We start from the raw sequence: 65,889 nt of genomic DNA, 5'->3' as shown, positions 1-65,889 counted from the left end.
GACCCAATGTAAAACAAACGGGAGTATAAATAAATAAATGCTTCATGAGACACTGCACATTGATATAGTTCTTTGAAAATTATTGTCTTCTTTCCAATTTTAAAGAAAGTGAACAGTGTGTGATCTACTGCAATACTGTCTTTTAAGTTTTTATTTTTGGTTTGTTGAAATTGTACACACATTGCACAGCTTTCATTTTTCTATCAACACAGAGTGATGCTTAGAGAAGGCAGAGAGTAACTCAACCATCTTGAACAGTTTCTACCTCAGTTTGTAAGGTTTGTTGAGTTAGCACAGGATTAATATGTGGAAATGACAATTGAGGTAGGTGATACAGGCTTCACGGTGGCAGAGGGGTTAGTGCGTCTGCCTCACAATACGAAGTTCCTGTAGTCCTGGGTTCAAATCCATGCTGGGGATCTTTCTGTGTGGAGTTTGCATGTTCTCCCCGTGAATGCGTGGGTTCCCTCCGGGTACTCCGGCTTCCTCCCACTTCCAAAGACATGCACCTGGGGATAGGTTGATTGGCAACACTAAATTGGCCCTAGTGTGTGAATGTTGTCTGTCTATCTGTGTTGGCCCTGCGATGAGGTGGCGACTTGTCCAGGGTATACTCTGCCTTCCGCCCGATTGTAGCTGAGATAGGCGCCAGCGCCCCCCGCGACCCCGTAAGGGACAAGCGGTAGAAAATGGATGGATGGATGGGTAGTTGATACATAGAAGAGTTCTTATTTATTATTTATTTTGTGTATTGTTAAATCCTTGATGGTCTGTGACCATTAATTGATTTGTAAGTACACTGATATTAAGTTTAAATTCATTGTGTTCTTCATGGTGTTTTTGAAACTGCACCAATTCTTTCCTCAGGAGTGTTTTGTCAAGAGGATTATTTGTGATAGGTCTACATTTTCCAAACGTGTTTTTTCCCTTTTGCGCCGAAGTACAACAAAGAAAACAATCTGAAATTGTCGTTTTTGTATTTTGAAGTTATTATGCATTGGTTTCACCCGTCCGGCCCTCGTAGGAATAGATTTTCCTACATGTGGCCCTTGAGCTAAAATGAGTTTGACACCCCTGCTCTAATATCAGCATCGTTTTGGAAGTGGAAAAAATATGTATCTGGACATCTTCAAGTGAAGTATTAGTCTACTCTTACTTTGATTGTTTTTTTTTACCCATTGCCCATTTGACCACATTTTGGTGGGTTGCAGCGAATCAATGACCTTGTGGGAAGTCTAAGGGGAAACGGAATGTTTTCTCCATTTAATATACTGTAACATTATTTTTTGTTTGTAAACAGTGCAGGGGACCAAACCTTCCTTTTAATAACAATAAAGGGATGTTGGGGTTAATATGCTAGTACGGTAAGGTCATCAAAATAACCAAATATTCTGACATTCTACAACCATAGTAATACCTTTATCTTGTTAAATAAATGTGTTGAAAACTGAAGCTCTTTAATTGGATGTCAACATGACACTTTGCATGTGGTGATTTGATAATTATTTCTTTGTAACAGATCAATGTATTGAGGAACCGCATAAGCGACCATCAGAAAACGTATGTAGACTTTTTTTTTTTTTTCCCATTATCTTTCCTCTGCTGTCATCTTGATACTGACTTGTTAAAATGTCCCCCTGGAAGTAACATCTCACCCTAGTTGCAAAATAACCTCTAAATCAGGGGTCACCAACCTTTTTGAAACCAAGAGCTACTTCTTGGGTACTGATTAATGGGAAGGGCTACCAGTTTGATACACACTTAAACAAATTGCCAGAAATAGCCAATTTTGTCAATTTACCTTTAATGGATAAATCTATCTATATAAAAAAATGGGTATTTCTGTCTGTCATTCCGTCGTACATTTTTTTTTCCTTTTATGGGAGGTTTTTTTGTATAGAATAAATGATGCAAAAAAACACTTAATTGAACGATTTAAAAGAGGAGAAAATAGGAAAAAAATGAAAATTCAATTTTGAAACATAGTTTATCTTCAATTTGGACTCTTTAAAATTCAAAATTCAACCGAAAAAAAAAGGAGAAAAACTAGCTAATTCGAATCTTTTTGAAAAAATAATTAATGGAAGATCATTAGTATTTTTTTCCTGATTAAGATTAATTTTAGAGTTTTGATGACATGTTTTAAATAGGTTAAAATCCAATCTGCACTTTGTTTGAATATATAACAAATTGGACCAAGCTTTATGTCTAACAAAGACAAATCATTATTTCTTCTAGATTTTCCAGAACAAAAATTTTAAAAGAAATTTAAAAGACTTTGAAATAAGATTTAAGTTTGATTTTACAGATTTTCTAGATTTGCCAGAATAATGTTTTTGAATTTTAATCATAAGTTTGAAGAAATATTTCACAAATATTCTTCGTCGAAAAAACAGAAGCTAAAATGAAGAATTTAATTAAAATGTATTTATTATTCTTTACAATAAAAAAAAAAATACTTCAACATTGATTTAAATTGTCAGGAAAGAAGAGGAAGGAATTTAATAGGTAAAAAGGTATATGTGTTTAAAAATCCTAAAATCATTTCTAAGGTTGTATTTTTTTTCTCTAAAATTGTCTTTCTGAAAGTTATAAGAAGCTAAGTAAAAAAATAAATGAATTTATTCAAACAAGTGAAGACCAAGTCTTTAAAATATTTTCTTGGATTTTCAAATTCTGTGAGTTTTGTCTCTCTTAGAATTAAAAATGTCGAGCAAAGCGAGACCAGTTTGCGAGTAAATAAATCAAATTAAAAAAAATAGAGGCAGCTCACTGCTAAGTGCTGCTATTTGAACTATTTTTAGAACCGGCCAGTGGGCTACTCATCTGGTCCTTACGGGCTACCTGGTGCCCGCGGGCACCGCGTTGGTGACCCCTGCTCTAAATTGTCTGCACACAGTTAATCAAGAACATTTTTACAACCCATACTCTGTTTGCTGCAATATGTAGTAGTAAAAATGCATTCTTGACACATGTGACTACTGTTACTCTCCAACTGGGTGAGCAGGCTGCATGGCTGGGTGCGGCACAGCTGTCAAGAGTCACACCTCCAGCACAGAATGTTTCGCACCGAGTGCTAAACTGACCTGTTATTTTTGCAATGGGAGGATAATGACAACATCTGCAACAATGGCTGCTCCTAATTCTGTTTGTGTGTTCAACAGATCCAAGAGGACCAAAAGGGGACTGAGGAAATAAATGCTGATGCACGATTTAGCGGTACCTCACCGAACAAAAACCGAACCACTGTCTCAACTTTTTCCCACGACAATTTGATCATACTGCGTGTGTTTTCCTGTACTTATAAATGTAAATAAGACCCTTTCAGTCCAGTCAAGACAGCACTTGTCTGAAAACATACAGAACTCAAGATTAAAAAAAGCCTAAAGCAAAAAAAGGATCTTTTTAACGAGACAGGCTCTGACATGACTGTCAACATGCTTCTCTTTCCAACGCTCAACTCCTCAAATTACGACTTGGGCAAAGAACAAAGTGACATTGTATGATTCTGAGTTTGAAGTCATGCAAAAACCTTGCTGTGGTTTGAGGAGTAATTACTTGCTTTTCTGACTTTTCAGGAAGAAACACAATCAGTGTCCACACATTGCAGCCTAAATAGGGGCTCAACACTTAGATAATAGACAACCCCTCGCAAAAAATGGGGAATCATCCGAAATTGGAGGATGTTCATTCAGTTATTAATTTTCGTAAAACAAAAACAAACGGAGATGACACAAAATTATATAGTAATTTCAAATTATAAATAAATAAATAAATAAATGGGTTGTACTTGTATAGCGCTTTTCTACCTTCAAGGTACTCAAAGCGCTTTGACACTACTTCCACATTTACCCATTCACACACACATTCACACACTGATGGAGGGAGCTGCCATGCAAGGCGCCAACCAGCACCCATCAGGAGCAAGGGTGAAGTGTCTTGCTCAGGACACAACGGACGTGATGAGGTTGGTAATAAGTGGGATTTGAACCAGGGACCCTCGGGTTGCGCACGGCCACTCTCCCACTGCGCCACGCCGTCCCCAAATTGCAACTTTATGGCTTTAACAAACTAAAGAAATCAAGAAAATAAATTGTGGTATTTACTAAAAGTTTTAATTTTTAGATCAAAGAGTGAAAACAATATCTCACCCAAAATATCAGCCGGTAAAACTGCATCTTCGAAACTAATCTGTTCATTAGTCTGCAGTTAAAAGGGAGTGTTCACGCTTTGAAGAGCTGTTACATCAGGTGGATTGACATGAATCATAGCTTCAAAACAAGAGATGTCGATTGAAACAAAGGACAGAAGCATGAAACTAGTTAAAGAGGGTTAATAGTCATACAACCTTGCAAAAGACGATTATTCACCGTCAGCTGCGTTTAAAATCTGGACCAAGCACAAACAACATGGGAATGTAAAAGACACGCACACTAGTGGACACAGGATAACATCAAAGTGTCACGACTGAAAACGTCAAACAATATATCTTGAAAACAGAATATGCACAAAAGAACAAATGGGCGGAAACTGGAGTCACTGCCTCGGAGTGAACTGTACGAAACCGGAAATAAGATTTAAAATACAGAAAAGCTAAACTTACTCATTTAATAAATGCATAGCTCGGCATAGCTCGGTTGGTAGAGTGGCCGTGCCAGCAACTTGAGGGTTGCAGGTTCGATTCCCGCTTCCGCCATCCTAGTCACTGCCGTTGTGTCCTTGGGCAAGACACTTTACCCACCTGCTCCCAGTGCCACCCACACTGGTTTAAACGTAAAAATTAGATATTGGGTTTCACTATGTAAAGTGCTTTGAGACACTTTGAGAAAAGCGCTATATAAATGTAATTCACTAATTCACATACGTTTACAATGAGATTTTGGATACTTTTCCCTGTCTATCGGTCGAAAGGATGTTTGTGTCAGAGTTATTTGGTGACGAACCCCAAGATGCAGAGATGGAGGCAGGCATGGAGTGAGAAAACATGATTTAATAAAGATACTGAAACAAAATCAAACAAAAGGGTACTAACACAAAGCGCGCACGAGGCGGATAACAAACTAAGGGTCTTTAGCATAGAAGCTAGCAAGAAATAAAAAAGGGCCTAGCGTGGAAGCTAGCGGGTTGCAAACAGGAAAACAGAAGTCGTTACTTGTAGAGTGAAAACAAAACAGAAGCAGGGAACAAAAGACAGTAAGTTACAAACAAACGAATGTAGCTTGTTTGCAATAAAACGACACGATAGCAACGACAATGATCCAGCACTGACTGGAAGACAAAGTGGGTACAAATAGGAGTGGGCTGATTGACTTAGACAGGTGTGGCCAGGTGCCAATCAACCACAGATGAGGTGACAACAGCACACAGGGAGACAAACAGGAAGCTGAACCAAAATAAGAGCACTTGACAGGAACTAAAGACAGGAGATACTAAACACAGAGGAAACAAAGACAAATGCAGAGGAAAAAACTAAAACATAGACAAACTGTCAGGGGAAAGCCTGACAGTTTGGGGATAATGCCATCATTTTTCATGACGATATGCATCTTACCATAGAGCAAAAACTGTAAAAACTAAGGTCAATGTCATCTGTGGTGGAAATTTAAGAAAACGGTCCATGACAAGACTCCAACCTGCAAAGCTGATCCGACAACAGCAATCAGAGAACATTGGAGAAAGATTAATAAATAGTACGGTACTTGTTAAGTCTATGCCTCAGACACTGCAAGCTAGAACAAAAGCCAGAGGTGGTGCAACAAAGTACTAGTGGTGTGTTGTTGAGTTTTGATGTTTGTTCGTTGTTCAAGATGCCATATTTTTTCTCTCAGAATTGAGTAATTCCATTTAAAAACTGTAACGATTACTGACAACCACAATTTATATATTCTTGATGTCTTTGAGTTTTTTCCGAAAGCCATAAAGATGCCATTTAAAATTCCGTCCTTTCATTCCATCCATTTTCTACCGCTTGTCCCTCTCGGGGTCGCATGGGTGTCTGGAGCCTATCTCAGCTGCATTTGGGTGGAAGGCGGTGTACACCTTGGACAAGTCGCCAGCTCATTTGAAGTGATTACAGTTTTGTGTCATGTGTGATACAGTGCATCCGGAAAGTATTCACAGCACTTCATTTTTTTTTGCCACGTTTTGTTATGTTACAGCCTTAATCCAAAATGAAATGATTTCATTTTTCTCCTCAAAATTCTACACACCCCTATAATGAAAATGTGAAAAGTTGTTCTATATATTTTAGCAAATTTAACAAAAACACTAAGCAATCACATGTACATACAGTAAGTATTCACAGCCTTTGCTCAATACTTTGCTGATGCACTTTTGGCAGAAGTTACAGCCTCAAGTCTTTTTGAATACGATGCCACAAGCTTGGCACACCTATCTTTGGGCAGTTTCACACATTCCTCTTTGCAGCTCTAAAGCGCTATCAGGTTGGATGAGAAGCTTTGGTTCTTATCCAAGAGGTCTCTGTACGTTGCTGCATTCATCTTAGTCTTGTCAGGGAGGTGACCAAGAACTCGATGGTCACTCTGTCAGAGCTACAGGATTCCTCTGTGGAGAGAAGAGAAACTTCCAAAAGGACAACCCTCTTTAAAAGGTGTTCCAAAACGTGCCTGAAAGACTATCAGACCACGATAAACTAAATTCTCTGGTCTGATGAGACAAAGACTAAACTCTTAGGTGAGGTGGTTACTTGTCCAGGGTGTACAACACCTTCCGCCCGATTGTAGCTGAGATAGGCTCCAGCACCCGCCGTGACCACGAAGGGAATACACGGTAGAAAATGGATGGATGGTGTGAATGCCAGGCATCATGTTTGGAGGAAACCAGGCCAATACCATCCTTACAGTGAAGCATGGCAGTGGCAGCGTCAAGCAGTGGGGATGTTTTTTAGTGGCAGGAACTAGGAGACTAGTCATGATAGAGGGAAAGATGAAGGCAACATTGTACAGAGACATCCTGGATGAAAACCAATGCTTCCCATCCAACCCAAAGATAAGCTTGTGGCTTCCTATTCAAAAAGACTTGAGGCTGTAATTGCTGCCAAAGGTACATCAACGATGTATTGAGCAAAGGCTGTGAATATGTACAATACATATATATATATATATATATATATATATATATATATATATATATATATATATATATGTAGGTGTGGGAAAAATCACAAGACTACTTCATGACAGCAACCACCCACCCACCACCACGAAAAGAATACCTACCGGAATTAATAAAAGGCTATCGATGCTGTCATCTAGCAAAGCTGAATTCGACCAAGCAACCCCCCCGTACCAGAAAGCACTTGATGAAAGCGGATACAACTTCACCCTCACCTATGAACCCACTCCAGGAAACCAACCAAAAAAGAGCAGAAAACGAAACAACATCATCTGGTACAATCCGCCATTCAGTAAAAACGTCTCAACCAACATCGGCCGCAAGTTCCTCAGTCTGATCGACAAACACTTCCCCAAAGGCAACACCCTAAGAAAAATATTCAACAAGAACAACATTAAATTGAGCTACAGCTGTATGAATAACATACAACAAATCATTTCAAACCACAACAAAGCAATTGCAAAAGGACTGCCTACCCCCAGACTAAACGACTCTGAAACCAACAAGGAATGTAACTGTCGCAAGAAACCTGATTGTCCTCTCAACGGAGGGTGCTTACAGACATCAGTCGTTTACCAAGCAAAGGTAATACGCAAGGACATTAACACATCCGACTCGTACGTAGGATTAACCGAAGGAGCGTTCAAAACAAGATGGAATAATCACAACGCCTCCTTTAGAAACCAGACTTTGCGGAATTCTACAGAACTCAGCAAACGCATTTGGAACCTCAAAGACAATAATGTTGAATATTCAATAACATGGCAAATTCTTGCATCCAGCAGACCTTACAACAGTGGTAATAAAAGATGCAACCTATGCTTAAAAGAGAAACTGTTTATTATATATCATCCAGATCTATCATCCCTCAACAAGCGCAGTGAAATCATTTCAACATGCCGCCACAGACGGAAACACCTCCTAGGTAACACATGAGCCAATTACCACACCCTACGCCTGCCTGTACCCACCCACTCTGTGCCCTATATAAACCATTGTATGTGAATGCTTCCATTAAAAATCTCCTGATGATTGAGGGAACCCCTCATGAAACAGTTCTGTAGAGATGAAGTAGTCTTGTGATTTTTCCCACACCTACATATTGCGCTCTACCACGGTATCGAGCACTATTCTCTGGATAATCCAATCAAGACATATATATATATATATATATATATATATATATATATATATATATATATATATATATATATATATACATATACACACACATATATATATATATATATATGTATATATATATATATATATATATATATATATAATACATTTTTGAGGACTAACATTAATTTATTTAATTTTGGAATAAGGCTGTAATATCAACAAAATGCGGAAAAAGTCAAGCGTTGTGAATACTTTCTGGATGCACTATATCTCCTTTTCCCTACAAATTTACTGAATGAACATCCTTTAAGACTGGTGATTGCATAATTTTCGCAAGGTGTCATACTTTATCTTTTATATTCCTAATTAATTGACACACAATTCTGAATATCATTTTTTTACTCCAACTTTCTTTCAACCAAAGATAAAGAATGCAAAGAGACTTGCTACCATAAATTGATAAGAAATAATTTGGAATCATTTCTGTACATTTTCGTTGTATAATCAGTATGTTTTTTTGTGAAAACAAACCTCAAACGTCTTCAAATAGTCTAAATTTAAAGCACTGATGAAACAGTTATTTTCTGTGAACAATGATGCAATGGTAAATGGTAAATACTTGTATAGCGCTTTTCTACCTTCAAGGTACTCAAAGCGCTTTAACACTATTTCCACATTCACCCTTTCACACACACATTCACACAATGATGGAGGGAGCTTGCATGCAAGGCGCTAACCAGGACCCATTAGGAGCAAGGGTGAAGTGTCTTGTTTAAGGACACAACGGACGTGACTAAGTTGGTAGAAGCTGGGGATTGAACCAGGAACCCTCAGGTTGCCTGCACGGCAACATATTGTTTTCTCTAACATGACTAAAGAAGCAAATAGGTGGCTGGTTTGAATGAAGAATGCAAGTTTTCAAACAACACGAGGATCCCCTTTGTCTTGCTAGTTTGTCAAGTTTATTCACAAAACAAAGTTTAAAAAAGGCAACATATAACATAAAAGATCCGGTTATTATATTTTGCATGTTTGTGACATTAAAAAAAAGACAATGTGAGCTGCACTTTAAAAATGGTTACTGCAAATATTGGGAAACATTCTGTCTTTCAGTGACATTATTAAATTACTACCAGTAGATGGTTAGCATAGCCAATGCACTGTAAATGCTAGGGTAACATGTTTCCGTAGTGTAACATATATGTCATGTTTTTAAAAAAAAATGTTATAAATACTTAGGGTTAGAGGAGATAGTAGCGTCTCCCGTTTTGAAGTCTCATGCTAAGCGAGGCTAGGCTTGTTATCTAACAAGAGATCTTTGTTATTATATTCACGGCAGGCTATAGTAGTTTCCCCAAAACATCAAGTTTAGCAATAACAATAAAAGTTGTAGCTCTCCTCTGACATGGCATCCAACAGGAACACAGACACACATTTTTTAGTCTTTCTAGTTTCCTTACCACATACTGTACCGTATTTTTCGGACCATAAGTCGCAGTTTTCTTAATAGTTTGGCCGGGGGTGCGACTTATACTCAGGAGCGACTTATGTGTGAAGTTTATTAACACGTTACTATAAAATATCAAATAATTTTATTTAGCTCATTCACGTAAGAGACTAGACGTATAAGAATTAATGGGATTTAGCAATAAGAAGTGACAGATTTTTTGGCAAACGTATAGCATGTTCTATATGTTATAGTTATTTGAATGACTCTTACCATAATATGTTACGTTAACATACCAGGCACCTTCTCAGTTGGTTATTTATGCGTCATATAACGTACACCAGGGGTCACCAACACGGTGCCCGCGGGCACCAGGTCGCCCGTAAGGACCAGATGAGTAGCCCGCTGGCCTGTTCTAAAAATAGCTCAAATACCAGCACTTACCAGTGAGCTTCCTCTATTTTTTAAATTGTATTTATTTACTAGCAAGCTGGTCTCGCTTTGCTCGACATTTTTAATTCTAAGAGAGACAAAACTCAAATAGAATTTGAAAATCCAAGAAAATATTTTAAAGACTTGGTCTTCACTTGTTTAAATAAATTCATTTTTTTTTTTACTTTGTTTCTTATAACTTTCAGAAAGACAATTTTAGAGAAAAAATACAATCTTAAAAATGATTTTAGGATTTTTAAATACATATACCTTTTTACCTTTTAAATTCCTTCCTCTTCTTTCCTGACAATTTAAATCAATGTTCAATGTTTATTTTTTTTATTGTGAAGAATAATAAATACATTTTAATTTAATTCTTCATTTTAGCTTCTGTTTTTTCGACAAAGAATATGTGTGAAATATTTCTTCAAACTTATTATGATCAAAATTCCCAAAAATTATTCTGGCAAATCAACAAAATCTGTAGAATCAAATTTAAATCTTATTTCAAAGTCTTTTGAATTTCTTTTAAAATTTTCGTTGTGGAAAATCTAGAAGAAATAATGATTTGTCTTTGTTAGAAATATAGCTTGGTCCAATTTGTTATATATTCTAATAAAGTGCAGATTGGATTTTAACCTATTCAAAACATGTCATCAAAATTCTAAAATGAATCTTAATCAGGAAAAATTACAACTGATGTTCCATAAATTATTTTTTTAATTTTATCAAAAAGATTCTAATTAGCTACTTTTTGTCTTAATTTTTTCCGGTTGAATTTTGAATTTTAAAGAGTCAAAATTGAAGATAAACTTTGTTTCAAAATTTTATTTGAATTTTTTTCGTGTTTTCTCCTCTTTTAAATCGTTCAATTAAGTGTTTTTTTCATCATTTATTGTCTACAAAAAACCTTCCGTAAAAGGAAAAAAAATGTACGACAGAATGACAGACTGAAATACCCATTTTTTTATATACCGGTATATAGATTTATTTATTAAAGGTAAATTGAGCAAATTGGCTATTTATGGCAATTTATTTAAGTGTGTATCAAACTGGTAGCCCTTCACAGAAGTAGCTCTTGGTTTCAAGAAGGTTGGTGACCCCTGACGTACACTTATTCAGCCGGTTCTTCACTATTCTTTATTTATTTTAAATTGCCTTTCAGATGTCTATTCTTGGTGTTGGGTTTTATCAAATAAATTTCCCCCAAAAATGCGACTTATACTCCAGTGCGATTTATATATATATATTTTTTCCTTCTTTATTATGCATTTTCGGCTGGCGCGACTGGTGCAACTTATACTCCGGAGCGACTTATACTCCGAAAAATACGGTATATCCTCAAGTATGGGGTGGTATTATTTCAGAGAGGATAACTTCTGTTAAACACATTTATTTACTACTAAACGGAGGCCTAAAGATGCTCACACTCAGGTTAACCAAGCGAAAAAGCACACTTCCCAGTGTATAAACACAATCACATCCAAATTAAATACAACACAGCAGGATTACTAATGGTGTTTTTTTCAACATCATATGTACAGCAAAAAAATATTTCATAACTGCTAAAGCTCTTTCAAACAAGGGGCTCATTTTACCCACGGTGTTGCCAGGGCGCGGCCTCAACATTATCCTTTCTTGATTTCCATCTAGACGATGTGTGAAAAGAGGGAGGGACAAAACAGAAAAAGGTTGCACATTCTCTCTCACTTAAAAGAAGCTTTAATTCTGAAGAATTCAGCATTCCAACATTATACCTGTGGGCGAAGGTGGCGCCGCTCCCCCCTCACTCGTCACTCGATAATCTGCACCGACTTGTAGGCATTCGTGGTGTTTTCGTTGATGAATGACAATTTTCTCATTCCCATCTGTGGATTAAAAAGGAGGAGTAGTTAGAATAAGAACAATGAGCTCTTGCTCCAGAAAAGAGAGGGTGTGTGTCAAACGCCACAAAGATGAGCCGAATAGTGAACGTGCGTCACAGGATGGATTTATTTGAACCATTTTTTCACACGAAATTTGCCAAAACAATTGACAGAGTTGTTAGATTATCCATGTTTCAGTACTGTTATCTCCTTATGTGAGTGAGCTTTTGCTCATAAACTTTATATGTTTTCAGGGTTCTGACTGACAGAAATGGCTTCACAGTTCTCCCGTCCAAAGGCAAAACCTAGTAACTCACTTCTAGCTGATTTTGAGAAAACAAAGGAAAACCAATCTATCTTGATGCTGTCTTACAAAGATCTACAAAATCATCAAACGTATAGATGTTTTCTTGAGCTTTCATTTTCTTGCCGATTGAGCCATGGATTGAATCTGCTCTCATGAACGTGTGCCCTTTCTCCAGATATTTTATCACAGTCTCGGATGGGCCCCATTCTGCGTTTGCACATTGGGCAAGAGCCGTGTACAGCGTCCAGTTTTTATTTTTGACCTCCACAGTTATCTGCCCAAAAGAGTATGCAAGGGGAAGAATCAAGAACAATACATTTAATGAAGGTGCTTGCAACGTCCTGGGCCAATCTTCCAAATATCCCCTCGTGCCATAATATCACATAATCAGGTTGACCGTCGGCCCCCATTCGTGCAAATGTCTCATTAAAGACAATAAGGCGACTGACAAAGAAGCTCCGATTGGTCCCTTGAGATACTAGGTTTTTCTGTTGTATCTACGCGGTCATGTGGTAGTTGCTAGGTCCTGCCATGCGCATAACAGCTTACTTACGGAACAAATTACAATATCGCATACACTAATGTAAAGCACATCACCTAGGAACTCCAAAATTATCATCAGCTCAGTTTTGACCAAAATTGAGTTACTGGGTTTTGCCTTTGGATGGGAGAGTTATGGCATGCACTTCAGTTTGGTACTGTGGATCGCTATAAAACAACATTTTATTTCTTGTTAGGGCTGCAACAGTTAATCGAATAGAAAAAAGCTTCAATTTGTATTCTGTTGCTTTGAATAATCGTTTTATGAGCGGAACTAAAAACATATGATCAAACCTGGACCGCATGAAGTACCCAGAATTTGAAACATACGGACAGAGTTTCCACACAGCCGTTAAAAATAGAGCGCAGAGTGGTGGTGTGTTGGTGCGTGGAAGCGAACACCAGAGTTGTATTGTTTTTCGTTTGTTAACGAACTTGTTGTAAGTGCAATTTCAATGTTGATGATTTAGCAGAACAAATTAAGGTTATTTAAACTAATACTCATCGAGGCTATAAAGTAAAAGGAAAGGAAAGTACCAATGATTGTCACATGGTGTGTTTTATCCGATTATTCGGATAATCAAACAGACTAATCAATAGATTACTCTATTACTGATAAAATTGATATTTGCAGCCCTTATTTACAGTACACTGTTAAATGTATGAAAGTGAAAGTGTATTTTTAAAGACAAGTGACATGAACGCGCTGTGCAAAGTCTTAAGGGAACTTTTGAAATAACACTATTCCACACCAAATGCTAAGTACATTTATAGACCAGGGAGCCACACAAAAAGTAACGTGAAGTTCCAATTGACTTGACTGTGTGCTTAATGTTAAGTATACACAGAATGTTTCCCTTGTGGATTAATACATTTTGTCTGAGTCTAACTTTACTGTACCCACTTTGGGGCAAGTGCAAACAGCAATGAAATTGTAAAACATGCTAAAATCTACTTTTGTTTGCACATTCATGGAAAGTTCTGGTTGTTGTCATGCAGTATAAAAGAATACGAGAGAGTAGTGTTGTTAAAGCATAACCTGTACAGTACGTCACACTCCTCCCTCAAAGTCAAAGCTAAGTAAAGTGTGTTTTCTTGACAGCTATTGCAGAATCTGAGCTTTAAAAGTGTCTTTACCCTTATTAAGGCTCTCATTTTTACACCTCCCCACTATAGATGGTGAGCGCCGAGAACCAGTCTGCCAGGATTCCAGAGAGACTGTTTCTGTATTCAATGAACGTCTTGGGTGGGGCTCGACAGAGAAAGTGACAGCGCAGCCAGAAAAATAACCCACACAAACCCACATGCCCATCCCAGCTCGGTCCCTACTGCTGCGGGTGCAAGGACATGTGCAAATACAACCTATGTGGACGTGTTGTGGAAGTATTAAACGTGCATGTTTAATTGATTACCTTTTTCAAAGTGTTCTGCAAATTCTTGTCATTCCATAGATGGTAGAGAAAGACTGAGGCTGCTGTGCTGCCTTTGGTTAAAGAGCTGGGACAGGAGAGGAGAAGTCAAGTTATGTAAAAACAGCAACTTAGAAATGTGATATGTCTTAATCAAATATTTTTACCCTATATTTTGATGTAAATACACGCATGACTAAACAAATTAAAGGCAATATATTGTGATTCATACACTCAACATGTTCAAACCAGTGTGTATATTTAGTCTCAATGTGCTTGTTTTTTTAAATTACCGTATTTTCTTGAGTAGCCGCCGGGCATGTAATATGCGCCTGCCTTGAATTACTACCGGGTCAAGCTCGCTCCCTGAATTCATTAGCGCATGCTTACTTTTACCGCCGGGTCAAAGTCGTGACGTCACGAGTGACGTTTCCCCTGTCGTCATTTCCAAAATGGCGGAGTCTTTTTTTTTTTGCTTTTACTATGTGTAAACCAGGGGTCTTGTTCCACAGCCATACAGATCACACTGATGGTTGTGATATAAAACAACTTGTCTTTAACACTCCTACTAATATGCGCCACACTCTGTGAACCCACACCAAACACATTTCTGGAGAACATTGGCTCTGTAACACATTATAAACGCAACATAAGAATTACCCAGAATTCCAATACATCCATGAATCTTGGCTATATTATACACCCGCTAGCACCAAACATATAATATAACACAAGAGGTAATAAAGGAAAAAACTAACAGTTGAAATAAACAGACTACTATCCAATAAAAATAATAAGCAATCCTGTACAATATACAAAACACTATAAAAATACAAAATACTGTACAATATACAGAACAAGATAACAGTACCGAAGTAATAAATAACAATCAGTGTCGGACGTATTGCACTCGAAGGGTAGTATTGCACAGTAGGGTATTAGGGCATGATATTGACTGACGTAAGCTACCTCGCTATGTCAGTCTAAAAATAGCTACGCTACAGAAATCACGACTCGTTTCAAGTAGCTAGGCTACTGCCAAGCTATTGGGGTATGTAGTTAAGCTACATAGCTTTGCTATATGTAGCTCGTTACTGCCCGTCATTGACATTGGGGCCTGTGTTTATACTGGAATCTGATAAATATCACATTTTACTTGCACTGTAAACATCCATCCATCCATTTTCTACTGCTTGTCCCGTTCGGGTGTCGCTGGAACCTATTTCAGCTGCATTCGGGCGGAAGGCAGCGTACACTCTGGACAAGTCACCACCTCATCGCAGGGCCAACACAGATGGACAGCTAACATTCACACTCACATTCACACACTAGGGCCAATTTAGTGTTGCCAATCAACCTATCCCCAGGTGCACAAACAGTCAGCTGGAAACAAATATGATTTTGGCTACTGTAGCCTGCAGTGTAAACGTAGTCCTGATGTAGTCTGAATCTGATGCAGAAAGTTTAGATTTGAAGCACTTAGACTGGGGAAAAATATCCGATCAGTGTCACTTTAGGGCAGTGGTTCCTAACTTGGGTTCGATCGAACCCTGGGGGTTCGGTGAGTCGGCCTCAGGGGTTCGGTGGAGGTCAAGCCACACCCGACTCATCCTGTACATCAGACCTGGGCAAATTAAGGCCACATGCGGCCCGTTAAGCTTTTCAATCTGGCCCGCCGGACATTCTCAAATATTTTTTTTAGATCTTTAAGATGGAAAGTGTAGCTGCTATTATGATGTGCACTCATGTTTTATAATGATCGTAAGTTCTGAACTATTCAAAGTATTTCAATTGTTGAAATCTCCGCTTTTGCATGATATACTAGTTACTATGGTAATCTAATTAGTTACTATGGTCATCTAATTAATTACTTTGGTCATCTCAGTAACAGCAGCTCAGACCAGCCACTAAGCAGTGTGGGTGGGGAGTGTTTCCAGAGCCTAAAATGCAGGTGTCAGGGACAGACGCGGAAGGAGATTTTTACAGTATATTCATATACATCAGATTTTAGGTGGGGGTTTTTTTGTTCTTTTTTACCATTTGCATTCATATTTCACTGTTTGTTGCATTTTTGTTGTGTTTCGCTTGATTGTACAATATGTGGATGGAGAAGGGGGGTGATGTTCATATGTTGTCAATATTCAGTGTTTTATCCTTCATAGTTAATATTGTAAATCCCACATTCTTTATTTTCATGTACATTCCAGGGGTCTCATTCAGTAAAAAAAATGTAAAATTAAGCTGAATTGAATTCCTTTCTGAATGGGAAATGTTGATTTGGGATCCGAGTGTTTTGAGTCAAGAGCTCTGTCACAAAACCAATTAGGCTGGTAAATTGAGGTTTACTGTACATGCATTATAACATGCATTTGTTATTACGCAGCTACAGACGCCATGCTTGAGCTAGTGAGCCACACTGTTGACTAATGGCGACCAACCACTGCCCAGTTATTATACTTGTCGCTGATAGGCTCAGCGACAGTCAGTGTCCTCCGTCAGTGGAAGGAATGATACTCGTCTGTAGGCTGCCGTCACAGGATCAACAAATCTCCCCATAATCTAAAACAGGGGTCGGGAACCTTTTTGGCCGAGAGAGCCATGAAAGCCAAAAATTTCAAAATGTATTTCCGTGATAGCCATATAATATTTTTTAACACTGAATACAACTAAATGCGTGCATTTTTAAGTCAGACCAACATTTTTAGTTTATAATAAGTCTCTTGTTCTTTTTAATAACAGTGTTATTCTAAATAAATAAATGATAAATGGGTTGTACTTGTATAGCGCTTTTCTACCTTCAAGGTACTCAAAGTGCTTTGACACTACTTCCACATTTACCCATTCACACACAGATTCACAAACTAATGGAGGGAGCTGGCATGCAAGGCGCTAACCAGCACCCATCAGGAGCAAGGGTGAAGTGTCTTACTCAGGACACGGACACAACGAACGTGACGAGGTTGGTACTAGGTGGGGATTGAACCAGGGACCCTCGGGTTGCGCACGGCCACTCACCCACTGCGCCACGCCGTCCGTGTAAAGTTAACCAATAATAAATATAATACTTCTTACCATTAATGCGACATCTTGAACAGGTGCAATAGAAAACGGATGGTTGGATTAAAATGCATGAGAATGTTTTATAATTTGAACTTTATTTTTAACACTGTGATTACCAGCGGAATTATTAATTACTTATCGTGTTAAGCAATGTCAGCTAAGATTTATCCGAGAGCCAGATGCAGTCATCAAAAGAGCCACATATGGTCTCTACTTTCCTCTAAACGAGGGAACACTGTACTATGATTACTTTCACGTATCAAACTTTTACTCTCCACCTTAAAAGTGATTCAGAATAACTCACGCATTCTTGCTAATGTCAGTCAATGTTGTCACCAATTTCTCGTCAATAAACTTCTTGCTGGCCTCCGGGTCCGCCATCACCAGATTCCGCACTGTGTTGCAAGCTGTCGCCACGGTTTCATCAGAGTTGCCAAGCTCCCGGGGTCCAGCGGAGAGGAAGCCTGCGAGCTCTGGTAATACATCTTTGGCTGCAGAAAATATATACGAGATTCAAAACTGCTGCAAGGGAATGAGAGGAATGAGTGAAAGCGTTTGGCGGGAACATGTAATGCTTCTCACCCATGGAGGTGTGCAAGTTGCTGCCCCGACACATGTTGCCCAGCAGAGAGACGGCGGTCTTCTGAAGGCTCTGGTTGGGTGACTCTAACAGAGGAGTTATGTGTGACAGAGCATTCAACTGCTGGACTAGAATCTGACCAACGCCGCTGGACCCCTGAGACAGATGAGACTCACCTTTACCAGTCATACGTTGTATGAGCATGCTTCCTACTTTCCTTTGATGTAATTTTTTTCTTTACATTGTACAGTAATATATGCTGAATATATATTTTCATAAAACAGTCCGTTCTAAATATTACAAATATTTTCTTAAATCATCGCAAGGACTCATATTGGTAACCTACGTCCAAATGGATGCCAGACACTTTAATATACAGCAGATGAAGGAGTCTGGTCAATATACAAACCCCATTTCCATATGAGTTGGAAAATTGTGTTAGATGTAAATATAAACGGAATAAAATGATTTGCAAATCCTTTTCAACCAATATTCAGTTGAATATGCTACATAGACAACATATTTGATGTTCAGACTGATAAAAAACAAATTTTTTTCAAATAATCATTAACTTTAGAATTTGATGCCAGCAAAACGTGACAAAGAAGTTGGGAAAGGTGAAAATAAATACTGATAAAGTTGAGGAATGCTCATCAAACACTTATTTGGAACATCCCACAGGTGTGCAGGCTAATTGGGAACAGGTGGGTGCCATGATTGGGTATAAAAATAGCTTCCATGAAATGCTAAGTAATTCACAAACAAGGATGGGGTGAGGATCACCAATTTGTAAGCAAATTGTCGAACAGTTATAGAACAACATTTCTCAATGAGCTATTGCAAGGAATTTAGGGATTTTACCATCTACGGTCCGTAAAATCATCAAAATGTTCAGAGAATCTGGAGAAATCACTGCACGTAAGCGATGATATTACGGACCTTTGATCCCTCAGGCGGTACTGCATCAAAAACCGACGTCAGTGTGTAAAGGATATCACCACATGGGCTCAGGAACACTTCATAAAACTACTGTCAGTAATTGCAGTTGGTCGCTACATCTGTAAGTGCAAGTTAAAACTCTATTATGTAAAGCGAAAGCCATTTATCAACAACACCCAGGAACGCCGCAGGCTTCTCTGGGCCCGAGCTCATCTAAGATGAACTGATGCAAAGTGGAAAAGTGTTCTGTGGTCTGACGAGTCCACATTTCAAATTATATTTGGAAACTGTGGACGTAGTGTCCGCCAGAACAAAGAGGAAAATAACCATCCGGATTGTTCTAGGCGCAAAGTTCAAAAGCCAGCATCTGTGATGGTATGGGGGTGTATTAGTGGCCAAGGCATGGGTAACTTACACATCTGTGAAGGCACCATTAATGCTGAATGGTCCATACAGGTTTTGGAACAACATATGTTGTCATCCAAGCAACGTTATCATGTACACCCTTGCTTATTTAAGCAAAACAATGCCAAGCCACTTGTTACAACAGCGTGGCTTCGTAGTAAAAGAGTGCGGGTACTTTCCTGGCCCGACTTCAGTCCAGACATGTCCCCCATCGAAAATGTGTGGCGCATTATGAAGCGTAAAATACAACAACAAAACCCCGGACTGTTGAACAACTTCGGCTGAAAATCGAGCAAGAATGGTAAAGAATTCCACTTCCAAAGCTTCAACAATTAGTTTCCTCAGTTCCCAAATGTTTATTGAGTGTTGTTAAAATAAAAGGTGATGTAACACTTTGGTGAACATGCCCTTTCCCAACTACTTTGGCACATGTTGCAGCCATGAAATTCTAAGTTAATTATTATTTGCAAAAAAAAAAAAGTTTATGAGTTTGAACATCAAATATCTTGTCTTTGTTGTGCATTCTATTGAATATGGGTTGAAAAGAATTTGCAAATCCTTGTATTCCACTTATATTTACATCTCACACAATTTCCCAACTCATATGGAAACGGGGTTTGTAATTAGTGCATCCATATCGAGAAATAGTTACTATATTGATCCAAATCACTCACTATTTCTTTGCTGGCAGTCAGGTTCTGCAGTGCGCCACTGCACGCTTCCAAAGTGGCATCTTTCTGGGACGTGCTGAGTAGAGACAAGTAGGTCTTCATGGCTTTGGGATCGCACAACAACTTAGCGCCTTTTGCAACTTCACCAGTCTGTTCTTCATGAGCATCGAATGTAAACTGATGAGAGAAGAAGATGAGGTAGAGGTCACGTAGGATACCAGACTAACAACAATGGAGGTTTGAGTAGACAGTTACCTGCTTTTGAGCCTTACTGCTTTTGGGGCTGAAGCAACCAACAGTCTGTTTTTTTTTGCCATATTGGCTGTCTGTTGAAGGGATGTATTTGGCAAAGCATTTTGGGGACTCGGTCTCCAGCTTGTAGGTCAAATTGTGGAGGATACATGCACAGTTCTCCACGGACTACACAAGAGGAAAATAAAGCAACTATGGTTAACAAAACATAATTTCATTAACAAAATATCGACCTAACCAGTAAGAGTTCTATTGTAATTCAGGGCCCCATTTTCACGTGTGCCAAAATAAAAACAATTTTCCCTTCCCCGTGACTTACAAAATAATTGGTACCTGTTTTTGTGTAGTAGGGAACTGCATAAGTCCCAGAATTTTTAAATCAAATCATGGACGCATGGCGGAGATATTTATAAAACAATATTGTTTTCCTTCATACTTCCTCCAAATAGGCAGTTTGGAATTTGCCCAATTTGTGACGTTTTTCCAATTGGTGACGTCAGCAGATGTCTCCATATATGGTAGAAATTTACCCAAAGAGCTTTGCAGGAGTCCGCCATTTTACACTGTAGTTGATAAGTGCCTTCTTTTGCTGTCTATTCTTGTTGTGGGACAGTCTGGCTCAAAGGGTTACCCCCAGATTGCCACTATATATTTGGTGGGGGGCATGGCTGGGGGCGTGGTCAATGTGACCTCATCATGTATATTGTGTCACAATCATTTTGATTGGCAATAATGGATATATTTTATATATTAGGCCATGGGTCACCAACGCACTGCCCGCGGGCACCAGATAACCCGTAAGGACCAGATGAGTAGCCCGCTGGCCTGTTCTAAAAATAGCTCAAATAGCAGCACTTACCAGTGACTTAACTCTCAAAAATCGAAATGCACATCATTGCCTCGTATCCTTAATGCGGCAAAATGTTGTTGTTATTTGTACTGTAAAGTTCAAATTTGAATTAAAATAAAAGGAAGTCTAAGTCCCTAAGTCTAAGTCTTAAGTGGAAGAAAAGAAGAGTGCAGCCATAGCGGAAGGTTGTTTGGACAACCTGGTACTAACAGACGTTCAATGCATGTGGACAACGACTATATCTGTCTGGACCATTGAACTATGTAACTGTTTCATAGAGAGTACATTCTGTACATAATTAATTAATTTGATTGATTTTTAACAGTTAGTATCAAACTGTCAGTTGTCGTGCTCCCCCCATCATGATGCATCACGGCTTCACAAATATTTATACCAAACATAACTAATTCTTAACATCCCAAATAACCTCAAGGTAGTTATAATATTAAATGAAAGAACATTTCATCTACAGGGTTACATCAAGCCAGGAGGAAGACGCTGTTGCACATGTATACACACTAGAGATGCGCGGATAGGCAATTATATCATCTGCAACCGCATCACCAAAGTTGTCATCCACCCGCCGTCCACCGAACCAACATTTTATCAGAACCGTACCGCCCGTTGAAATACATCAGAGGTCGGCCACCTTTACCACTCACAGAGCTATTTAAACCCGTATTACAGAGTAATGAAGACAATGGCAGCCGCTAACGTTCTCGCAAATTTCCAATGGTGTTCATCCTGATGACAGGAATAAGGGCGTGCTGTGAAGCTATTGACTTTGACACCTTCAATACAAACCGATTGTTAGTCCGGCAACTTGTTGTGTGCAGCTTCCGCAATCACACGTACAAGATTGAAAGGCTTACTGGGTGATACAGAGTACACTGATGGTTGTGATATAAACAATTTTAACACTCTTACTAATATGCGCCACGCTGTGAAGCCACACCAAACAAGATTGACAAACACATTTCGGGAGAACATCCTCACAGTAACACAACATAAACACAACACAACAAATACCCAGAATCCTTTGTATCTGTGACACCTCCTGAATATATTTTACACCCCCGCGCTCCCAACCACGCCCACCTTACCGACGCACGGGGGGCATGTCGGGGTTTGCTGCTAGCGGGGTGTACAAAATAATCAGGAATTGTCATGGATACAAATTATTCTGGGTATTTGTTGTGTTGCTTTTATGTTATGTTACTGGGAGGATGTTCTCCAGAAATGTGTTTGTCAATCTTGTTTGGTGTGGCTTCACAGCGTGGCGCATATTACTAAGAGTGTTAAAATTGTTTATTTCACAACCATTAGTGTACTCTGTGTCACCCAGTATGCCTTGCAGTCGTGTGCGTGTTGCTGCGGAAGCCACACACAACATGTTGCTGGACTGATAAACGGTTCGAACATGTTGAAGGCGACAAAGCCAATGGCTTCATAGCACGCCCTAATACTTATTACCTGGGTGACTGCGGCAGGCATGCTAGAGAATGTTGGCGTCTCCTATTGTCTTCTTCGCTTTGTGACACGGGTCTTAAATGGCTCAATGAATGGTAAAGGATTCCGATCCAAGAACCATGTATATCAAATATTTCCGGATGGTTCATCCACCACCTGCCCGAATCTAATTACAATCTATTTTTTTGTCATGTCACCCGCCTGACCCGCGGTTTATCCGCGGACTCCGCGGATGAGACCGCAAACCGCACATCTCTAATACACACACTACAGTACATCACCATGACGACACACATGCACATGACAAGCACGGCACGGATTGATACGGCGTTTTCAAATTTAAAATGTTATCTTTTATACAAACTTTAATGACATTCAAGAGTGTTTTAGTACAACTTCGTGTTCCGTGCTTTTCACACAGCCCGAAAAAGCATCATGGCAAAGTCCGCCTCATTTGTAATGAGCCAGCCTTTCTGCCAGACATAAGCACGTGGGCCGAACTTACAAATAAGAGAACTAACTTAAAGTGTGTAAAAAAACATGTCAGTGCAAATTGTAGAGTAAGGCCCTTTCAGACTAAAGTTCAATTAGCTGTGGACTGATGCCAAAGGCTAGACTGACAGGAAAAGTCAGTGAAACAAAATAGAAAGGAAATTAAAGGCCTACTGAAACCCACTACTACCGACCACGCAGTCTGATAGTTTATATATCAATGATGAAATATTAACATTGCAACACATGCCAATACGGCCGGTTTAGTTTACTAAATTGCAATTTTAAATTTCTCGCGGAGTTTCTTGCTGAAAACGTCGCGGAATGATGACACGTGCGCGTGACGTCACAAACTGTCAGGAAATATTAGCGCAGCACCACTTGCGGCTAAAAGTGTCTCTTTTCATCGCGCAATTAAACAGTATTCTGGACATCTGTGTTGTTGAATCTTTTGCAATTTGTTGAATTAATAATGGAGAAGTCAAAGTAGAAAGATGGAGTTGGGAAGCTTTAGCCTTTAGCCACACAAACAGACGGTGATTCCTTGTTTAAAATTCCCGGAGGTGAAACTTTCCTATGGATCAGAGCGGTCAAGCGAACATGAATCCCGACCACTTGTCAACCGGCAGGTTTCGGTGAGAAAATTGTGGTTAAAAAGTCGCCTCTTACAGGAGATCGGTGGAGTTTGTGCTGTCCTTGTATCTGCAGTGACTTCCCTCAGACACTGGCCTCAAGACACCCTTGGACACACCTCTCCGACTATCAGGTACTATTTAATCTCACTAAAACACTAGCAACACAATAGAAAGATAAGGGATTTCCCAGAATTATCCTAGTAAATGTGTCTAAAAACATCTGAATCCGTCCCAATGCAATCGCCTTTTTTTAAAAACTTTATTTATTTTCTTATTCTTTTTCTAGTCCTTCGCTATCAATATCATCATCCACGAATCTTTCATCCTCGCTCAAATTAATGGGGAAATTATCGTTTTCTCGGTCCGAATAGCTCTTGCTGCTGGAGGCTCCCATTAAAAACAATGTGATAACGTGAGGAGCCCTCACCCTTGTGACGTCATTGTCTGCTACTTCCGGTACAGTCAAGGCTTTTTTATCAGCACCAAAAGTTGCCAACTTTATCGTGGATGTTCTCTACTAAATCCTTTCAGCAAAAATATCGCGATATCGCGAAATGATCAAGTATGACACATAGAATGGACCTGCTATCCCCGTTTAAATACGAAAATCTAATTTCAGTAGGCCTTTAAAGTTCTTTGCTAAATGTGCTTGCAAAGGAGCGATGAGTGTCACATGACACATGAAGGTAAATTGGTCACAGTATCAAAAATCCTTGTCTGTCAGCTGAATGTTGCGTAACATGGTCCTAATTGTCATGTGACAGTGTTAAGTGTCTAAATAAACCCTGCTTTGACAGAACTTGTAATATTGACAAAGAAATGACAATTTAGAAATTATTGATTAAAGGATTCAACACTTGGACCTCATCTATTTCTATGAATAGCAGCATTTTTAGCTGAAACTAAATTTAAAGCAGGCATTTCAAAGCAATGTTTTGGGTAACCTTGTCATCTGGATCGTCTTTTTCCACGCAAGTCTCCAGGTAAGACATCAGGGAGTCAATAAGTCCACGACAGTCTCTCATGGCTGTCCTCTGTCCCAGCTGCGCAGAGCTCAGGTTCCTGCACAAATTTGAATGCTTTTTTTTAGTTTTTTCTTTTTAGAAGACATGACGAAAGTAAGAAAGTGGCTCCCTATTTCAAAATACTATTGAATTATTTATTGTGCTTAAATGCTGTTCTTTAATAGCAAGTTATCAGTGCTTGGGAGAATGTAGAATTTTTACACATTTTGCTAAAGAATGCACACTTCCTCGGGAAATACAAAGGCCGCCATGATCCGTATAAGAGGCCAGCCAGGAATCCAGACTTAACACCGTCTTTAACTTTTTTGGGTGGTTTGTTGAAGGCGCTAGTTCTAAACCAAAGACCTAGGAATAACATGAGGGGTGAATATCAGAAAGGTCTCTTGCATCCCACAGAAGTTTGTGGTGAGTCAGTTGACGCGAATCCTGGGTAGTTCCAGAAGCGAGCTGGTAGTAAATTTTAGTGCTAAGCATTTTCCTTGCATAACTATTTCTTCTGAAATGCATGATTAATCAATTAATCAAGAGTATTTTAAGACAACGAGTTACTTCTAATGCCTTAATGGAGTGGTTCTCAAATGGGGGTATGCGTACCCTTGGGGGTACTTAAAGGTATGTCAAGGGGTACGTGAGATTTTTTGAAAATATTCTAAAATGAGCAATAATTCAAAAATCCTTTATAAATATATTTATTGAATAATACTTTAACCAAATATGAATGTAAGTTCTTAAACTGTGAAAAGAAATGCAACAATGCAATATCCAGTGTTGACAGCTAGATTTTTTTGGTGGACATGTTCCATAAATATTGATGTTAAAGATTTCTTTTTTTGTGAAGAGATGTTTAGAATTAAGTTCATGAATCCAGATGGATCTCTATTACAATCCCAAAAGAGGGCATTTTAAGTTGGTGATTACTTCTATGTGTAGAAATATTTATTTATAATTAAATCACTTGTTTATTTTTCAACAAGTTTTTTGTTATTTTTATATATTTTTTTCCAAATAGTTCAAGAAAGACCACTACAAATGAGCAATATAATAAATCAGAAACTGATGATATAGTGCTGTATTTTACTTCTTTATCTCTTTTTGTCAACCAAAAATGCTTTGCTCTGATTAGGGGGTACTTGAATTAAAAACCTGTTCACAGGGGGTACATCACTGAAAAAAGGTTGAGAACCACTGCCTTAATGTGTATATAGTCACAAGCATTTACAACACATGAGACGAGCACTTCATTCTTGACATGCTCTTACCGCAGGCACCCTGTGGTGTTGTAGAACACCTCCGGGTGTATGATTTTGGTGGCGCTATCATCTGACCAGCCGGTGAATGGCGCCACAACATTCTCGGTCAATACAGGGAGTGCTGTGGCTATAAGTTCTCTTTTTAGCTCGTCAGCGGAGGACAAGTTCCACAGCAGGCCTGTCAGAAAAACAACTTTTATTGTACAACCTGAGCAATGAAATTCACCGTCCGCTCGATTATTTTTTTTGTAACTACTCGGATATCTTACCTGTAATTTGTTTCTGTGTCTCGGAACAATCTGTCTCCTTCAGTAACTGCAGGGCTTTTGCTATGCCGCCGCAGCTTTGAACTTGCTGCTTATTGCTTGGGTTCTTGAACACCAGATTCCTTAAGGCCCCGGCAGCAGCCTGACTCACAGCAGGGTTGGGGCTACGCAGTAGAGTCACCAGATGGGGTATGCCTCCAAGCTGAAGAACCTGATATAAAAACTAATTAGTTTAGGTGTGGAAGTGGATTAAAAATGCCAGGATATACTTAAGGCCTACCTACAACTGTTGAACAGAAGTCAATTTGATCACTCTTTGTGGTGTATACCAGGTATTTACAACACTGAGGAGCCACATGGGCACACAAATTGTTGTTTTTTTGCCTGAATTTACAAAGTCTCGCAATTGGGGCCACACTAAAAAATAAATATGACAAATACTGGACATGTGGAGAGTAAAGTGTTAATATTATGCCATATTTTTTAAGTTGAAATGTTTCATGAAAATTTTGTAATAACCAAACTAGTATACAGTATATTCATTAGATTCTTTGTTCAATCATTACATATACACACACACACACACACACACTTAAATAGTCTTCTGGTTAGATGATTGAAACAAAACAATATAAGAGGTGAATTCAGTCCGTTCCAAGAACACACCAAAAAAATATACACATGGTGAAAATACATATATAGTAACATTAAACCGATCATACTCATGTACAGTGTGTCATTGTTTAAGGTGATATTTGTAAAGTATAACTTTAACCAGCAGGTTTCGGTGAGAAAATTGTGGTAAAAAGTCGCTTCATACCGGAGATCAGCTGAGCTTGTGCCGCTCATAAAGCTGCCGTCCACTTCCCTGAGACACTGCGCGTCAACACACCCGTGGACACACCCCTCCGACTATCAGGTACTGTTAAACTCACTAAAACACTAGCAAAACATTAGAAAGATAAGGGATTTCCCAGAATTATCCGAGTAAATGTGTTTAAAAACATCTAAATCTGTCCCAAATCAATCGCGTTTTTTTTTGGTAACTTTTTTTTTTTTTGTAGTCCGTCGCTATCAATATCATCAAACACGAATCTTTCATCCTCGCTCAAATTAATGGGGAAATTGTCATTTTCTCAGTCCGAATAGCTGTTTTTGTTGGAGGCTCCCATTAAAAACAATGTGAATATGTGAGGAGATCGTCTGCGACTTCCGGTAGAGGCAGGGCTTTTCTGTTAGCGACCAAAAGTTGCGAACTTTATCGTGGATATTCTCTACTAAATCCTTTCAGCAAAAATATGGCAATATCGCAAAATGATCAAGTATGACACATAGAATGGACCTGCTATCACCGTTTAAATAAGAAAATCTCATTTCAGTAGGCCTTTAAAAACATGTGGGCCTAATATTCACTCAGATCAATCAATCAATCAATGTTTATTTGTATAGCCCTAAATCACAAGTGTCTCAAAGGGCTGCACAAACCACAACGACATCCTCGGTAGAGCCCACATAACAGATGAATGAATTACATTTGAGTCTAACCTCTTGTTTGGCACTGTCTTCTTTAAAACTGCTATGCTGAATCATGCTGGCCCCACACAACTGGAACTTCTCCTCAGGGTTTGAGAGAAACTCTACAGCTTCCTTAATGGTCAGATCTGATGTGCTTGGTGCAATGACAGCGCTGCGGATACAAATGAAGAAGAAAATCACTTAGTTTGGAAACAGCAGACATTTTCTCTCCTGCTAAACACTTCTTGAAAAAAAAAAAATCAAACCTATGAAAGAAATAAACTTACGCTGATTTCTGCTCAGCAGTGAACGTTTTGATTGCCTGAGACTGGCCAGACGGTTGTCCCGCAGCCCGTTGTTGGCCACTCGCCGTATGGTACCCATTGTTGATAGAATAAGTACTGTGTCTTTTCACCTGACTCTGGACAGTCTGTCCTTTGGTTCTCTAAATAAAAATATATTAAAATAAGCATTTGGTACTGGAGTGCATGACAATACCCAAATGAATACTTGCTGCAACATGCCAGTTCTACATAGTTTAAAGGTGATTACCATGGTGAGTCGAGGAGCCAATGCCGGATCACTGCGACTTGGTTGCAGTTCAGTGGGAACTTGAGGCCAGTTGGAAACATTGATTTGTTGTTCCCATCCACCGGAGGTGCTGTAGTTTCTTCTTCCCAAGCTTTTAGCGGACAAAGATCGGGTCCTTTGGGCATGCAGCTACACAATGAACAAAAAAAAAAAATACAAAAAAAAATAAAAAAATAAAAAAAAAATATATATATATGTCTTGATTGGATTATCCAGAGAATAGTGCTCGATACCGTGGTGGAGCGCAATATGTAGGTGTGGGAAAGAATCACAAGACTACTTCATCTCTGAGATGAAGTAGTCTTGTGATTCTTTCCCACACCTACATATATATATATATGTATATATATATATATATGTATATATATATATACACACAGTGAATGTGAATCTGTGTTGGCCCTGCGATGATGTGGCGACTTTTCCAGGGTGTGCTCCGCCTTTTGCCCGATTGTAGCTGAGATAGGCACCGGCGCCCCCCGTGACCCCAAAGGGAATAAGAGTAGAAATGGATGGATGGATGGATATAATTGCACATATACATATGTATACACATATATAGTGTATATAGATATGTGTGTGTGTATTTGTACAGTGGGGCAAAAAAGTATTTAGTCAGCCACCGATTGTGCAAGTTCTCCCACTTAAAATGATGACAGAGGTCTGTAATTTTCATCATAGGTACACTTCAACTGTGAGAGACAGAATGTGAAAAAAAATCCAGGAATTCAAATTGTAGGAATTTTAAAAAATTTATTTGTAAATTATGGTGCAAAATAAGTATTTGGTCAACCATTCAAAGCTCTCACTGATGGAAGGCGGTTTTGGCTCAAAATCTCACGAAACATGGCCCTATTCATTCTTTCCTTAACACGGATCAATCGTCCTGTCCCCTTAGCAGAAAAACAGCCCCAAAGCATGATGTTTCCACTCCCATGCTTCACAGTAGGTATGGTGTTCTTGGGATGCAACTCAGTATTCTTCTTCCTTCAAACACGACGAGTTGAGTTTATACCAAAATGGATACATGGATGATACAGCACAGGATTGGGAGAATGTCATGTGGTCAGATGAAGACAAAATAGAACTTTTTGTTTTGGTATAAACTCATCTTGTAGTGTTTGGAGGAAGAAGAATACTGAGTTGCATCCCAGGAACACCACACCTACTGTGAAGCATGGGGGTGGAAACTTCATGCTTTGGGGCTGTTTTTCTGCTAAGGGGACAGGACGATTGATCCGTGTTAAGGAAAGAATGAATGGGGCCATGTTTCGTGAGATTTTGAGCCAAAACCGCCTTCCATCAGTGAGAGCTTTGAATAGTTGACCAAACACTTATTTCCACCATCATTTACATATAAATTCTTTAAAATTCCTACAATGTGAATTCCTGGATTTTTTTTCACATTCAGTCTCTCACAGTTGAAGTGTACCTATGATGAAAATGACAGACCTCTGTCATCATTTTAAGTGGGAGAACTTGCACAATCGGTGGCTGACTAAATACTTGTTTGCCCCACTGTGTATATATATATATATATATATATATATATATATATATATATATATCAAACTTTATTTGAAGTAAAAGACACTTTAGCAAGACATGGTTATTTGCTGAGGTGCAAAACTTTGACTTAAAGCCTTTCTACTAACATGTTCCCACTAGTGAACCAAAGAAGATCGCGTACATGCCTTCGGTTTCTTTTCTTCTTTACTTTATGTTGAGGGCAGCAGAAAACACCAATCACACACTATGAAGTAACAGAATATCTGCAATTGGAGACTCGCCGCAAGAGCAGTTTCTCACAGAGGTGCTTTGTGCACACAGTGGAGGCGGCACACCAGCTCAACCTGTATATTTACAGTCGCTCTGAGTCTAAGAAGCTAGATCTCTAATACATGTAAATCAAGTAAACTTACAATGTCACCTGACCTTTCATTAATTACTGCAGGTGAAAAATTGACATTGTTTAATGTGACTTAGCAAAACGTCAATATCAGTCCCACAGAAATGAAACAGCCCTACAGTATGGTGTTTTTGTCCTTCTTGTTTCAAACCAAACCAGTTGCTAAGCTTCCATGTGTCAACATGGTTACCGAGCTCTGAGAGTATGATGAGTGGGAGGATCTGTCAACAAAATGTCTGATAAGCCCTGAGAGAGCAGTTACTTTCAAAATGCCGTTTGCTTCCCAAAGCTCCGTGCAAAATTAGACAACGCACCATTGCTAGTGTTTCCATTAACAAAGTTTAGAGATCAATTCGTGTACAATAACAAGTACAGCTAATTTCTGATAAGCATACAATCATAACAATTTTGTATGTATAAAGCTTTCTTGTGAGATAAAATCACTTGTCTATTGACAATTTTTATGTTTTTGTACATATGAACTAGTTAAACAGCCAACAATTAATGGAAAAGGAGAGATGGTAAAGGTAAGGTCAGCATTTTGTTGAGGAGAAAACACACAGAAGCTAAAACAAATACCAGAAGACATGAATAAATTAAAGAAATGAGTTGACAAAAACAGACTATATTTGAATCTCAGAAAAAAAGTAAAATAATGCAATTTGGTAACAGCGGAAGAGAAAGTCAAACACAAATTCAAACAGACTGACATTAAATGAGTAAAAAAAAAAGTATTTTGGGATGATAAAATGAACTGGAAATCTCATGAAAAAATATACAACAAAAAGTAGCAAGAAACACGTCAATAATGAATAAGGCAAAACATGTACTGGACCAAAAATTACTACATATTCTCTACTGCTTGCCAATGTTACCATATCTGAGTTATTGTGCAGAATTATGGAGAAATAACTACAAAAGTACACCTATTCTTTTAGCATGTTACAAAAAAAATAATTAGTGATACATAGAGGAATTACAAATACATTGGAGGCAGCCAGTAGAGGTGACATACTTCATACAAAAGTCACAATTCCTCCGTGATTGTTGGTTCAAAGCTAATGAAACGTTGGCAAAATGAGGGTAGCAAGTTAGTTTTTTGGTCGTTCTGGTCATGAAACACTGTAGGAATGTACCGTATTTTTTCGGATTATAAATCGCTCCGGAGTATAAATTGCACCGGCCGAAAATGCGTAATTAAGAAGGAAAAAAACATATATATGTCGCACTGGAGTATAAGTCGCATTTTTGGGGGAAATGTATTTGATAAAATCCAACACCAAGAATAGACATTTGAAAGGCAATTCAAAATGAATAAAAAATAGTAAAAAACAGGCGGAATAAGTGTACGTTATATGACGCATAAATAACCAACTGAGAAGGTGCCTGGTATGTTAACGTAACATATTATGGTAAGAGTCATTCAAATAACTATAACATATAGAACATGCTTTACGTTTACAAAACAATCCGTCACTCCTAATCAATAAATCCGATGAAATCTTCTTCCTCTATGTCGCTTCTAAACAACTCTGCCAACTCCAAAGGTATGCGCTGCTTCCTCCTGTTGTTTTCTGCTGCATATTTCACTATGTCCAGCTTGTAATCTGCAGTACATGATTTCCCTTTCGGTGCCATTTTTGTCCAGTCCTTCTCAGTTTTTATAAGTTACCGCCAACAATGAAATGATCCATTTTAATATCTACGGCAGTAGCATATAGCATGTGGTAGTTAGCATTCCATGACCCACAATACACTTCTGTCATGACCCTCACCCGCCGAATTCTTATTGGTTGACGTGTGTGTGACGATTGCTGACGTGTGTGTGACGATTGCCGACATTTTCTTCGTCTCTTCCGCGAATGAGATGAATAATATTATTTGATATCGTGTAATCTGCAGTACATGATTTCCTTTTCGGTGCCATTTTGTTCAGCCCTTCTCAGTTTTTATAAGTTACCGCCAACGATGAAATGATCCATTTTAATAGCTACGGCATAAACTGAGAAATTGCTCCACGCTGACATCTAACTTCGACCCGGAAATGGCAAAAAATACCTAAAAAGACGCTCAATTTCCCCCCTTTTTTCTTCGTGAGGATTATGAGTCATTCTTCATCTAATCTAAACAGGAATATATCAACACTTTAACAGTAGGCATCACAGTGACAGCAGACACTGTACAGTAAGTGACATTTATTTATGTTTGTTGGCTCTCAAGAAGTCTGCACTGAGGAGTAGTCAGTGACATTGTCGAAGGAAAAAGCGAACGTAGTGATGCGTTTGTGAAATGAATGTGCCGCCGTATGCTTAAAATAGCAAAACGTGAATATTACAGGTTTTTATTAATATGCCTGTTACTACATGACATGTATATTTACAGACTGAACATAAAATGTTGATGAGCGCTTTATAGGCAGAATAGAGGAACTCTCATAGGCTCCATTGTAAGCAGACTTTTGTTTGTATTTATTTACAATTTAGAATGCACAAAAGTCTTACATAAGGATTGTGAATGATAAGCAATATTCCAAAAAAGTGCGGTTCCCCTTTAAGACCGGATGACTTAACAAGCAATTTTGCACAATCGACACGATTCTAGAAGACAAATACACAATACACATATCTTAGGTAATATTTATCTTTACTCAAAAATATTTGTTACATTACAAGACATCTGCAACTAATATTCGAAAAAGACGTGATTAACACAATCCATCCATTTAGGTCGTAATTAGAAATCACTGAAGGTCAGAAATGTTGCCCTAAAGTAAGTCATGACATACATTCTTATGTGATGAACCTGCTCTCCCTTCAATTGCCTCAACTTACTGTCAGAAAGTCGAATAATGGTAATATACTGTACTTCCAAGTTAGTTTTGCATTTTAGGTAAGGTTTAGGTTTGACAGCACATTGACTGGGGGTGAGACTTATACTCAGGAGCGACTTATGTGTGAAATTATTAACACATTATCGTAAAATATCAAATAATATTATTTACCTCATTCACGTAAGAGACTAGACGTATAAGATTTCATCGGATTTAGCGATTAGGAGTGACGGATTGTTTGGTAAATGTATAGCATGTTAGATTTTGTAGTTATTTGAATGACTCTTACAATAATATGTTACGTTAACATACCAGGCACCTTTTCAGTTGGTTATTTATGCGTCATACAACGTACACTTATTCAGCCTGATGTTAATTATTCTTTATTTATTTTAAATTGCCTTTTAAATGTCTATTCTTGGTGTTGGGTTTTATCAAATAAATTTCCTCAAAAAATGCGACTTATATATGTTTTTTTTCCTTCTTTATTATGCATTTTCGGCAGGTGCGACTTATACTCCGGAGCAACTTATACTCCGAAAAATGCGGTACAAATTGTCCTTTTAATTTGATTTATTACAAGTATGGGTTATGAAACACTTAAGACTCGGAGAGTTTACCATTTACTCTGAGAGACACACCTTTGAATGGAAATGTTGGATTCCATTGCACAGACATTAAATAGAGAGCGATTTGGCAGTGAAACCAAATGGGAAGTCCATTACAAATATATTTGCTTCACATTGCAACTAATACTATTTGAAGGCATGTTATGGATTAAAACGTGTACTGTATTCTATTTGTTTGTCTCATTGCATAGTGCATACACGAAAGAGCTAAAGTTTTTCTGTTCTTGTATAAGCTAACTTTATTGTCATCACCTGACATTTACAAACCTTCTTGACTTCCTGCAGACACCCTGTGGTTGCCTAGCCAATGAATGCCTAGCCAACAACATCACTTACTCTTTTGCTAAAAGACACGCCGGGACTACTGTAGCAGCAGGGACAGTCATTGATTGACAAATGAAAAATGACTTCAAAAATAAATATACCGAAAAAGAAAGGACAATTTGCTGTGCTAAAATAATTTTTTTTAAACACATTCAATAAAATTAAATAAACTGGTAATACTTTTATTTTATTGACAGTCTAGACCAATGGTTCCCAAACTTTTGCAGGCTGGCGCCCCCTTGGCTCCCCAGTGAATTCCTAGTGCCCCCCCCCCCCCCCCCCCCCTACAGACACATATGGAAACAAAAACCTCTTTCTTGATATTTGGTATGCTGCAATTTGAAAAGAGAAAAATGACAACATTGAAGGTATGAAAAGCAATTTACCCTCTCACGTATTCATTTTCTTCCATTAACTCACAGAAAATGGTGGCGGACGTGATCTAAGGCACCCTCGCCACCCACACAATGACACACGCGCGAACACGCATATATGCGCGCACACACACACACACACACACACACACACATGCACACACAGGTAAAAAGTCATATACATTCGTAACAATATATATCAGTGAATGCACCACCCTAACCAGCTCAACACAACACAACACGGCATGTTCTGGCGAGTCCCCAATTTCATGTTGACTTGAACTCAAGATGATGTTGACCACCAGAATGCGGTTTTTATTATAAGATAAAATTCTGAACATTACAAGCTTGAAATTACAAACCTGAGCTTTTGCTTTTGTAGTCTATGCTGTCGGATCTGACTGGGCCAGAGCGGCGTGTGGAAACCGGACCCTGATGCGTCGTCCACTGACTCGTCCTGCTGCACGTGTTATGTACAAATCGTCAAACAAACGTTCGAACTTCTGACTTCGACTTCGGACTGCCGCCCCCCTACCGCCACCTTCTTCCTCACCGCCCCCCCAGATCTTTCCACCGCCCCCAGGGAGGCGGTACCGCCCACTTTGGGAACCACTGGTCTAGACTGTCAATAAAATTAAAGTACAACTAGAAATAAAGTCTTATAATCTCCAAATTAAATTTTAACGGTTTTGACTTATACTCCAGACTTCTGATTGTTTGAACTTGTCATGCGTCAATCAATCAACTGACAGATACATTACTGCCACCGGTGGTGAAAAAATTCATTACAACTGAGTACCGCTGTGGCACATACAGACTACATTTGAGATACAGATATTTTGGGGCGGCCAACTAGGAGGCACTTGTAACCCAAAAATGGTTAAGAAACATTGGTCTTTGGAATACCATTCAAAATCAATAAGATTCCTACTCTGCAAGAATATGTGAGTGCTTGGATCACAGGTGTCAAACTCAAGGACCAGCGGCCAGCCACATCATTTTATGTGACTCGCAAAAGCCTGGAAAAAATGTGTTAATAAACTACTTCTTCTCTTTACTAAATGCCCTTGATTTGGACAGCAAAAAACTAATATCGTTTGAACTTTAATATTACCTGATAATGCAACATATATTATATACTGTAGAGCAAACATATTTTTGTAAAGATAAAAATAGTTAAATATCTGCTTGTCACCTTTACTTAAGTAAGTCATCCATGAATTTGTATATAACAAAAATCTAATAATCAAATGTATAGGAAATTGTGGAATAATATTAATAGGCGATTATACATTTATATAAGTACTGTCAAATTATATTTTTAGATGATTCGATTTTTAGATGCATCACATTGCATGCATATTTTAAATTAATAAAAAAAAAGCGTCCCTCTAAAGCAGTGGTCGGCAACCCGCAGCTCCGGAGCCGCATGCGGCTCTTTGGTCACTCTGATGTGGCTCAGCTGCATATTCGCCAACCCAACCGATTGTTTCTGGGATTTTCCGGATTTTGGTGCCTCTCCCGGACATCACCCGGGGTTAACATCCTCCGATTTTCACTCGGGCTACAGTATTGAGGGCGTGCCATGATGGCTTTACTTTTAACGGCTCCTATAATATGTCATCGCGAACGCCTTTATGCCATGCTATCTGCGTGCCGACTGGACGCATGCATTTCGCTGCTTCTATCGTCACACGTACGAGATTGCAAGGCATACTGGGTGATACAGGTTACAGTGAAAGTTGTGATATAAAAAAAACTTTAAGACTCTTACTAATATGCGCCACACTGTGAACCCACACCAAACAAGAATGACAAACACATTTCGGGAGAACATCCTCACAGTAACACAACATAAACGCAACACAACAATTACCCAGTATCCCATGTATCCATGACTATTCCTGGTTATATTATACACCCCCGCGCCGACAACCCCGTCCACCTTAACCGACGCATGGAAGGAGGGGTTTGGTGCTGGCGGGGTGTATAATATAGCAATAGTATAATATAACAAGTATGCCTTGCAGTCGTGTTCGTGTATTTGAGGAAGCCACATAAAACATGTTACTGGACTGGCAAGCTGTTTGTACATTTTGTAGAAGGTGTCAAAGGCAATGGCTTCATTGCACCCCCTTATTATTGTTAACTGGGTGACCATCAGCAGATATTCGCGAGAATGGTTGCGGCTCCCATTGTATCCTTTATTTTGTGAAATGGGTCAAAATGGCTCTTTGAGTGGTAAAGGAGGCCGACCCCTGCTCTAAAGGCACCCATTACAGCAATGTGGCTCTAAATGGAAATTAGTTTGACACCTCTGGCTTAAAACTGAGGCACCAAGTGTGCTGAAATTAAACTGACAATACCTGATACGTGAGTGTGTTAAAGGTTCTGGCAGAAACACAGACAATACATTTGTTGAGAAATAATCGCAGCACGTATGCTAAATGCAGTAAAGTAGTGAAGTCAATTTTGCCTCTAGATATGATTGATCAACAATCAAATCCACATATGAGCCACTGATTGCTTTATAGGCCCATCAATACAGGAAACCTCTACAAACAAGGCGGAACAAGTCCAAACCCCATTTCATTGTAGAATTGACAGTTTCAATGAGGCTGGACAACCAAGTCGGTAAAATGAAAAAGTGATCATTTTAGTTTATTTTCCATTAAAGAATGTTTGAAGAAACCTTTTACAACATCCATCCATCCATCCATTTTCTACCGCTTATTCCCTTTCGGGGTCGCGGGGGGCGCTGGCGCCTATCTCAGCTACAATCGGGCGGAAGGCGGGGTACACCCTGGACAAGTCGCCACCTCATCACAGGGCCAACACAGATAGACAGACAACATTCACACTCACATTCACACGCTAGGGCCAATTTTTTGTGTTGCCAATCAACCTATCCCCAGGTGCATGTCTTTGGAAGTGGGAGGAAGCCGGAGTACCCGGAGGGAACATTTAATAACGAAAGCACGCTTTACTCATTCCCAACAAAGTGCGTACCAGGGGGAATTTGCGACATAGCTAATTTTTTAACAACATTCTAAAAATACTATCATGAAAAATGTGTAACATGGTGAAAAAAGTTTGAATGTTGATGCGAACACAAATTTAACACATTTATACAGTTTATTGTTATTAATTTATGAATTCCTAAATGTAAAACTGTTTGTTTATTTTGTTGACCACTGACCGAAGAAATAATAAACTAACTAAACTACAGTACTGGAAACTTTTGATTTTTTTAGTGTGCGGCTATCAGTGGAAAAAGATTTGGACACCCCATGTTGTAATAAAGTAGAAAGAAAAAGAGAGCGAATAGTAAGAGACACAAAATCAGTTCTCTACCAAAGAGCTGTGAGTTTTAAACTGTACTCGCACAGAAAGCAAGGAGAGTGTTTAACAGGAAAAACAATCACCGCTTTGTTGAAGCCTGTTGTCTTGGTGGACAGGCTGCGACCAAATGTGCCATTGACTTTGGACGGCAAAAACTGGAACGTTCCAAACTCGCCCTGTGGAGACAAAGGCGGCGAAGTGGGGCCTATGGAAAGAGAGCAGACTTATGAGGGCGGAAACAAAGACGAAATGCTTCAAGACATTTTTACCCCAAATATGTTCATAGGATGGGACAACAGACAGACAAACGTGCAGCATCTTTGTTGAGGATCTTAATGGGCATCAAAAGACTGAAACATTAACCCTTGAATAGAACTTTGTTGTCTTTGAAGGGAAAAAAATAAAACAAGGACTTGGGATGTGCCAATCAATCGGCCATTGATAAGCTGATTTTAATAAAAAAAGTATGTGATCCCAGACGATTAATGCACACAAATGTCGATCCACTCTTGCTGACAAGTGACAATGTGTTTATTTTTAGTCCCCTGGATGACAAGCTAGTAGCTAATGTGTCCACATTCACAGTGTGGAGCCACCTTTAAGCTAATAATAATCACCTCCATTCTGGCAAATACACTGCATCACTTAGTAAGTATTATTATCACTGGAAGATGAGGCTAAAAATGTTTCACACGGAGGGCAAGTCAGAAGCAGGCATGCAAATAGCTAAGCTAACCGCCTAGCAAGCTTTAAACACCAAGAAATAAGTGCTTAGTAAACTTTAAGAAGTGTAGATAGAACCACGTTGCAGCAGAAAGTAAGAAGATATTAATAGACATTCTACCTGACTAGGAATAACAAGCCGGTGGTGAGGGACGTTTTATGCCAAACAAGCACAATATATAAAAGGTGAAAAAGGTCAGAATTTTAAAATATACGACAAAATAGAAACTTACTTGTTTCTAAAAGTGTCAGAATGATGCCAGCACATCACGGCTGTCTGAGAAAACTGGTGAACAGAAACCTACTAAAAACTTTGACTAAAATAGCGATTCTTTTGTATGTCTCTAATGATTATAATAACCACAAGTGAAGGTTAAACACATTAAAACATTATCAACAACACTAAATGGCAGTAAAAAGTACTGATCTGTTAGGTGTGAAGTTTGAAAGTTGCTAGCACTAGTTTATAAGCATGTAGCATTCTCTTTCTCTACTCTATTTACATCCCCACATAGTAAAACAGGCTGAAATTACCACAATCGCCTCCTAGTGTGCGAGAGGCACATTGCAATAGGCCAGCAGTCTCATTAGAGGTAAGAGCATGAAAACTAGAACTTCACATTTAGGAGTACACATAGAAGAAACTGAATCATTTGACAAATCGGACTAATTTAATGCAGAGAAACTGTAAAAAGTGACATAATGTCAGACAAGACAGCGCCGATCTTCAAGGATTACTTTCAAACTAGTTAAAAGAACATGCCGTATTTCCTTGAATTGCCGCCGGGGCGCTAATTAATTTAAAACTTCTTCTCACTCCTGCGCTTACCAAAGGCATGCGGTAAAGGCAAGCATGCGCTAATTATTTTAAAACCTCTTCTCACTGTGGCGCTTACCAAAGGCATGCGGTAAAAGTAAGCATGCGCTAATTACTTTAAAACCTCTTTTCACTCCGGCACTTACCAAAGGCATGCAGTAAAAATTTGAGTGTGAAGTAAGCTTGGACCTTAAATCCTACTGAATAGCACTAAATCGTCTTCGCATAAAATCCTACTGAATAGCACTAAATCGTCTTCCCTTTATGCGATTTCAAATTACCGGTATTGAAATCAGCCTCCTCTATTTTGAAAATGATGACAGGGGAAGTGTCACTCGTGACGCCACGAGTTTGACCAGGCGGTAATACTAAGCATGCGCTAATTATTTTGTGAAGCGAGTTTGACCCAGCGGTAATTCAAGGCAGGCGCATTCTATATGCCCTGCGGCAATTCAAGGAAATACGGTATATTTCATCATCCGTGTCAGTAGATATGTCCACATTTCAGCCTACTGAAATTCCACTTCTAACGACAGAAACATGCTGCAGTAAGAACCGTTAAAAATAGCTACTGAAAATATTCAGAAGTTGTAACGTGTAAAACGACATTTCTATGAAGCTCAAGATCAGGGTGCGATGGCTCCTGGTTTTACGAAATCTTGTATTTGAGTTCGGTAATAGGATTAGCCGAAATAAGTGTTTCACTTCAACCTAAACCCTTTCGGCTATGTAAAATTGTTAATATATTATGAATTAATGGATGCAAAACTGTTTATGTTTATTTTGTTGACCACTGACCTACAGCTTATAAGATGGTGCGGCTAATTCATGGATTTTTCTCCGATAACAGTCATAATATAAATCTAAAAAAGTAAATACCCCTACAAAGTGTTTTATTGTTTGTGTTATGCCTCTATCTTATGGACAAGTTTGCGTAGCTTTTTGACTCGTATGTATTTTTCATTCATCGATCCGAGAAACGTTTGCAAGTTTTACAGTATAACTAAAACTGTTTGTAATTTTCTAAAGGCTCAACATGTGTGATGTCTGTGGCATTTTTTTCATGCATATTTGTACATGTATTCTTAATGCAATGACGCTTGCGTCGTTAGCATTTGCTAATATGCTAACACATTTACGAGTGTAAGTGATAATATTGTGAACTTACGATGGCATTCTTTTAGTATTGTGTCAGTTCCTCAAATTCCTCAGTAAATTCACCAAGACCATGGAGATATTAAGACTTAGACTTCCTTTATTGTCACTAAAATTTTAACATTACAGTACAGATAAAAACAATTTTTTTTGCATTAGCTCATTGTAGTGTAGGAAAGAAGATCAATAAGGTGCAGAGTGTTTGCATTTACAAAACAAGGTGCAGATATAAATAGATAGATTGCGGATAAATATATTGCACTTTTGCATATTTATCCACATTTACAGATGTATGTTATTTTGCAGAGGTGTCCAAACATTTTCCAGCGAGGGAAATTGAAGGATGCAAGGGCCACTTTTATACATTTTGTATATGAAAAAATACTCAAACCAAAAAAATGTAGGTGAACATATGCTAACATTTGAGAAACACTTCTACATCTTAGCTTTGTGTTATAAATAACAAAGCAATAAAATCATTCATGATTATTTTAATATTGATTTTATTTGTATTTATGTTAACGGTGCTTTAAAGTAAGTTTGTATTTACTAATATTGCTATTATACCATCAACTGAAGCGCTTTTGAGGGCTTTAGTACACTCAAAAACAAAGAAATGTGTACACTTTTTCATGACAGGGCACACGGAAGTCATCAGACTTTATTCAGTGAGACGCTCAGGTTGTCGGACGTTTTGGTTTTCTGGTCCCATTTTGGGGGGATTCTGTCCCGTTGAATTTTTCATAGTTTTTTGTCCTAATTTGGGACCTGTTTAGTTTGTCTACAGAATGTGTCACGGGCCAATAAAAATTGCGCTGCGGGCCATTGTGGCCCCCGGGCCTCACTTTGGACACCCCTGTTATATTGTCTTTATAGTCCAGCGAGTTAATCAGTTTTTAAAGAATCTTTCTGTGTAAATAACTCATTTCGCATCATATATATTTGTGGCTTATAGTCCATCCATCCATCCAATTTTCTACCGCTTACTCCCTTTGGGGTCTTGGGGGATAGTCCATTGCGGCTAATGTCTGGAAAAAAAGTTTTTTCTTCTAAAATTGAGTGGGTGTGGCTTATATCCCGATGCACTCTATAGTCCGAAAAATACGGTACTCTTACTTATGTGATTATTTTGATGACTACTTTTTACTTGAGTCATATTATTCTAAAGCAGGGGTAGGGAACCTATGGCCCTAGAGCCAGATGTGGCTCTTTTGATGGATGCATCTGGCTCTCAGATTAATTTTAGCTGGCATTGCTTAACACCATAAGAAATTAATATTTCCACTGGTAATCAGAATTAAAAATAATGTTCAAAATACAAAACATTCTCCTGCATTTTAATCCATCCATTCGTTTACTACCGCATCTGTTCAAGAAGTCGCATTAATGGTAACAAGTATTTTATATATTATGGTTAGCTTCAAAATAACAATGTTATTAAAAAGAATACAAAACTTATTATACTCAGAAAATGTTGGTGTTACTTAAAAATGCACGCATTTAGTCATATTCAGTGTTAAAAAATATTATATGGGTCTCACGAAAACACATTTTAAAATATTTGGCTTTCATGGCTCTCTCAGCCAAAAAAGTTCTCGACCCCTGTTCTAAAGTAACAGTACTCTTATTTTCGTTGAATTTTTGGGTATTCCACCCACCTCTGTTGGTAACGGTATTGGTCGATATTTCACTCATGGACGATGGCTATCGGAATTGGAAGCATAAAAAACCCTAATTGAAACATCCTTAAAGTGGAAGATTATCACAATTTCTGAAGGGTTAAAACCAATAAAAATCAGTTCCCTGTGGCTTATTTTATTTTTCGAAGTTTTTTTCAAAATTTTACCCATCACGCAATATCCCGAAAATCTGCTTCAAAGGGCCTGATTTTCACCATCAGTATATCCACCCGTCCATTTTCCTGTGACGTCACTGCGTGATGCCGATACAAACAAACGTGGAGGATAGAACAGAAAGATATAGCGACATTAGCTCGGATTCAGACTCGGATTTCAGCGGCATAAGCGATTCAACAGATTACGCATGTATTGAAACGGATGGTTGGAGTGTGGAGGCAGATAGCGAAAACGAAATTGAAGGAGAAACTGAAGCTATTGAGCCATATCACGACAGACAGCGGCAACGAGGACGAATTTGGCAATCGCCTTCTAACCAATGATTGCATCTTTTGACCACTGGTGCAACTTGAATCCGTCGATTGGTATGTGTTTGTTTGGTATTAAATGTGGGTGGAAGGAAAGGCTGGATGCAAATATAGCTACAAATGAGGCATAATGATGCAATATGTACATACAGCTAGCCTAAATAGCATGTTAGCATCGATTAGTTTGCAGTCATGCCGTGCGAAAATATGTCTGAGTAGCACATAAGTCAATAACATCAACAAAACTCACCTTTGTGATTTTGTTGACTTTATCGTTGGAAATGCATCTGCTTTGAGTGTCGCAGGATATCCACACATCTCTGTCGTAGCATCGCTATCGTCGGTAGCGATGCTACGACAGAACAGGACGGACGAGGGACTTTCGCATCTTTTGACAACTGATGCAACTTGAATCCGTCGATTGGTATGTGTTTGTTTGGCATTAAATGTGGGTGGAGGGAAAGGCTGGATGCAAATATAGCTACAAATGAGGCATAATGATGCAATATGTACATACAACTAGCCTAAATAACATGTTAGCATCGATTAGCATGCCGTGACTATTGATATGTCTGATTAGCACACTCCACGTAAGACAACTTGAATCCGTCCCTGTTGGTGTTGTTACACCCTCCGACAACACACCGACGAGGCATGATGTCTCCAAGGTACGGAAAACAGTCGAAAAAACGGAAAATAACAGAGCTGATTTGACTTGGTGTGTGTAATGTGTTTGAGAAAATGGTGGATTGCTTCCTGTTATGACGTCACGGGTGAAAGGTCATCGCTAGGACAGCGAACAGTTGAAAGGCGTTTCAATCGCCAAATTCACCCTTTTAGAGTTTGGAAATCGGTTAAAAATAAACATATGGTCTTTTTTCTGCAACATCAAGGTATATATTGACGCTTACATTGGGTCTGGTGATAATGTTCCCCTTTAACAGAAACACCACGGGCTAGTTTATGTCATCAGTGGTTTGATAGAACAGATATGTATTCCATCCATCCATTTTCTACCGCTTGTCCCTTTTTGGGGTTGCGAGGGGTCGCTGGAGCCTATCTCAGCTGCATTCGGGCGTATATAAATCTGTATATTTTTCACAATTATTAATCATACTGAATAAAAACTGGTTTGTCGTCCGTCCGAGGAATTTGTTTGTCGTTCAGGCTTGTGACTCACCCCTTTGTCGTCAGCAGATACACGCAGGGAGCGTGTGCGCACATGAACAAATGGCATTCATGTCGTTGATATTATAGAATTTACATATACCGTATTTTTCGGACTACAAGTCGCATTTTTTTTTCATAGTTTGGCCGGGGGTGCGACTTATGTGTGAAATTATTAACACATTACTGTAAAATATCAAATAATATTATTTAGCTCATTCACGTAAGAGACGAGAGGTATAATAAGATTTCATGGGATTTAGCGATTAGGAATGACAGATTGTTTGGTAAACGTATAGCATGTTCTATATGTTATAGTTATTTGAATGACTCTTACCATAATATGTTACGTCAGGTGTTACTAGCCTTTCTGAAACCAAGAGCTACTTCTTGGGTACTGATTAATGCGAAGGGCTACCAGTTTGGTACACACTTAAATAAATTGCCAAAAATAGCCAATTTGCTCAATTTACCTATAACTCTATGTTATTATTAATAATTAATGATATTTATCTTTGTGGAAACACTGATCATCTTAATGATTTCTCACAATAAATATATATTTTTGATGACATGTTTTAAATAGGTTAAAATTCAATCTGCACTTTGTTAGAATATAAAACAAACTGGACCAAGCTATATTTCTAACAAAGACAAATCAATATGTCTTCTAGATTTTCCTGAGCAAAAATTTTAGAACTAATTCAAATACTTTGAAATAAGATTTAAATTTGATTCAACAGATTTTCTAGATTTGCCAGAATATTTTTTTTGAATTTTAAACATATTTCACAAATATCCTTTGTCGAAAAAACAGAAGCTAAAATGAAGAATTAAATTAAAATGTATTTATTATTCTTTACAATAATAACAAAAAAGAAAATACTTGAACAATGATTTAAATTGTCAGGAAAGAAGAGGAAGGAATTTAAAAGGTAAAAAGGTAAATGTGTTTAAAAATCCTAAAATTATTTTTAAGGTTGTATTTTTTTTCTACAATTGTCTTTCTGAAAGTTATAAGAAGCAAAGTGAAAAATAAATGAACTTCTTTAAACAAGTGAAGACCAAGTCTTTAAATTATTTTCTTGGATTTTCAAATTCTATTTGAGTTTTGTCTCTCTTAGAGTTAAAAATGTGGTGCAAAGCGAGACCAGCTTGCTAATAAATAAATAAAATTTAAAAAATAGAGGCAGCTCACTGGTAAGTGCTGCTATTTGAGCTATTTTTAAAACAGGCCAGCGGGCGACTCATCTGGTCCTTACGGGCGACCTGGTGCCCGCTGGCACCGCGTTGGTGACCCCTGTGTTACGTTAACATACCAGGCACCTTCTCAGTTGGTTATTTATGCGTCATATAACGTACACTATTCTTTATTTATTTTAAATTGCCTTTCAAATGTCTATTCTTGGTGTTGGGTTTTATCAAATACATTTCCCCCAACAATGCGACTTATACTCCAGTGCGACTTATATATGTTTTTTCCTTCTTTATTATGTATTTTCGGCAGGTGCGACTTATACCCCAGAGCGACTTATACTCCGAAAAAAACGTTAATAACAGCAAACATTAGCTATCCTAATCACTAACAACACACAAACCCAATGCGGGTGTGGGCATAGTTATATGACTACGTGTTCAACGTTGTCAACTCATCGGTAAGTTAGCCTTCACGAGGCATCGGTGTCAAAGTGGCAAGTGGATTTACGTTCCCGCCACACTTTACAAATACACGTCACATTGAAATGATGATTCATTGTTTTCTCACATCACGCATAAGTGCGTGGGTGTGAGACAAACGTGACATCATGTCGCGTCGTTAACACCTGCGTTACCTAAACATGTTTTAGCACATTTATTTGTCATGCTTGATTCATAAAAGTGTGGTTGTAATTGCCACGTCGGGCCAATGGCGAGACTGACGGCATCATCGAAGAATTACGATTGTCAAAAGAATGGCAAAGACAACAGCTATAAGTGAAGTGAATTATATTTATATAGCGCTTTTCTCAAGTGAGTCAAAGCGCTTTACATAGTGACACCCAATATCTAAGTTACATTTAAACCAGTGTGGGTGGCACTGGGAGCAGGTGGGTAAAGTGTCTTGCCCAAGGACACAACGGCAGTAAATAGGATGGCACAAGCGGGAATCGAACCTGCAACCCTCAAGTTGCTGGCACAGTCACTCTACCAACCGAGCTATGCCACCCCAGAATAAGAGAATTTTAGTAGGATATGTTCAATTCACATTTGTGTTCAATTGTGTGTTAAATTTCAGCATCTTCTGTAAAATCAGTATTTAAAAGGCCATCTGCTTGATGACGATGTTCCTATTTGCGTACCTTGAAACAAAAACTATGTGGAGAATAACTCAACAAGACGAGGAAAACGATAATCATTCATTGAGGAACATGACACAACAGGTCCAAACCAGCTGTGCCTCATTGGAAAATTCTTCTTCAAAGTCAGTTAATATTATTTTCTTGGCTCAAGAAGAGAAAAACAGCCTATTCTGGATTAACCAGTAATTTGCATGTTGCAATGAGCTTTTCAGCAGTTAAATTGCCTCCTGTAACCTGCTGCGTAGTCGTTATCAAGTTTTACTTGGGATGCTGATGCGTCTAATTTATCCGTGCCAAAAATGTCAATCTTTTTTATCAATTACACAACATTTCACACTCAATAAAAGAATGTCAGCAAATCATTAAATCTACATGCATCTGACAGATAAACAACCGCTGCTTTGAGAATTTCTGTTGCCTCACCAAAATACAAGACTAAATAATTAACTTTCCTCAAAGTCCTTTTTTTTTGCTTATGCAGGTGCGACTCCACAACCTATTTTGCATGCAGACAAACTTAAAAAAAGCAGGAAATGTATTGTTTTGTAAGTAGGGGCTTCCTGGAAAACTTGGCTGACATTCCTCCCTCAGAGGGGGAAAAAGGAGTCTTTGGACACAGAGTCCTTGTGTAGATGCAACCACGGGGCAAATTCTTGTAAGTATGGGTGCAATGGGAGTGCACGTCTTAGGAACAATCTACATTATGCACCCATTTTAAATGTGTGTGGCAGCTCCAGGGGAGGCATAGCAGCTTGAGTAAATTAAAGAAAAGATTATTTAAAAAAACCTGCTAAACTTAGTCTAGTTAAAAAAGCAACATAAATTAATTTAGGGTTTGGGAGTAAACAGACTGTATAGTTCAGAAATCAGTTTTTCAGTTGGGCTATTATGAAAAATGAAAGTCCTTGCTGTAAAATAAACTTTTAAATGTGCAGTCATAAATGTAATGTGAACCCTACGGATGTTCTAATAATCACTTACTTTCATGAATACAAAGGAATTATGTGCGGTTTACTGTATATACAGTGGGGCAAAAAAGTATTTAGTCAACCACCGATTGTGCAAGTTCTCCCACTTAAAATGATGACAGAGGTCTGTAATTTTCATCATAGGTACACTTCAACTCTGAGAGACAGAATGGGAAAAAAAAATACAGGAATTACATTGTAGGAATTTTAAAGAATTTATTTGTAAATTGTGGTGGAAAATAAGTATTTGGTCAACCATTTAAAGCTCTCACTGATGGAAGGAGGTTTTGGCTCAAAATCTCACGATACATGGCCCCATTCATTCTTTCCTTAACACGGATCAATCGTCTTGACCCTTAGCAGAAAAACAGCCCCAAAGCATGATGTTTCCACCCCCATGCTTCACAGTAGGTCTGGTGTTCTTGGGATGCAACTCAGTATTCTTCTTCCTCCAAACACGACGAGTTGAGTTTATACCGAAATGGATACATGGAAGATACAGCAGAGGATTGGGAGAATGTCATGTGGTCAGATGAAACCAAAATTGAACTTTTTGGTATAAACTCAATTCGTCGTGTTTGGAGGAAGAAGAATACTGAGTTGCATCCCAAGAACACCACACCTACTGTGAAGCATGGGGGTGGAAACATCATGCTTTGGGGCTGTTTTTCTGCTAAGGGGACAGGACGATTGATCCGTGTTAGGGAAAGAATGAATGGGGCCATGTATCGTGAGATTTTGAGCCAAAACCTCCTTCCATCAGTGAGAGCTTTGAATGGTTGACCAAATACTTATTTTCCACCACAATTTACAAATAAATTCTTTAAAATCCCTACAATGTGAATTCCTGGATTTTTTTTTCACATTCTGTCTCTCACAGTTGAAGTGTACCTATGATGAAAATGACAGAACTCTGTCATTATTTTAAGTGGGAGAACTTGTACAATCGGTGGCTGACTAAATACGTTTTTGCCCTACTGTATATTGCTTTTAAATCAGATAATCACACATTTGAATTTGGATTATTAAATGATTATTGGATTATTCATGATCAATCACAGGCTGTTACTTGCTTGCTTGATTTATATTAACTTGAAAAAAAATTATATATATTTAAAGTAAAATGCGATTCAATTGTCAGGATGTCATTTGGGATTTTTTTTCCCAAATGTTTTAGGCTACTTGAATGCACTAAGTTATTTTGCTCAGAACTGGGGAACAGTTCTATTTATTGTCCAGTCAGTGTATTTTGAAGTGAAGTTAGCCAATGAGCACCACTGATCTCTGACTTCATAACAACCATCTACGGTTTAGCTAAAAGAGCATGTACAGCCAAAATAAATTGTGTGATTAATTTGCGTACAAGCATGATTATTGCGATTTTTTCTCGTGATCAATGCCATGAGTAAACTGGTTATTTTTGACAGGCCAAATAAAGAGATACAGTACAGGTTCAGATGGATTTAAAAAACCTTGCACTGCAAAGCATTTGCCACTGGCCAATATTTTTATTTCTGGAAACCTCACTACTTTTAAAAGCTATTTTCCTATTTTTAGTCATTGATTTTACATCATAATCTTCATTTTAGCACCCATCCATCCATCCATTTCTACCGCTTGTCCCTATTGGGGTCGCGTCTGCTGGAGCCTATCCCAGCTGCACACGGGCGGAAGGCGTGGTACACCCTAGACAATACGCCACATCATCGCAGGGCCAACACAGATAGACAAACAATCACACACTAGGGCCCTTTTAGTGATTAATTACGTTGTCTATTATAGTTTAAAGATGTTAAAATTCAGAAAAAAAAATATCTACCAATCCATTTCTACCCTTTTGGGTTCGCGAGGGGGGGTGAAGCATAAGGAGGGAGGGGAGGGGTTCTGGAGCCTATCCTGGTTGGACACGGGTGAAAAAAAAAAAATTCTGGCGACTTGTCCAGGGTGTAACCCGCCTTCCGCCCGATTGTAGCTGAGATAGGCACCAGCGCCTCCCGCGACCCCAAAGGGAATAAGCGGTAGAAAAATGGATGGATGGATGGAAAAAAAACTTTCAAAATTTTGGTTTTCGCCACATAGAACATCTTAGAACAGTGGTTCTTTAATGGGGGTATGCTTACCCCTGGGGGTACTTAAAGGTATGCCAAGGGCTATGTGAGATTTTTTTTAAATAGTCTAAAAAATAGCAACAATTCTAAAATTCTATATAAATATATTTATTGAATAATACTTCAACAAAATATGAATGTAAGTTCATAAACTGTGAAAAGAAATGCAACAATGCAATATTCAGTGTTGACAGCTAAATTTTTTGTGGCAATGTTCCATAAATATTGATGTTAAATATTTATTTTTTTGTGAAGAAATGTTTAAAATTAAGTTCATGAATCCAGATGGATCTCTATTACAATCCCCAAAGAGGGCACTTTAAGTTGATGATTACTTCTATGTGTAGAAATCTTTACTTATAATTGAATCACTTCTTTATTTTTCAACAAGTTTTTAGTTATTTCTATATCTTTATTTCCAAATAGTTCAAGAAATACCACTACAAATGAGCAATATTTTGCACTCTTGTATAATTCAATAAATCAGAAACTAATTACATAGTGCTGGGTTCTACTTCTTTATCTCTTTTTTTTTCCACCAAAAATGCTTTGCTCTGATTAAGGGGTACTTGAATTAAAAAAATGTTCATAGGGGTACATCACTGAAAAAAGGTTGAAAACCACTGTCTTAGACCATTGAATTGAAGTGAATTCTATTTATATAGCGCTTTTCTCTAGTGACTCAAAGTGCTTTACATAGTGAAACCCAATATCAAAGTTACATTTAAACCAGTGTGGGTGGCACTGTATAGCAGGTGGGTAAAGTGCCTTGCCCAAGGACACGACGGCAGTGACTAGGAATCCTCAAGTTGCTGACACGGCCACTCTACGAGTAGGGTGCTTAATTTAAGAAATGCACGTTTAAAAGTGCTTGTTTACAGCATCCATACATACATCCATCCATCCATCAACTTCCGCTTATCCGAGGTCGGGTCGCGGGGGCAGCAGCCTAAACAGGGAAGCCCAGACTTCCCTCTCCCCAGCCACTTCGTCCAGCTCCTCCCGGGGGATCCCGAGGCGTTCCCAGGCCAGCCGGGAGACATAGTCTTCCCAACGTGTCCTGGGTCTTCCCCGTGGCATCCTACCGGTTGGAAGTGCCCTAAACACCTCCCTAGGGAGGCGTTCGGTTGGCATCCTGACCAGATTCCCGAACCACCTCATCTGGCTCATCTCGATGTGGAGGAGCAGCGGCTTTACTTTGAGTTCCTCCTGGATGGCAGAGCTTCTCACCCTATCTCTAAGGGAGAGCCCCGCCACCCGGCGGAGGAAACTCATTTCGGCCGCTTGTACCCGTGATCTTATCCTTTCGGTCATGACCCAAAGCTCATGACCATAGGTGAGGATGGGAACGTAGATCGACCGGTAAATTGAGAGCTTTGCCTTCCGGCTCAGCTCCTTCTTCACCACAACGGATCGGTACAAATCCGCATTACTGAAGACGCCGCACCGATCCGCCTGACGATCTCACGATCCACCCAATCCCTCACTCGTGAACAAGACTCCTAGGTACTTGAACTCCTCCACTTGGGTCAGGGTCTCCTCCCCAACCCGGAGATGGCACTCCACCCTTTTACGGGAGAGAACCATGGACTCGGACTTGGAGGTGCTGATTCTCATTCCGGTCGCTTCACACTCGGGTGCGAACCGATCCAGCGAGAGCTGAAGATCCTGGCCAGATGAAGCCACCAGGACCACATCATCTGCAAAAAGCAGAGACCTGATCCCACGGCCACCAAACCGGAACCCCTCAACGCCTTGACTGCGCCTAGAAATTCTGTCCATAAAAGTTATGAACAGAATCGGTGACAAAGGACAGCCTTGGCGGAGTCCAACACTCACTTACAGCATGCCATACTTATTTCTATAAAATCCTGTTTATTTGTACATGTACACATCTTAATTTTAGGATGTTTTAATAAATAAAATTAACCTTCTGCCTGATAATTTCACTAAATCTAATTATTTTTTTCTACAAATCTAGTCTTTTGATCCTGTATATTGTATTCTCCTCTTTGAAGTGTTAAAGGCAAATATAGTCTCTTGCTGATGGTGTTCCAAAAAACAGATAAAAGATGTCCACTAACATTGCGAGCATGCAGGGTTATTTAGGAGTGTGAATGAAGTTGTTCCATACTTGCAGGCGTGCCATTCTTGCCGTGTTTAGACTTGCTCCTCTTGATGGTCTGCACTTGATCCAGCACCCGGTGTGCGCCGCTGTGCAGCCTGGTGTCGGAAGGCAGGGCCAGCGAGGTGTCCTCCACTCGGCCCGCCGTCATGGCCGAACGCAGCGGCTCCGCAGCGATCATCCTATTGTTCTTTATTGTTGTTTTGTATCGTTGGATCGTTCGCCCGAGACGAGCTGCCTTTAAGCCGAGGGGAGTGCGGGTCGAACTGCGAGCGGACGTGCGAGGAAGTGAGGGAGTGAACATGGGAGCTCCACCCGGGGCCGCGCCCAGCAGTCGAAGGTGGGGCCGCCTGCCCACTCTTCTCGTGCAGGTGTCGGACTCTCTGGGAACATGAACACACTTTTTTTTTTTTTTTTAAACGCACTCTCCCCACATTATAGATACAGAATCACTGTACACGAGGAAAAAGATGTCCATAAAGTCGAGTTCTGTTGTGAAAACAACAACCGGAAATGATTGTCTTTTAACAATCCATCCATCCCTTTTCTACCGCCTATTCGCTTTGGGGTGCGCTGGTGCCTATCTCAGTTACAATCGGAAGGAAGGCGGCGTACACCCTGGACAAGTCACTAGCTCATCGCAGGGCCAACACAGGTAGACAGACAACATTCACACTCACATTCACACACTAGCTTCACGGTGGGAGAGGCGCTAGTGCGTCTGCCTCACAATACGAAGTTCCTGCAGTCCTGGGTTCAAATCCAGGCTCGGGATCTTTCTGTGTGGAGTTTGCATGTTCTCCCCGTGAATGCGTGGGTTCCCTGTGGGTACTCCGGCTTCCTCCCACTTCCAAAGACATGCACCTGGGGATAGGTTGATTGGCAACACTAAATTGGCCCTAGTGTGTGAATGTGAGTGTGAATGTTGTCTGTCTATTTGTGTTGGCCCTGCGATGAGGTGGCGACTTGTCCAGGGTGTACCATGCCTTCCGCCCGATTGTAGCCGAGATAGGTGCCAGCACCCCCCGCGATCCCCGAAAGGGAATAAGCGGTGGGAAATGGATGGATGGGATGGATGGATTCACACACTAGGGCAGTGGATCTTAACCTGGTTGGAGGTGTAACAGGGTGAATTACGTCTTGTAAATAATGTATTTTCTATCCATCCATCATCTTCCGCTTATCCGAGGTCGGGTCGCGGGGGCAGCAGCCTAAGCAGGGAAGCCCAGACTTCCCTCTCTCCAGCCACTTCGTCTAGCTCTTCCCGGGGGATCCCGAGGCGTTCCCAGGCCAGCCAGGAGACACAGTCTTCCCAACGTGTCCTGGGTCTTCCCCGTGGCCTCCTACCAGCTGGACGTGCCCTAAACACCTCCGTGGGGAGGCGTTCGGGTGGCATCCTGACAAGATGCCCGAACCACCTCATCTGGCTCCTCTCGATGTGGAGGAGCAGCGGCTTTACGTTGAGCTCCTCCCGGATGGCAGAGCTTCTCACCCTATCTCTAAGGGAGAGCCCCGCCACCCGGCGGAGGAAACTCATTTCGGCCGCTTGTACCCGTGATCTTATCCTTTCGGTCATGACCCAAAGTTCATGACCATAGGTGAGGATGGGAATGTAGATCGACCGGTAAATTGAGAGCTTTGCCTTCCGGCTCAGCTCCTTATTGTTATAATTGCGCTGCTGATCCGCCTCCGCTTGGGATGGTTTCCTGCTGGCTCCGCTGTGAACGGGACTCTCGCTGCTGTGTTGGATCCGCTTTGGACTGGACACTCGCGACTGTGTTGGATCCATTATGGATTGAACTTTCACAGTATCATGTTAGGCCCGCTCGACATCCATTGCTTTCCTCCTCTCCAAGGTTCTCATAGTCATCATTGTCACCGACGTCCCACTGGGTGTGAGTTTTCCTTGCCCTTATGTGGCCCTACCGAGGATGTCGTAGTGGTTTGTGCAGCCCTTTGAGACATTAGTGATTTAGGGCTATATAAGTAAACATTGATTGATTGATTGAATTACACAAAATATGTAAGTTACATGTGGATACCTGAATATTGTTTGATTTTTTTGTCAATGTGGAACCATTGTCTCGTTGTCCCTCCTACTGCAATAATTACTGTGACACCTGTCTTTTTATATGCGTTGGACACGCCCTCCAACTTCCTTTTTCGTCTACGACAGGGGTGTCAAAGTCAAATACAGAGTGGGCCAAAATTTAAAACTGAACAAAGCGGCGGGCCGAGGTTGAACAAATTAACCTTTTAATAGGGACCCCAAAAGTTTTGCATTGAATATTGAACAAGCAAGGCTTATATAACTTTATAGTGACTTGCAAAATCGAGTTTCAAATAATAATAATAATAATTAGAAAATATCAATGGCATATCAAATAAAATTTAAATAAAAATTGAGTGCCTCTTTTCTATTTGCCGCCTTCTGAGGTAAATATCAAAATAAACTTTGTCCACGGACTAATAATAAATGTGAAAATAAAATAACAATAAAGAATGAATCAAACATTCAAGCCTTGAAGTAGCAAGAGAAAGTGCATGAATAAATTAATTATTGCTCAGTTTGCTACACTGATTTGCTCGAACAATGAATATGGAACATGCAATAATTATATAACTTAATTGTGCAAAATCAACATTCAAAAAACAAACGAAAAAAAAAAAGGTCAAATAAATACAATTTAAATAAAACATATAATGCCTCTTTTATATTTGCAGCCTTCTGAGGTAAATATCAACATTACATTTTTCCACAGGCAAATAAATCTTAAAATAAAATAATAATGAGATTGGGTGGGGTTGGTGGTGGAGGGCGGGTTTTGATTGTAGTCAGTGCTGCAAGAGGTTCTGGGTATTTGTTCTGTTGTGTTTATGTTGTGTTTTACGGTGCGGATGTTCTCCCGAAATATGTTAGTCATTCTTGTATGGTGTGGGTTCACAGTGTGGCGCATATTTGTAACAGTGTTAAAGTTGATTATACGGCCACCCTCAGTCTGACCTGTATGGCTGTTGAGCAAGTATGCGTGGCATTCACTTAAGTGTGTGTACGAGTCGCATATATCATGTGACTTGGCCAGCACGCTGTTTGTATGGAGTAAAAGCGGACGTGACAACATATTGTAGACAACGCTAAAGGCAGTGCCTTTATAGTACCGGCGGGCCAGCTCTAATGTTAATTTGATATTGCCTCAAGGACCAAATGAAATTGTACGGCGGGCCAAATTTGGCCCGCGGGCCAGAGTTTGACACCCATGATCTACGATAAAGGGAGAGGTAAGCGTCCATGCGACGACAGAAAATATTTTGTCTTGTTAAGAACTTCAATTCATTTCTTGTTCATTATTATATTTGTGTAGGGGCTCGACGATGGCACAAAGTTTTTGATGACAATTGTATTTTGTATTATCAGGTTTGTTTTTATTTTACTTTGTATGTAACTACGCCCGCCCCCTTTTTGTCTACGATAACCGGAGAGGGGCTCCACGATGGCGGAAAGTTTTTGATGACAATTGTATTCTGTATTATCAGTAAAGTGCAGTGGAGAAACCCATGGTGTCGGTCGTCTTCCATAAACAACACACAACGCAGAGGAAAAGACCACCGGTTACAGAGGTACCGGACCCCACCAGTTTCATACACGCATTCACCGAACCCTTCTTTAGTGAAAAATAAAAGGATTTTTTCCTTTTTAATTCAAGACAAAGTTATATGCTTTTGGTAACACTTTAAAGGCCTACTGAAACCCACTACTACCCAGCACGCAATCTGATAGTTTATATATCAATGATGAAATATTAACATTGCAACACATGCCAATACGACCTTTTTAGTTGACTAAATTACAATTTTAAATTTCCCGGGAGTTTCGTCTTTGAAACGTCATGTAATGATGACGTGTACGCAAGACGTCACGGGTTTTTAGGAAGTATGAGCGCTGCGCACACACACAGATAAATGTCGTCTGCTTTAATGGCGTTATTATACAGTTGTTTGGACATCTGTGTTGCTGAATCTTTTGCAATTTGTTCAATTAATATTGGAGAAGTCACAGTAGAAAGATGGAGTTGGGAAGCTTTAGCCTTTAGCCACACAAACACACGGTGATTCCTTGTTTAAAATTCCCGGAGGTGAAACTTTCCTATGGATCAGAGCGCGGTCAAGAGAACATGGATCCAGACCACATGTCAACCAGCAGGTTTTGGTGAGAAAATTGTGGTTAAAAAGTCAGTTCTTACCGGAGAAAAGCTGAGCTTGTGCCGTCCATAGCTGCCGTCAACTCCCCTGAGACATTGGCGTCATGACACCCGTGGAGACACCCTTCCGACTATTAGGTACTATTTAACTCACAAAAACACTAACAACACAATAGAAAGATAAAGGATTTCCCAGAATTAACCTAGTAAATGTGTCTAAAAACATCGGAATCTGTCCCAATGCAATCGCTTTTTTTTTTTCTAGTCCGTCGCTATCAATATCGTCAAACACAAATCTTTCATCCTCGCTCAAATTAATGGGGAAATTGTCGTTTTCTCGGTCCGAATAGCACTTTTTGTTGGAGGCTCCCATTAAAAACAATGTGAATATGTGAGGAGCCATCAAACATGTGACGTCATCGTCTGCGACTTCCGGTAGAGGCAGGGCTTTTCTGTAAGCACCGAAAGATGCAAACTTTATCGTGGATGTTCTCTACTAAATCCTTTCAGCAAAAATATGGCAATATCGCGAAATGATCAAGTATGACACATTGAATGGACCTGCTATCCCTGTTTAAATAAGAAAATCTCATTTCAGTAGGCCTTTAACCTGGTTGGAGGTACGGACCCCACCAGTTTCATACACGCATTCACCGAACCCTTCTTAAGTGAAAAATTAAATTGTATTTTTTTTAAATTCAAGACAAAGTTATATGTTTTTGGTAACACTTTAATATGCGGAACATACGGCGTGGCGCAGTGGGGAGAGTGGCCGTGCGCAACCCGAGCGTCCCTGGTTCAATTCCCACCTAGTACCAACCTCGTCACGTCCGTTGTGTCCTGAGCAAGACACTTCACCCTTGCTCCTGATGGGTGCTGGTTGGCGCCTTGCATGGCAGCTCCCTCCATCCGTGTGTGAATGTGTGTGTGAATGGGTAAATGTGGAAGTAGTGTCAAAGCGCTTTGAGTACCTTGAAGGTAGAAAAGCGCTATACAAGTACAACCCATTTATTATTTATTTAACATATTTTAAGTAACAAAGACTTAATTTAGAGTTATTTGGCCACTAGGGGAACATATTGCTAGTAATAAAGACTTAATTTAGAGTTATTTGGTTAGGGTTAGGGTCAGGGCTAGAATAAGGTCATGCCGAATAGGCATTAATAAGTACTTAATAACGACTAGTTATTGAATTGAATTGAAATATTTATTTTAAACCTGCACAGTACAACTAAACACAGTTGTTTTTGTTTTTTTTACATGTTGGCAAAGATATTTATGCAAGGCTTGAAAAGGGGTTGGATGAAGCAGCTGCTTATAATAGCCCAACACCTCTCACTCATTCCACATTTAACATAAACAATATAATACAAGAACAATACTCTATAAAAAAAAAACAAGAAAAACTCCTGTACACTTACAATACTATGAGACAAGACAAAACTAGACAAAACACACACACACACGCACACACACAGGGGGGCCCAAACACTCTCTGACCATACACCTCTCTCCCATCGCTCTGTACTGAGAGCATCACTCTCTTTCCTCCTCGTACTTCTTCAGTACTTCTCTTTTAAACAGTGTTTTAAATTGAATCATGCCAGAACACGTTGTTCCACAGAGTGACTCCACGCACTGAAATGCACATTGATTTTAAAGTTGTTCGAAATTTAAGCACATATAATTTGTTGTTACCTCTTCAACTGTAACTATGGTGATCATCTCTGTCATGAAATGGGTTCTGTATATTGGATGGTAGAGAGTTTTGGGATGCCCTGAACATAATTTGAGCAGTTTTAAAGTTGATCACATCGTTCTGTTTAAGTTGCTTTAAGTCAGGGGTCACCTACACGGTGCCCGCGGGCACCAGGCAGCCCGTTAGGACCAGATGAGTAGCCCGCTGGCCTGTTCTAAAAATAGCCCAAATAGCAGCACTTACCAGTGAGCTGCCTCTATTTTTTTTTTATTTTTTATTTACTAGCAAGCTGGTCTCTCTTTGCTCAACATTTTTAATTCTAAGAGAGACAAAACTCAATTACAATTTAAAAATCCAAGAAAATATTTTAGAGACTTAGTCTTCACTTGTTTAAATAAATTAATTTATTTTTTTACTTTGCTTCTTGTTACAACCTTAAACATTATTTTATGATTTTTAAACACATTTACCTTTTTACCTTTTAAATTCCTTCCTCTTCTTTCCTGAAAATTTAAATCAATGTTCAAGTATTTTTATTTTTTTTAAATTGTAAAGAATAATAAATACATTTTTATTTAATTCTTCATTTTAGCTTCTGTTTTTTCGACAAAGAATATTTGTGAAATATTTCTTCAAACTTATGATTAAAATTCCAAAAAATTATTCTGGCAAATCTAGAATCAAATATAAATCAGATTTCAAAGTCTTTTGAATTTGTCTTTGTTAGAAATATAGCTTGGTCCAATTTGTTATATATTCTAACAAAGTGCAGATTGGATTTTAACCTATTTAAAACATGTCAACAAAATTCTAAAATTAATCTTAATCAGGTCAAATGACTAATGATGTTTCATAAATTCTTTTTTAAAGTTTTTCAAAAAGATTTGAATTAGCTCGTTTTTCTCTTCTTTTTTTTCGGTTGAATTTTGAATTTTAAAGAGTCGAAATTGAAGATAAACTATGTTTCAAAATTAAATTTTCTCGTCTTTTAAACCGTTCAATTACTTTTTTTTTTAAAATCATTTATTCTCTACAAAAAACCTCCCGTAAAAGGAAAAACATGTACGACGGAATGATAGACACATACCCATTTTTTGATATATATAGATTTATTTATTAAAGGTAAATTGAGCATAATAACTATTTCTGGCAATTTATTTAAGTGTGTATCAAACTGGGAGCCCTTCGCATTAATCAGTACCCAAGAAGTAGCTCTTGGTTTAAAAAAGGTTGGTGACCCCTGCTTTAAGTCCATAAATAGTGGATTTGAATGACGTCTGTAGTGAACATTGGACACAATCCTGATGGCCTTTTTCTGCAGAGTGACTAAAGGCTGGAGATGTGATTTATAACAATTACCCCAGACTTCAACACAATAGTTTAAATATGACATAATAAATGAATGACACAATAACAGCAGAGCATTGGTGTTCAATAAATGACATGATCTCCTCATCATTCCAACACATTTAGCAACTTTTGTCCTCGAGTAACTTATATGAGGCTTTCATGAGATATTTTCATCTATTACAAGCGTAATGACGTCCCGCTAAGAGCCAATATGTTCCTAATTTGCATGTTCATAAGCAACTAATTAATGGTGAATATATTCCCCATACTAAAGTGTTACCATGTTTTTTTATACGGGTGTACAAAATGAACAGTGCATGAGCAACAAAACCAACACAGTGCATGAACTCACAACCAATTTCACACCTGCAAATCAGTCAGCTGTAATAAGCCCACAGTGAGAAGTTTGTATTTAAACGAAAAGTCAGGTGTGTATGTGTGGCTTATATTTTTTTTTTTGTGTATGTGTGTATGTAAGCCCGTAGTGTGTCTCTGTTCCGCGGCCTTGATGTATTGTGCCGTCTCGTCCAAAGTCAACAACAAGATGTGTGTGTCCATGAGAGACAAGAAGGGAGTTTGTTGTGTCTTCGCTGCGCTGTTCTTCAGGAGAGTCTCGAAGCCAGGGAAACAATCCAAGTTCGAATGTTTTGTATGCGAGTGAAAACAAAATTTGCTTTTCACTCTAAATTGTCTATGACTGGTCCTCAAACCCTGCGGGGTAGACAGTCCGATGTAATCCACAGTTCTTCCCGCATCCTCCAATAATTTGTGGCAGCTTTGGGGTACTTTGAAGACTGCCAGCAACTTCCAATTTGTCGACAAACCAGAGCAACGCTTACTCCAATCAGCAGATGTCCTGTTGTCATAACTCCAAATAGGTGGATATCTTCACATCCTCGACAGAAAAAGGTCGCCAGGCACGCGGCACTCCTTCTTCTCCCAAGAGTCTGTCGTGTGTCCAGCAACAACCGCTTCGTCACGACAGCAGGTTCCCCCAAACCCAAGATCTTGTCAATTTTGTTGAGGCCAGTTAAGTAGTTCCAATGTTTTGATTTGCAGAGCAGTGCAGAAAGAGGCAACAAGAAAGTTAAGACAAGACAAAACAAAGAAGCAAGCAGGAGAGATAACGGAGAGGAAAGGGGAGTGTCCAGCTTCATTTGCCTTGTGGTTAGTTTACGCCCTGGAATCGGTAGGTCGTGAGTTCAAACCCCGGACGAAAATGTGACCCATTACCTCCTTGCTTGGCACTGAGCATCAAGGGATGGAATTGGAGTTAAATCACCAAACTGATCCCCTGAGCGTGGCCACCGCTGCTGCTCACTGCTACCCTCATCTCCCAGGGGGTGGAACAAGGGGATGGGTCAAATACAGAGAGTAATTTCACCACACCTAGTGCGTGTGCGACTATTAGTGGTAATATATTTTTAGTTTTAATTGTGCTTGCCTATCCTTGCCCATTTTTTAAAGACCAATCGTGCAACAATGCAACAGATATGGAATCACAATCAGAATCATCTTTATTGGCCGAGTATGTTAAAAAAAAAAGGTCAAAGATCTTGTCATCAGAGTCACTCCGGTACAAATAACAAAAACACTAGGAACTAACAAATTACACACTTAGGGAGGAAATATATGCGACCGTACAAAGAAGAAAGAGATGTTAATAGAAGTGAGCAGTGATACTGATCATCAGAACAGTTACGGAGATGAATACAGTAAAACTGAAACTACAGTGATGTGCAAAAAGTGTCACAAGATTATTAGTCACCGTTTCAAAAGTTAATGGCAAGGGGAAAGACGCAGTTGTTGGAATGTCTGCTGGTTTTGGAGTGCAATGTTTGTCTGTGAATGTTGTCCATCTATGTTGGCGCTGCGGTGAGGCCGCGACTTGTCCAGGATGCAGCTGAGATAGGCTCCAACCTATTGTTACTATAACAATCTACAACATATGTGGGCAACCCCCCTCCCCTCAAGGGGACCGAAAGCAATGGATGTCGAGCGGGTCTAACATGATATTGTGAAAGTCCAAGCCATAGTGGATCTAACGTAACGGTGAGAGTCCAGTCCAAAGTGGATCCAATATAGTAGCAAACATTATTATGCCTAATTTTGTTGTGATGCCCCGCTGGATGCATTAAACAAAGTAACAAGGTTTTCCAAAATAAATCAACTCAAGTTATGGAAAAAAAAAAGTGCCAACATGGCATTGACATATTTATTATTGACATCACAAAGTGCATACATTTTTTTTTAACATGCCTCAAAACAGCAGCTTGGAATTTTGGGACATGCTCTCCCTGAGAGAGCATGAGGAGGTTGAGGTGGGTAGCGGGGAGTGTATATTGTAGCGTTCCGGAAGAGTTAGTGCTGCAAGGGGTTCTGAGTATTTGTTCTGTTGTGTTTATGTTATGTTACGGTACGGATGTTCTCCCGAAATGTGTTTGTGATTCTTGTTTGGTGTGGGTTCACAGTGTGGCGCATATTTGTAACAGTGTTAAAGTTGTTTACTTGGCCACCCTCAATGTGACCTGTATGGCTGTTGACCAAGTATTATTTACAAGAAGCATTTAAGTCTCACCTTAAAACTCATCTGTGTACTCTAGCCTTTAAATAGACCTCCTTTTTAGACCAGTTGATCTGCCGCTTCTTTTCTTTCTCCTATGTCCCCCCCTCCCTTGTGGAGGGGGTCCGGTCCGATGACCATGGATGAAGTACTGGCTGTCCAGAGTCGAGACCCAGGATGGACCGCTCGTCGGGACCCAGGATGGACCACTCGCTTGTATCGGTTGGGGACATCTCTACGCTGTTGATCCGCCTCCGCTTGAGATGGTCTCCTGTGGACGGGGCTCTCGCTGCTGTCTTGGATCCGCTTGAACTGAACTCTCGCGGCTGTGTTGAACTATGGATTGAACTTTCACAGTATCATGTTAGACCCGCTCGACATCCATTGCTTTCGGTCCCCTAGAGGGGGTGGGGGGTTGCCCACATCTGAGGTCCTCTCCAAGGTTTCTCATAGTCAGCATTGTCACTGGCGTCCCACTGGATGTGAATTCTCCCTGCCCACTGGGTGTGAGTTTTCCTTGCCCTTTTGTGGGTTCTTCCGAGGATGTTGTAGTCGTAATGATTTGTGCAGTCCTTTGAGACATTTGTGATTTGGGGCTATATCAATAAACTTTGATTGATTGATTGAAAATTAATATAGGTTGCCTCTCTCTCCTCCCCTCCATCTTTCGGTATTCCTTTTCTTTAATTTTTTTAAAATCTTTCTAGTTATTTTGTATACGTTTTGCTGCATTTGATCAACTGTATTGTTGATAATAGAGGTAAACTATTGGTATTTTTCTTAATCAATAGCGCTTTTTCTATTGGTATTTGTATTGCTCCAGTTGTAGTGTAAAAATGCTCATTGTCATTTCTATATTATTATTTATTTCACTAACTGTTCCTTTGCTATCACTTTTACGATCATATTTGTACATACCGTATGTGCTGGTGTTGTTCTATTGTTGTTGTTGTTTTTGTTGTGTTTGCTGTTGTTGTTTTTGTCTCTCTGTATAATCCCCCTCTTATCCCCACAATTTCCCCCTCTGTCTTCCTTTTTTTCTCTTTCTATCCCCTCCTGCTCCAGCCCGGCTGCACCAAATGATAATATTAATACATTTAATCAAGCCAAATTCAAACAAGGCAACAAGAAAAGTATCCTACACTTCTCTTTTGTAAAGTAAATCTGAACAGCCGATATGGGCATCGACATCAACTATATGATTTGCCTGAGAAGCTGGACAGGACAAAAAAAAAAAAAAAAGGCTCCAACGCCCCCCGCGACAAGCGGTAGGAAATGGATGGATGTTTGATAGTGCCTACCAGGGAGAAAGAATCTAGAAAAGGATGTGTACAGGATGTTTTTTTTCATAGTTCAGTGTGCACCACTCCTTTATTTCTGTTCTATCACAAATGGTAGAACTCATCTGTTCTAGTTTTGATGAATGCATTTGGATAAAATAAGATGTGGGTGTGTTTGCATTGGGTAGCAGTTGGTATATTACAAATGCTATGCTGTATAACAATCACTAAACAACTAATTAGTAGGGCTGACCTTTTGTGTTGTGACGGCTCATCATGACTCACTGTTTGGTGAGATTTTTCCACCCTTTTTTTTTTTAACTGGCTTTGATAGTAAACGAATGACACACAAAATTCTTGTTTATTGCTCAATTAAAGCAGCTGTTCTTCCACACCTCGATGCTCATTGCATTGATACGTGCTCTGCTTTATTCATACTCCACTTAGAGGTAATTAGTACTAGTCTGAACTTTGTGCTTAAATTTCAATCTCTAACTCGTATTTGAAAAGATTCTGGTTCTTTAATGAGTTGCAATGTTGGCGAGCTGTCAGAGCAAGACAGGCCTCAGCATGAGCAAGCCTTGCAAAGTAGAACAATATGTACATAGTAACGGGAAGGGGAGTATTAAAATTAAGTAACGTGAGCACATGCTCGCTGCATAACCGGATTGTTTTTGGCTACGTTTTATGACGGTCGGATTTTCCCACCACACCCTAGACACCTGCACTCCAAAGGAACTCCTGTTTTGACTGTCAAGCTTTAGACATCTCTGTTTGTAAAGAGAATATTGCAGATTAGTAAAACACACGCCAAATTGTTACCTCTGTACAAACAAGAGAAGATTTAGGCCCACCAAAAATGGGGGGCCACGGGGTATTGTTTTATGACCGGATGTAAGGTGGGGTTTTATGACCCCGAGGAAGTGGGCGTGGCCTCCATGGACCCACTAATTAAGGAGGGCGAGCGGGGGATTGATTTATGACCCCCGGAAGTGGGCATGGCATAAACCGGAAATCATCCAGTCACCATTGTAATTTTGAAAGTTATCTGCCATCTTGGTTGTAGTCCTTAATGATTTATGACTCCCACAGGCTGACAAGGGTATTACAGCTTGTAGTTTTGCTGTGTAGTAGCCATCTTGGGTGGAGTCCAAAAATTTGTCTTTAAAAATGTTATGGATGTTAGTGTTTTTCTGACCTAGGAGACCGTCCAAATGCACGATGAATCACTATTCATGCTTACATGTAAATAATGGGGAAGCACGGTGTGCCTCACAATACAAAGGTCCTGAGTTCAATCCCGGGCTCGGGATTTTTCTATGCGGAGTTTGCATGTTCTCCCCGTGACCGCGTGGGTTCCCTCCAGGTACTCCGGCTTCCTCCCACCTCCAAAGACAGGCACCTGGGGATAGGTTGATTGGCAACACTAAATGGTCCCTTGTGTGTGAATGTGAGTGTGAACGTTGTCTATGTGTTGGCGACTTGTCCAGGGTGTACCCCGCCTTCTGCCTGAATGCAGCTGAGATAGGCTCCAGCACCCCCTGCAACCCCAAAAGGGACAAGCGGTAGAAAATGGATGGAGGGATGTACATAATGACAGTTACCATAGAGAGCTAACAAAAGTTAGTTCCTATGGATTAGTGTTGGTTATTTTCCCCTAACTGGGATTGCCTTTAACACTGTCACATACAGCATACCGTCAAAGAAGCATCATAGTGATCAGGTCGCATGTAATATACCACATCAAAGCGACCACGTTTCTGCCAAAGCAAAAACTCTTGCCTTTAACATGGTGAAATATGATGTACCACCGAAGCAGCACCATATACAGTGGGGCAAAAAAGTATTTAGTCAGCCACCGATTGTGCAAGTTCTCCCACTTAAAATGATGACAGAGGTCTGTAATTTTCATCATAGGTACACTTCAACTGTGAGAGACAGAATGTGGTAAAAAAAAATCCAGGAATTGACATTGTAGGAATTTTTAAGAATTTATTTGTAAATGATGGTGGAAAATAAGTATTTGGTCAACCATTCAAAGCTCTCACTGATGGAAGGAGGTTTTGGCTCAAAATCTCACGATACATGGCCCCATTCATTCTTTCCTTAACAAGGATCAATCGTCCTGTCCCCTTAGCAGAAAAACAGCCCCAAAGCATAATGTTTCCACCCCCATGCTTCACAGTAGGTGTGGTGTTCTTGGGATGCAACTCAGTATTCTTCTTCCTCCAAACACGATGAGTTGAGTTTATACCAAAATGGATACATGGATGATACAGCAGAGGATTGGGAGAATGTCATGTGGTCAGATGAAACCAAAATAGAACTTTTTGGTATAAACTCAACTCGTCGTGTTTGGAGGAAGAATAGTACTGAGTTGCATCCCAAGAACACTACACCTACTGTGAAGCATGGGGGTGGAAACATCATGTTTTGGGGCTGTTTTTCTGCTAAGGTGACATGACGATTGATCCGTGTTAAGGAAAGAATGAATTGGGCCATGTATCGTGAGATTTTGAGCCAAAACCTCCTTCCATCAGTGAGAGCTTTGAATGGTTGACCACATACTTATTTTCCACCATAATTTACAAATAAATTCTTTAAAATTCCTACAATGTGAATTCCTGGATTATTTTTTCCACATTCAGTCTCTCACAGTTGAAGTGTACCTATGATGAAAATTACAGACCTCTGTCATCATTTTAAGTGGGAGAACTTGCACAATCGGTGGCTGACTAAATACCTTTTTGCCCCACTGTATGTGTTAAGGCCCTAAAATGGACATCTAAGGGAGAGAATAATAATAATAATAATAATAGAGACATCTAAGGTAGAGAATAATAATAATAATAAAAATACTAATAATAATAATAAAGGACCAACTAGTTATCCATAGTAGATTTCATTGTAAAACCGCTTACAGATAATATTTCCTTGTCCAGTACTGAGCTTGCTAAAATATGGGAATCTGCCTATGTTTTACCTTTTTTTGAAAGGAGTAGATACCACTGCTATTAATAACTGTAGATTAATGTCCAAGTTATGCATCCTAGCTAAAGTTCTTGAAAGGTAGGTTAACAGGCAGCATTATTATATTGCATGTATATTCAACTAAGCCACATGTCTAGAAAGTTAAGGACCATGTGTTTTGACAGCACTATAGTTTAAAAGAAATCTGCTGCAAAATACAAGTTTTCTGAACTGAATTTGTGGGCCACCTGTTGAATAGTCCAAAATTATGAAAAGGACAGGACATAAAATGGAACATCGGGGAACACTATTATAACTAAATAACTTAAAGAAATGACTACTGATTGCATTTAAGTTAAAATAAATCAATAAATAAAACATTTAACTGCCAGTGTGGCAAGGATCTGCAGATGTTTTACGAGTGGTCCAAGTTCCTTTTTCCAACAGGAGCACTCTAAAAAATTATTTGCTCTATGCCATTTGTATAATGTGAAGTGAAGTGAATTATATTTATACAGCGCTTTTCTCTAGTGACTCAAAGCGCTTTACATAGTGAAACCCAATATCTAAGTTACATTTAAACCAGTGTGGGTG

General features: G+C 39.3%; 2 protein-coding genes across 2 annotated transcripts in view; one reads left to right on the top strand and one right to left on the bottom strand.

Annotated features, from left to right (window-relative positions):
- tnnt2a (troponin T type 2a (cardiac)) overlaps positions 1–3,512 on the top strand; it is a 27,315-nt gene extending 23,803 nt beyond the window's left edge. The window contains exons 12-13 of the mRNA XM_061904517.1: positions 1,520–1,560; positions 3,165–3,512. Of these exons, the coding sequence (XP_061760501.1) occupies positions 1,520–1,560; positions 3,165–3,198 (75 nt within the window). The 3' untranslated portion in view covers positions 3,199–3,512. The remainder of the gene's footprint in view (positions 1–1,519; positions 1,561–3,164) is intronic.
- Positions 3,513–9,198: 5,686 nt separating this feature from the next.
- Positions 9,199–51,524, bottom strand: LOC133555068 (plakophilin-1). Its single transcript, XM_061904511.1, has 15 exons — positions 51,244–51,524; positions 37,752–37,873; positions 28,222–28,389; positions 27,957–28,114; positions 27,700–27,841; positions 26,158–26,365; positions 25,898–26,066; positions 24,558–24,675; positions 20,170–20,334; positions 19,918–20,091; positions 17,902–18,055; positions 17,624–17,810; positions 14,263–14,347; positions 11,896–12,006; positions 9,199–11,787 (listed from the first exon to the last, which is right to left on the bottom strand). The coding sequence occupies exons 1-14, from the start codon at positions 51,413–51,415 to the stop codon at positions 11,932–11,934; spliced, it is 2,097 nt and encodes a 698-aa protein (XP_061760495.1). The 5' UTR covers positions 51,416–51,524; the 3' UTR covers positions 9,199–11,787; positions 11,896–11,931.
- Between the last annotated feature and the right edge of the window lie 14,365 nt (positions 51,525–65,889).

Source organism: Nerophis ophidion, linkage group LG06 (genome assembly GCF_033978795.1).
Source record: "Nerophis ophidion isolate RoL-2023_Sa linkage group LG06, RoL_Noph_v1.0, whole genome shotgun sequence".
Lineage (NCBI taxonomy): Eukaryota > Metazoa > Chordata > Actinopteri > Syngnathiformes > Syngnathidae > Nerophis > Nerophis ophidion.
Note: the sequence above shows the minus strand (reverse complement) of the source record. Positions and strands in the feature narration are given on the sequence as shown.

What these genes read in the sequence shown, in the direction of transcription:
- LOC133555068 (XM_061904511.1), bottom strand. Translation starts at nt 51,415, where the DNA reads ATGATCGCTGCGGAGCCGCTGCGTTCGGCCATGACGGCGGGCCGAGTG. An exon ending in AAGACAGTGCCAAACAAGAG is followed by an intron (nt 26,366 to 27,699) that starts GTTAGACTCAAA and finishes TTTTTATATCAG; the next exon opens with GTTCTTCAGCTTGGAGGCAT. An exon ending in TGACTGCCAGCAAAGAAATA is followed by an intron (nt 18,056 to 19,917) that starts GTGAGTGATTTG and finishes CATCTGTCTCAG; the next exon opens with GGGTCCAGCGGCGTTGGTCA.